At 37.2% G+C, this 72,089-nt stretch overlaps 1 protein-coding gene across 1 annotated transcript; it reads left to right on the top strand.

Moving 5' to 3' along the window:
- The first annotated feature begins 20,845 nt into the window (after positions 1–20,845).
- LOC131156315 (uncharacterized) lies at positions 20,846–56,080 on the top strand. Its single transcript, XM_058109904.1, has 10 exons — positions 20,846–20,948; positions 21,076–21,132; positions 21,658–21,783; positions 33,836–34,159; positions 34,468–34,690; positions 42,563–42,709; positions 42,800–42,924; positions 43,330–43,534; positions 54,296–54,549; positions 55,464–56,080. The coding sequence occupies exons 2-10, from the start codon at positions 21,116–21,118 to the stop codon at positions 55,630–55,632; spliced, it is 1,590 nt and encodes a 529-aa protein (XP_057965887.1). The 5' UTR covers positions 20,846–20,948; positions 21,076–21,115; the 3' UTR covers positions 55,633–56,080.
- The last annotated feature ends 16,009 nt before the right edge of the window (positions 56,081–72,089 follow it).

Genomic DNA, 72,089 nt, shown 5'->3' with positions numbered 1-72,089 from the left:
TCTTGCATTATTAATTTGCATACTCTTATGTTAAATAATAAACAAGAATAGGTTCCGATTGACTATCGAAAGAGGCTTTTGGAAAAATTGGCGATTTGCTAACAAACAGAGAAAACGAAGTTAAATTAGCTAAATGAGTAAAGCATAGTGAGAAACTAGGTGAAATCGGTTTCCTAGAAGTTTTCACCATCATCAATTTGACACGCGGTATTCAGTTTTAAATTCTCCTGAATAGTTTATTTAAAGTAGCTTTGTTTAAATTTTGCAGTTTAAAATTGTTAATTTTTCTAAATAAAATCAAGGTTAGGAAAATTTCGGTACTTGGTAAAATTAAGACATCAATCCCTGAGGATGATACTCTACACATCATTATATTATAAAACTACGATACTGTGCACTTGCAGTTTGCACCGGTCAGTTTTGTTAAGGGATTCTCAGCATTATCAGGGCCTCTGACACGGCTGACTAAGAAGAATGTCGGGTTTGAATGAGATGACAGTTGTGAGCAGAGTTTCTAGGAATTGAAGCAAAGGCTTGTCACAGCACCAGTGTTGATCATCCCGTCAGGGAGTGAGGGTTATGTTATCTATAGTGATGCATCCTTGAAAGAACCTGGCTGTATGTTAATGTAGCATGGTAGGGTGGTAGCATATGCTTCTGGGTAGTTGAAAGAATATGAAAATAACTACCCTACCCACGATCTTGAATTGGTTGCAGTAGTACATGCATTGAAGATTTGGAGGCATTACCTGTAATGCGAGCAATGCAAAATCTTCTCCGACCGTAAGAGTTTAAAGTACTTTTTCACTCAAAAGGAACTGAACATGAGATAGAGAAAGTGGTTGGAGCTTATTAAAGATTTTGATTATATCATCAGTTACCACTCAGGAAAAGCAAATGTGGTAGCAAATGCGCTGAGCAAGAAGTCTATGGGACTGGCGCTGGCAGTTATGGAGATTCAGTATCCGATCATGATGGATCTAGAAAGACTCGGTATAGAGTTGGTCGAGAGTGATCCTCAGGCATGTATCGCTCGTTTAGAGGTGCAGCCTACTCTGCAAGAAAGGATTAAAGCTACTCAGAAAGAGGATCCAGAATTAGAAGAGGTAATAGTCAGAGTATAGGGTGGTCAGGGAGAGGAATTTTGTATTATAGATGATGGAGCTTTGTGGTTCCGTTCTAGATTATATGTTCCTACTGATGCTGATATCAGAAAGACCATTTTAGAAGAGGCTCATAGATCTTTATACATAGTTAATCCTAGCAACACGAAAATGTATAGAGATCTGCGAGAATCTTATTGGTGGAGTGGTATGAAGAAGGAGATTGTCGAGTTTGTAGCACAGTGTTTGATGTGCCAGTAGGTAAAGGCTGTGCAATAGAGGCCGGCAGGCCAGTTGTAGCCACTTTTTATCCTAAAGTCGAAATGGGATCATATATCTATGGATTTTGTTTCAGGGCTGCCATCAGCATTGCATGGCCAAAATGCCATCTGGGTGAATGTAGATCGTTTGACTAAGACTCCCATTTCCTTCCCATCAAGATTAGCTACTCCATTAACCGACCAGCAGAGATTTATATTCAAGAGATAGTCTGATCTCACAGTGTGCCAGTGTCTATAATGTCAGATTGAGACCTATGTTTCACATCACGATTTTGGAGGAGCTTGTAGGAGGCTCTAGGGTCTCAGTTATCTTTCAGCGCACTATTCCATTCTTAGTCAAACGGGTAGACTAAGAGGACAATTCAGATATTAGAAGATATTCTTTGAGTGTGCATGCTAGATTTATGGGGTAGTTGGACCCAGTTTATGCCGCTAGTGGAATTTGCATACAATAACAGTTATCAGGCCAGCAATGGCATGACACCGTTTAAGGTGCTCTAAGGTAGAAGGTGTCATTCTCCTTTATACTAGGATGAGATGGGTGAATGGCGGGTTGTGGGACCAAAGTTAGTACAACAAGCGTATGATAAGGTTTGACTCATTAGAGATAGAATCAGTGTAGCTTCGAGCCGATAGAAGAGTTACGTCGATACCCACCGCAAGAAATTGGAGTTTGATATTGGTGATCATGTGTTCTTGAAAATAGCTCTGTTAAAAGGGGTTATGAGATTTGGAAGGAAAGGTAAACTTTGCCCTAAGTTCATTGGCCCGTTTGAGATTCTAGAGAAAGTGGGGCCGGTTGCCTACAGGTTTGCTTGATCACCTGTGTTGTCCAGGATACATGACGTATTCCATGTCTCCATGTTGAGGAAATACGCCCCAGACCCTTCTTATGTAATCAGTTATGGTGAATTAGAGCTCAGTGATTCACTAGTTTATGAGAAGGTACCAGTACAAATTCTGGACAGGAAAGAACAGGAATTACATAATAAGAAGATTCCTCTAGTGAAAGTCCTGTGGAGAAATCACGCAATAGAAGAAACTTCTTGGGAGCTCAAGGAACAGATAAGGCATAAATATCTCCAATTGTTCAGTGGGGTTCAGTTATAACCAAGGAAAGTGTAAGTAATTATGAAATGTTTCTTTTGCAGGTTAGTTAGTATATGTAAGTAGTTTAGTTAGTAAGTAATATTTTAGTTTTGGGAGAATTTTATTTTAAATATATGTAATCTCCTAGAATTTTGAATGTAACCACAGTATTCCTCCGCAATAAGTGAGGGTACGTAATAAAATAAGTAGATTGTTTGTTTTTAAGGGATGGTGAATCATATGGAAAGTAAATTTCAAGGATGAAATTTTATAAGGAGGGGAGAATGTAGAGACCCAGTGAATTATATTAATTAAATAATAGGGAAAGGAGAGAGAAATAAAATTATAATTTGGAATTCAAACAAGGGTCTCGTCGACGAACGCAACACATTTGTTGACAAACATGCTTAATGAGATCGTCGACGGGGACACGCATCTCGTCGATGAGAAGATACCAAGAGGCAATTTTTCAATTCTGAATTTCGTCGATGAGGAATAAGCATTCATCAACGAACTCCCTTCATGGTCTCATCGACGAATAGCCTAAACTCGATTTTTGGAACCAAAATCACGCGAATAACTTCTCTCTCTCACTCCTCTTCGATTTTCCTCCCTTCTTTCTAAGATTTTGGGTTCATTCTTCGCCGGATTGACGATTTGAAGCTGCCACACTACTCCTGGGGAAGTTCTCCTCAAGTCTGCTGGAAAAGGTAGTATTGAGTATTTGGCTTTCCTGCAATTGTGGAAAATGTAGTATTTGAAGAAATACTAAAGTTTTGTTTAGGAAAATATTGTTTTTAGGGTGTTGAGATGAGAACCCTGCAGGTGCAGGATTAGTTGTTTAGGGACTTTCTAGTAGTCAGGTAAGGGTGTAAACTAAATCAGTAATTTTCCATAAAATTATTATTATTTAATAGCAAATAAATTTTCAAAAAGCATATATTATATATGAGCATATTTAAGAAAATGTATATTTAGGAAAATATTGTTGTTACACAAGAATATATATTTTTAGTATGAAATGTTAGGAAATGTGATTTCAGAACAGAATTCATGATTTTATTCAGTTTGTGTGGCATGAATATTATTTTACTTATATTATATTATGTTAAGTTAGATTGACAGAAAAGCATGTTTATAGTTATTTACAAGAATAACATGATAGAAAAGGAAATTATGATTTCAGAATCTATGATAAACGGTATATATGCTCAGTTCAGTATTTATGAAATGCTCAGAGCAAGGTCATGATTGATAGTCGATGCAAGGCCACAGTTATGTATGTTATTTGGTGCAAGACCGCAGTTATGTATGTATTTAGTGTAAGGCCGTAATTATTTATGTATTTATAGAATTTAGAAAATGCTATCAATCTATTTATATTAAAACAAGTATATTATCATGTACTATATGTTACTAGAACCCAGATGATAGTTCAGATAAGTTATTTGGAGCACGGTACCATAGTTATACAGTTCAGTTCAGTTTAGTTCATATTTGTGCTAACTAGCCCTGCCAGTAGAGGGGGTGGAAGATGGATAGTAGATGTGGCTTTCAATGTAGAGTTATAGACGTCCACCTGGTAGTTCGGATCAGGGTGTGGCAGGCTCATCGTACTTACAAACATTTTTTACTCGGCAATGGTCAGCCAGCCATTATCAGGTCCCACCTTCGGGCTGCACAACCGGTCATGGGGGGTAATACATGACATCAGCTAGCTATTTATCCATGGTAAATTTCAAAATTACTAGTTATATTAGATGATTTTATGAACAGTGAGATACAGTATGATTTAGTATTATTATGAAATGGTATATTTATTCAGTAATGATATTGTTAGTGTTTTCAGGCAAACATGTACTGTATATTTATTATAGTACGCAAATATTCATGTTGTCACGCAAGTGTATTTAGTTTATTTCCCTTACTGGGAGGTGTCTCATCCTAGCTTAAACCATTTCAGGGAACTCAGTCATACAGGTGGACTGAGTTCCGCACTATTAGAGGCGGATTTCACTACCCCGCTAGGAGGGTTAGTCTTTTGAACTAGGGTCAGTAGGTTTTTGATGTATGATCTTAGTTATTTCTTTTGGTGTTTTTGAGGATTTTATATACATACAGTAGTATGGTGGAATGTAAGTAACTCTGGTATATTGTATTTTATGGCTGGGTGAATGAAATTAAAATTTACTACTGCTTAGGTTTCCGCTGTGTATGACAAGTGTGTCCCTATTACCCATGGGTTCAGGTTGATTTTGTAATGTTTTAAGTTAATAGTATTTAATATGGTTATTTATGTAGAAAATGAGGCAGGTCGTTACAGGGGGTGAATTGGACATTTAAAACTTTTTTTCTAATTTAAACAGTTACGCCAATTCACCACATCTCATATCCCATTCAAACTAAAACATGTGTGTGAAGTAAGTGAGCAATGTGTGCATACATACACGTGTATCTCATTTAAAATAAATGTGTGCATGCAAATTGTTGTAACCATAAATGAACAAGCATACACATGCTGAATTTAAAGTGCATATATTAAATAAGATAAGGAGAGAGTGATACACGATATTTGTTATCAAGGTTCGGCCAAACCAGCCTATATCCCCACCTTAGGCATACCCCCCTTGGATTACACTATCTCTGTTCACTTAAATGAGCAAAGCTGAAGCTGTTTACATTCTCTCCTTACGGGGCGAGGAAAAATCTCAGTTCAATTTTCAGGCTGAACCGAACCGGTCTCACTTACGGGGCTGAGACTCCCAAGTTCAATTAATGGGATGAACCCAATCAGTACAATAAACCATTTTTGTACATATAAAACCATTTTTGTACATATAAAATACTTCTAAAAACAAGCAGAGATATACAACATTAAAAGCTCAAATACATGCACTCTAATATGATATAAGTTAAGCTCAATACAGTAAAGGGTGCTTATCTAAATAATTTTGAACAAATAAAATATATATGAAAAATGAGTATATTATTATCCTATAAATATTTTTGCAAATAAACAATATTTGGAGAATCTAGGAATTTAAGCTCGAGAAAACATTTGTGCCGTAAATAATTTTCTCCCAAAATATTTATCAAAGAAATAACCAAGAGAAAACCTAAGCAAATACTCTAAAAAATGCTTTTTAAAGATAAAAGCTATGTGAGAGTAAAAGCAAATAAAATTCCCTAAATAAAATACTCTACTTAAAAATGATTTTGAAATAAATACATGAAAGAGAATTGGAGAGATTTGTATAAAAGATTGGGCCCCAAAAGAATGGTTTTAACAATAAAAAAAGTTTTGGGTGAACTTTGATTAACAATGGATTAAAGAGAAAGTTTGGGCTAATCAAGGTTGTTAATCTGAGTTATGGAGGGGGTATTTATAGATTTTCAGGAAATCTGACCGTTGAGGGACATGCTCAGTATTTTGGAAAAGATTAATCAAAAGTTAATGACGTTTTAACCCCTTTAAAAATTTCCAACCTGAGAGGTTCAGTCAACCAAATTATAAGTTTGGTCGACGAAATTGCCAAGTTCAGTCGATCGAGAAGATTTTGAACTGAAAGTTTGGCCGACTGAAACAGGGCGATTTCCAAACCCTTTGAGATTCGGTCAACTATATTTGAACTTTGGTATGTTATTCTTATGGTTCAGTTGACTCAATCGAAAATGAACTAGAAGTTCGGTTGACTGAGTTGTTGAGGGGCTGACACGTGTGAGTTCGGTCAACTGAGGAAGATACATTCAAAACCATTCGGTCGGTTGAACCTTGGTCAAACTATTGACCCCTGAGTGGTTCGATTGACTGAGCTGAATATAACCAGCTATGTTTGGTCGACCAAGTGACTTTCATTTATTTAGTTAGGTCCTGATTTTGAGTTTAAAGTTACGTGCAGGGACCTATCATCTATCTAAGGTCAAGGCTCTTTAATTTAGCCTAAAAAACCTGGCATCGGTCGATCGAAGCCTAAGGTCTGTATATGGCCTTTGGTTCCCTATGATCAAACTACGATCATCTGAGCATTCTATGGCCTTTGGTTCCCTATGATCAAACTACGATCATCTGAGCATTCAAATCATATCATGCATATGCATGCATTGTTACAAATCAAATAAAAAATTAAATGCAATACAAATTAAAGTCAAAATGTCTTCTTCTTTTGCTCTTCATTTTCCATGGAATTCGCCAATAGTGTGTGAGCTTTATGTCCCTATTGGCTTCCATTTTTCGGTATCTTATGTTCGTGCTGAAATGATAACCTGTTCACAGACTAAATGCACACATAAGATACTGGTGGTGGTTTGTCAGCATCAAATAGAGATCGGACTCAAAAAGCCAACAAATAATTAATCCAAAGATGGAAACTTAAGGAGGGACATTTATGTTTTCCAAAATTTTCTAGGTAAGATAAAACTTATGCCCTCGAAAAAAATTCCAAATGCGACATAAGGTATCGAATATTGATGGTTTTAACATTTAAAGCTTGGTAAATCTAATAGATGGGAGTTAATTTCATTTCATTTGGTTTATCTTGAAATAGTCTTGGGCTAATTTGGTACTATTTGAGAGACGTGTGTGTAGGGGTACTTTCCCCCTCAAACCCAACTCTAGTAGCACAGACCACGACTATTGGTTCTTTTTGACCTGAGTGTAGCTTAGAGATTAACTAGTAGTAATAAATTAGGCATTCTAACCTCACCTAGGATGAAATAGGTTAGTGGTGACTCCATAAATGTATGATTGACCCATTTCTCAACCATGCTACATGTTTAACTAAGAGCTCGCCACTTAGTTGAGGTTGTTTAGATATTCACCCCTCTTGTGGAAGGTGACCCTCTAGAATGTGTTGATAGCTTAGCAACTTTGCTAGGAAATGTTTGTGGAGATTGATTGGTAGCAAAGCAATACTGATCAAACCCCTGGGTTGCCCAAGTGGCCCATTGATTGGATTTACTTTAGGACGAGCCCTCAATTACAACTCTTTATCCTTTTTCTAGAAGGACTTTTTCTTTATATCACCATTGTATTTGAATCTTTGGCAACCTGCCATTTTTTATAACATCGTATATTTGATTACCCAATAGCACAAACTATGCAAAGCTTTTAGTTGACATACGAATCAACCTGTTAAAAAATGTTCTTTCAAAGTACTAACCAATGTTTATATCATTTCCTAGTTAGTTAGTCATTTCTATCAGGAGCAATATTGATATCAAATCGGTAATGTCGAAGGAACGCTTCCATTATCTCATGCCAAGTTCGAACCTAATTATTTGAAAACTTTGTCACAACAACTAGTTTTAGATGATGTTTCTAGATGGTTAACTTGGATGTCAAGTGCCTTAGTGGTTTATGGTATATACTAATGTATGAGATAAGGAATTATGCTATACATCATGGGCCTGTGGCACTAAGCATTTTCCATGGAATAAGTCATGGTTAAAAGGGAATCATGGTGCACAACACATGAGGTTGACTTGCAGAATATGTGTGATGTTAATGAAAAGGCAGAAGGTTGTTTTTTGTTAATCAAATAAGGTGGTTACTTGATAGTTTTCTTTGGACATGCACACTTGTCTAAAATTTAAAACTCAATTTTAGCATATGACAAACATTTTAACCATAAAAATAAATAATTGGTTATATTTCATTAGCAAATACTGGCCTATACAATAGTAATTGCTATAAATTTTGTAAATATAAAAATGTGAATAAGGACTGTTGTTAATGGTGTTGTTGTACATGTCTAGAACAAAATAAACCTTAGATCGTTACTATTTTCTGTTTCTCCATGGTGAAAAAACATATTATAAAAACGTGTTTGTTTTTGTTGTTAATTTTCTATTTTTGTTACCGGTTTTCAGTTGTTTGCCAAAAAATTGAAAAACCATATTTTATGGTTTTCCGTTTATTTTAGTAACCTATTGTTAGAAGTTTTAATATTTAGAAATACCTTTTTTTAGATTAAATTATTCATTTTATACATTTTTAAATTAAAATTAGAATGAAATGATCATATGAACTTTTAAAATATAATTAAAAGAACAATGTTCATAAATTTTAAAAAATAATTTTAAAGTTAATTACAAAATATTTCTACTATTTTTCAATTATCATGTCCAATAAATTTGTATTGTAAAGTAAAATTTGAAAATAAAACAATTAAGTAAAATAATTATAATATTTTTTAAATTTTAAAATTTAAATTTAAATTTAAATTTTTATTTCTCTAGTTTTTTTATAATGATATCAAATCTCCTAACAATTTTAGTTGCTAGTGTCTTTTGACTTAATCAAGTGAAATTGAGAGTTTTTTCCCTCTTTGTCTTTTTAAAAAAAATATTAAATAATACCTTTGTTGGGTAAATAATTCCCGGAATGACTCTAACGTAATCTCGCTACTTCTTCCAGTGAGATTTAAACAAATCTCGCGAGATTTGCCACGTGTTACGCCGAAGATTAACATTGACAAATCTCGCTACTTGGTCTAACGAGATTTGTCTTGACGTGGTCTAGATCAGATTGAGTTGTCATTTAAATCTCGTTACTTGGTGTAACGAGATTTGTTTAAATTTCACTATACAAAGTAGCGAGATTTGCCTATATCTTAATTTTTTGTGTTTTCCTTGTTTATTTATTTTTATTATAATAATGATTAATTAAATTATTGGAGGGAAGAATCATTTATTAATTTAAATTTTCACATACAATAAATTATATTCTGTAATTTAGTTAAAAATATTATTTTTATCATAAAATAATATAACAGTCATACATTATAAATATACACTAATAGCAAGATTATATTTAATTAAATAGGGAAATATTCTATTATTTTATTCGATAGAAAATATTTAAATATTAATTAAAAATAATTATTATTGAAATTGTTAACTAAGAATCTTAATGATTCTAATTTGTTATCTTTTTTTATTTCTTTTGGCTTCCTTTCCTTCCACAAAAATTTTGGATGCAAATAGAGCCTAACAATTTTGTCTATTCAACTGTCTCAACAGATAAGGGAGAATGTCTACTATCTTATTCAACAAATCCTTAGTCAACGGACTTCTCTCTTCTTTAATCGTCATATTGACCAGATTATCCTCTATTGTTTCTATGCAGTTGCTAAGGTTTGCACTTCGCAACATGTGATAGCTTGTGTGCTTCTGTTCAGTTATCTATTTTATATTTACTTTGTTTATGTTCTTGGTGGTAGATATCTCAAATGAACGTGACCTTAAGAGAAATCATCTATGACTATAGGAAGCAACCGCACTATAAACCACAAGTTTTTTGTAGTGTGTTTTTTGATTGGACATCGGCAAATCGCAGTGGGGTAGGTTTCTCAATTTTATCTCTTAAGCTCTCAGTTTTCCATGGAAGATTGAATGTTTGAATGGTTTGGAAACAGAGAATTGGGCAGGAGCACATTGATATTATCTCTTTTTATAACAAAATATTATTCCTGCTATAAAGCCTCTGCTGGTGGAGCTTGGACCTACAGGAACAGTTAAAAAACCTAATCGAATTCCATAAACTAACAGTAATAACGATGGTATACCCTTTACTTCAATTTGATGATAATTCACATTTTTTTTTTTGTATGTGATTACCATTGCAAATGCCTTTCCTGCAAGCTAATAGCCTATGGTCCTTTTCTTTCTTGGGCAATTAGGTCAATGTCTTGGATCACCCAAGATATCTCCATTTCCAAGTCTCCCAAATATGTCGCTAAGGAAAGTATATGCAACACATAATGTCTATGTTTCTCCATTGCAGTCATCAAAGGTATTCATTTGTTTTATACTCATTCCTCTGGCTGTGAATCTGTCGAACAGTGCTTAAACCAGTGAACCTTTGGATTATCTCTTTCATCACTAATTTTTTTACATTCCAACTTAGTTACATTTAGTTCACAAAATGTCAATTCCTAGGAAGAGAATAGTCATAATATAATGATTTGGACTAAAGATGTATTGCAATCCTAAAGAAAATGTCTTTCAAAAATTTTATTAATCCATTACTATTCCTAAATTTCACTATGAGAATTTCTATGCATAGCCTATTCCATGTTAGATGGAATAACACAAGCTTTTGACAACTTAAATTACATTCTCATCTTATTTCACTTTATGCCTAGGAATAGACATCCTATCAATCAAATGTAACCTCATTGAATTGTGTAGAAAAGAGGTGCCTTCTTCCGTTAATTTTTCCATGTTATTGGGTATAAGCTTTAGCAAGCATTTTATTAATAATTTTAAGGGGGTGTTTGGCTTGCAGCATCTTTCAAGATTCCCGGGAATGTGATGCCCGTGGTATCTCATTCGCACGTTTGTGAGTATGGGTATTTGTGTGGTATAAAAGTTCACATTATTAGAATTGAAAGGATTCTCATGAAGTCATCTTATTTCCACCCCCCTCGGTCCCTCCATGGATAAGTTTCATAGGAATCCCATTCCTATGGGAATAATACTTTTTGTACCAAATTGCCCTCACTATTTTGGCTTTTGGACAATGATGCCCTTCTAATATAATATAATCACACTCTATTATTATCTTAAAATAATAAATTTTAATAAAATAAGAGAATATTTTCAATTATATTAATTGAATAAATATTTAGCATTAATATTAAATAATTTTAATTAGAATAAAATATATACATGATTTTAATTGAAATATAAATTATTTTTAAAATATCTATTTGAAGTGTAAAAATTTATGTTAATTAACATTTTAATTGACATTTTTAATTTATTAAATAAACATAATATTATTATTGTCTTATAAAAATTTAATATAATCCACTATATTGTCTTCAATCATTTCAGTTAATAAATTATTAAATGTTAAATATTTTAAATTTATAATTGTCAAGCATGCAGTTCTTGACCTACTTTGCTGGCATGAATCGTTTTGACATAAACCATGGTATATGCCCAATGGGATATAATATAGGAATTGCTACATGCACTAAGAGGAGGAAGAGTGGGGAGGAGTAAGGGAAAAAGGTAGAAAATTACAGTAAAAACTCATGTTCAGTAGGAGATACTTTCGAGCCGTTGTAGCTACTGAAATAATGGTTATTAGAGAGTTTTACCTAAAAATAATCTTCTTATTAGTGTATATTTATAACGTATAACTATTATATTGAGTTGTTTATTTTGTTGACTCAATATTCTATAATATGAATAATAGTAATCTAAGTATTGGAACTCAAAATTTGAACATTTTTGTAGGCGGGCTAAATTTATATAAAGAATCATTACTGTAGAAATTTTGGCAGAGTCCCCTTTAAAAATTGAGCATATCCATCCATGCACCTGTTCAAAGAAAACATTTATCCTAAACAATCGATACCAGTACGTTCACAACATTACATTCACAACTTTCATACACATTCAACGTATCAAATTAGTGTGAAAATTTTGACAGGACACCCTTTAAAAAATGAGCTTATCCATCCATGCACCTGTTCAAAGAAAACATTTATCCTACACAATTGATACGAGTATGTTTACAACGTCACATTCACAACTTTCATACACGTCCAACGTATCGAATCACTATAAAAATTTCGGCAAAATTCCCTTTAAAAATTGAGCATATCCATCCATGCACCTGTTTAAAGAATCGATACCAGTATGTTCACAATGTTACATTCACCACTTTCATGTATACGTTCATGGAAAACAATACAAAACGTTCATTCACACCTGTCATAACCAAATTTCATTCCCATATACATCTTGTGGAAAATGAATAAATATTTCTAATTATAGATAAATAATACAACGATGCTCTATACAATTGAAAAAAGATAAAAATTTAATGTTGTACAAATGAAATAATAGAACGATTATCTATACAAATGAATAAATGGACAAATAGATGTTGTACAAAAGAAATAATACAACGATGATCTATACAAATGAAAAAATGAACAAATTTATGATGTACAAATGAAATAATACAATGATGATCTATATAAATGAAAAAAAGAACAAATAGATGTTGTATAAATGAAATAATATAATGATGATACATACAAATGATGAACTACTACTCGGTGCCGCAGGGAGGTCGTCTCCGGTGTCGGGGTGGCTATCGTCTATGTCTGCCCTCTCCTGGCTGCTCCTCTGCATTTGGCATTTGGGCTCGCCGATGTGCTACATGTCCGTCATCTCCTCCAATAGGTACTGCATCATCTATATCCATGCGAAGTGGACAGGGAGTTAACTCGTATGAAGTCTCTAGACGAGTTTGAGGTGGCAAAGTAGGTGCATCCACCTCCTTTGCATTGAGAGGGTCGTCTAGCAGGTATGACATCGACGAGGTGACAGCAGAGTCAGATGGGGCATCTGCATGTCTACTAGACGGGCTCGCAATATCAGTGGCTATCGATGGGGCATACGGTGCGGACGGGCTGAATACATACTCTTCTTGTACAACGAGCGGCGAGAAGGTCGGACTTGATGGATGACTAGAGAAAGTTGCTCAACCTCCTCATACTGGAGCTGTTCGACCTGCTCATGGTGCCGGGGCCCATCATGGTGTAGGGATCCATTGCTCGTCCTTGTAGACAATGTCCAAACCTACTTTCGCTAAATTCTAGACAACGGGCTCTGAAGAGAGTAGGTCGACCTGGTGTAGTATGTCCACCTACAGCATACGAAAATATTGGTTACCACATTAACATCGTAACGTAGATGGTAAAAAAATTAGAAGGGGTCTGAGTATTCTTACGAGGCTTATGTAGACCGCTACGGTCCTATCCACAAAGCATCGTGTGATGGACCTATACCACATATAATATGGGTCCTCCAGACCCATCGAACTGTTCGTCTCCACTCCTTGTATGATGCACTCTCGCTGATGCCCCCACATAGTCACATACATCGCATGCTCGGTAGCCCAATCTATGTTCCCCTAACCGCAGCCATCAATCTTGTGTAGGTCGTCCCCACATACATCGATCCCTAACGTAAAAAAGCCATCGGGAATGCCCTTCCAACAGCCAAACTGATGCATCACTCGGTTAGGGAAATGCCACTCAATAATATGAAAACATATGAGTGTCACTTGGGCTACCCACAGGTCCCTTCCAACTGCATAATCAGTCGGTAAGTCAGCTAGAACATCATCCGTGTAGGGCGTCCATATGAACAGTGCGTAAACATAAGCAAAATGTAAGAGGTGGGTAGGGCTATTTGATAAATATGCAATATAATCAATACACTTGGGTGCATATCCAACTCGAACCTGTACCAAGGAACGTATGTTGCGCAACATTTGGTGCCAACAACTGATCCCTCCACCTGTACAAAATAATACGTAAGTCAATAGGTATAACGACTAGTACGCACTACACATTAATATTCATAGTACTAATACCACGAATGCATTGTGAATGAAGTTACTAACCTCCATGCGAGTGGGGTTGGGTCAATCGAGCGACTGTCTTGGTCCCTCTTTATAACACGCTGGACACCACAGTGTATAGGAGCTAAGGAAGTAAATCTCTCAAACGCCCAAACCTATAATAAGTGAAGTGCTCCTCCGATTTGCGAATGGGACATGTTAGTAGCGCGACGCATCTCCCGGTAAAGCCATGCTAACGTCGTGGACCCCCAACTATACTAGTATATCCCTGCTCGCTCTGTGAGAAGTGGAAGGAACATCAAGTGCGCATAACTCCCTAAGAGGTCGCAAAACAACGTCTCACATATCAATCATAGTAAGTGGGCACGTACGTGGCACACGACTGTATGATCATCTGCAATTGCCATGAGCTAGCGAAACATCTCACCCTTAAGAAACCACATGCGGATGCGGGCACGAACCATCTTGTCCTCAATAGGCACCGCCCCTAACAATCTCTTACACATGCAGCGTAATGCTCCCCCCTGATCGGTGCCCCCCTCCTGTACTAGTCTAACAGTATGACCAGTGACAGGCCTCCCATCAATCAGCAGCCCGAACAACACCGCAACATCCTAGAGGGTGATAGTCGCCTCCCCGTGCGATAGGTGGAACGTGTGCATCTCTGGCCTCCATCGCTCCACCAAGGTGGTCACCAGATGCCAGTCCAACTGGATATGGCCAATCTGGTATATCCCATAGAAGCCCGCCTCTTGTATCTAATTAACAGTGCGAGGGTCCGCTCTTATGCTATCGTGTACAACCTGTGTGCCCCCTCGGCAATATAAGACATCAGAGTGCGAATCGGTCCACGCCCGGCTAGACCGGTGACGATCGCCCATTGTCAATACACTGGAATCGGACGGCTCATGATCGATCCTACAAAAAGGCACCAGTGAAATACAGTCAATATAATAACAATAGGGATATGAGGGAAATCAAAGAGATTATAAAGTTTTAGATGATGGACTTTCCATGCATATATCTTGGAATTCCCCTTACAGCATTGAGGTTAAATAAAAGGAAGTTATGATCCTTTGGAACATAGCCTTAATCACAATGGGTCCTTGGAATATTCAGAATAAGGACTCTTTATCTAAATGGGGTCAGCCTGTGGGATGCAACAACAAGGCACCCCAAAGTATTCCTTCATCCTTTGGATGACAATTAAAGGTAATAATAGGACTCCACACGAACCCCTATAAGTGATAGGTTAGTGCGAAGGCCTAGCTGCATCCCCGAGTTGTGTCCTTCTCGGACACCTCGTGTAGTTATGTCCTTCTTGATGACAAATGTTGCACGTGATATTCTTCCTCCCTTCCCATGTGTCCATCTCATTGTGTATACGTGAGCTCCTAGGCCGACCTTTATGTCGAGTATATGTAGGATTTGCCTACAAATTCGGCAATGAGGATGCTGGGTAATATGCCTTGTGCATAATCGGATGAAAATCCGTAGCATATGTCGCATAGTGCTTGACAGTGCTCCAACATGACTCAACATACTGGTTTGCGTTTAGCCGTGTCTCCGCACATACAATGAGAAAGTGGGAGCAAGGAAATTATAGAGCTTGCCACTTCCCACACGAGCATTCGCATCTCTAGATGCTCAAAGTTTGGACATTATTCCCTTTATGTGGCCCCAACTACGCAGTTGTGATGCTAAAACTACCCCTCGACCGGTTAAACGCTGTGACTCGATGTTCGGTAACCTTTAGCTTCCTTCTTTCCATTGCTAGCAATATATGTGGAGTGAATGCATTTCCTCTAGATATTGCGTTACGAGCAACCTCTCGTTGGCTATTAAAATAATGTGCAACGCGATAAAATGTTAGTTGTATAAGAGCCATTATTAAAAGGCTACGAGCGCCTTTCAGGATGGCATTGAAATATTTCACAAAGTTAGTGATCATGATCCCATACATTCTTCCATTGTCGTGGCACTGAGTCCACATATGAGGAGGGATCTGATTGAAAAATGACTTCGCTGGTTCCCCACCCTCATCGAATATCCTCTTTATCCACATGTCAAATTTTCTCACCTGATGTTGCCTTCCCGCTCGCTCAGCAGTACACTTAAGATTTACACTCTGTACTTTAGTATTAAAGTTACTGACCATGTGTCGAAGGCAGAATCGGTGGTGGGCACATGGTGGTTGCCAATCAAGATTGCGCTACACTGCAACAAAAATTCCTCAATACCGATCTGATATAAGGCAAATGTCGTCCCTATCGGTAATGGAACGAAGACAACACAGAAACCAATTCTATGTGTCCAAGATTTCCTCTTGGATAATAGATAATGTAAGGGGATATATTTGCCTATTTGTATCTGAGCCCATCGCAATTAGAAGTTTACTCTTGTACTCACCGTATAAGTGTGTCCCGTCCACACATATGATAGAGGGCAGTGACGAAAATCCTGAATAGATGTTGCAAACGACCAAAATATGGATAGAAAGGTTGCCGTGTTCTCATTACCTAGAACAGGAGTCCACCTCCACTTGACTATTGTCCTAGGATTGTACGCGCACATCGCTTCTATCCACTTCGGCAACGTTTGATAGGACTTCTCCCAATTGCTGAATACTTGGGCAATTGCCTCTATTAGCCCAACCAAAACTTCTTATACGAGATCGAATAGTCGAAGCGATGATCTATGAACTCCTTTAATGTGGTGATCAATGTCAACGCATCTCCCCTTATCATATTCACTATCTCCCTAACAATGAGGGACGATGTGATTTGGTTATGGTCCAACGAGAGAAATTTGTTCAGACACGTTTGCGGACCACCATATTGGGTGATTTCAAATAATCAGTGTTTCATCCGATACATTACACACAATCTCAATCCGCAATCGTGCTCCTTCGACCTAGCAACCTATAAATCTGGGGTGGATCGCACAACATGGAAGTCATGGTGGTTTGAGCGTGATACATTCGCACTGCCGCGATCAACTGATCCTTCAACCCAAAGAGCATCCCCCTACTCAGCTCAAAGGATTCATCCCAACGTGTCACGTGTATAGGAAGCTCATCCCCCGCAGTTAAATCTGCAACATCTAGGTCAATATGACCGTACATCGGAGGTTCGCCCATGAACTGGGCATCGAATGTGGTGTCATCTGTTTCACCAGGGGGTGGGTGCACATCATCGAGGAAATCATTTAACCCCTCCCCCATTTCCTACTTGTACGTGTCTTTATCTTGAAGATTAACATCGTTCGTAATGTTCATTCCCTCGTCCAATGCCTCGTTCGCAATGGCGAACAACGATCCTGGGCCCTTTATTGGGACTTCTTCGCAACCTCCTCGGGATATGTGTCGGAAACATGTGTTTCGTACATCGGTAGCTTGAACGACGATCTCAGATATTCATTAAAATCCACAGTAGGCATACTGCCAACCTCCACACTCATATCAATATAACAGGTTTGTTGGGTGTCTTCCTCCACTTCATCCAAATGCTCAGCAGGCGCTTCTGGCTACCTAGCCGTGGTTATACCCATTTGAGGAATGATTTCGACATATAATTGCACAGTTAAATATGTAGGACCTATGCAGTGTGCGTCTAAAACAATGTGCAGACCATAATCATCAGATATGGGAACAATCTCGTAGAGGACTATATTATTGAACCCTCGCAAAGAGTATCTTGTGGTCACCCGCAATGCATATTGATCCACCTATGCAGTGTGCGTCTAAAACAATGCGCAGACCATAATCATCAGATATGGGAACAACCTCGTAGAGGACTATATTATTGAACCCTCGCAAAGAGTATATTATGGTCACCCGCAATGCATATTGATCCAAATCAATATGCAAATATTTGCATATTTTTGTATACAATTTATTTAATTTACACCTATGGCCAATTCGAATTGGTCGAACTAGCGGAGTACTATAACTAACACCATCTGCTCTAGTTATAATGTCCCCCCTATATACTACAATACCATCATCGGAGCACTACTTGAGCTTCCTGCCATTTAGATCGGCGCTCTGGAAATAAAAAAGACCTATGCAAAACAAAAGTATATGTATAAGTGATATGTGTTACTTATAATAATCAAGAATTAATTTCACTAAGTATACGAGACATTATAAGCATCCTTTTAACGCAACTACACTAGTTAGCTATTATTCAGATTTTATCATCTGACTAGTGCAATCTTCCCTATACGTTCATGAGCACGCAATCTTCCTTATATGTTTCACTCATCCTTTCAAAAACATTTTTGCATGCATTTAATTGTTTTCATCTTAATACATGGTTACTTTTCTGGGAAAAATTCTACTGAAATTTCAGCAGCATGCCGATTGTATTTTGAACATTTGTCCATTTTTACCATGTCCCTAAAACGTTTGCAAACAATGTAATAATTCAGTCTGAGCATGCGAAAACCTATAATATCTACCAACATGCAATTCACATTACTGCATCAGTCATGCAGGAGACATTCAGATCAAATTGTCACCTGGTTTACAAATCAAATTGAAAGAATATAATCAGAATATGAGTATGAAAAGATGCAAATGATTATGCAATGGTTTCGCCAGTGACAACCATAATTTCATTAAACCAGAGGTTAGGCTTCCAAGGCTAGGTTACTGGTATCCGCTATGATATTGAAACCAGTATGAAAATATGCGAATGATAGAGCAGTAAATAAGAAAAAAGTGAAAAAACCCATTTCATAATAATGAACAATGTGTAAAAGCAACTAAAGAAAGATGAAGAATTGTGAAAATATGTAATTTAATACTATGTGATTACAAAAACAAGCAAAATGATGAATATAAAAAAGAACTTGCAATAAACTAGCAAGTGACAAAAAAAAAGTTATATAACATCACTACATTTTGTTGCTAATCCACATTTGTATCAGTAAATAAGGTTAAATTTACATGTTTAGATAAAGTTACATTATATATATTACACATAATTTTTTTTAATTGTTTGATAACTTAACACTATTATGTGTATTAAATTTTGTTAAAGCATTATTTCAAACTTATTTTCTATTTTGCATCATATCATTTGTAAGTCATTTTTAATTTTTACTTTATGCATCATTTTAACAATTATTTATTTAATTTATTTTTAATATTACTTAATATATAATGTTTTTCTTATCCATTGTTTACAAATTTACAATAAATATTCACATTTACGATTATATTAATCTTAAGTTTTTTTTTTCTTATTTTTTTTACATTTATTCATTTTGTATATGCTAATTAGAATGTTATTCTCATTTTGAAATATATATTTTCACTGTATATACACAATTAATTTTAATTCAATAAATTTTTTTGTACTATTTTTTCAGGTTATATTATTCATAAATTAACATCCTATTGAGTGTCAATTGCATTTTAATTTATTCATTTATATTTCATCACAATTATGATGTGCAAATATTTAATTTTATGCTATTCTTATTATCATATATTCATCATTCACATTTGTTCATTAAATTGCATAATTCTGCATATTATTTATAATATTATTGCATTTCATTGAATATTATTACTTAATTGCATCACATTGTTACAATTACATACGCACTCACATTGATGTGTGTCTTTTTTTATTATACTAATTTCATTGTTATATATTACATGCTTACATTAACAAACATAACACTAAATATTATTTATGTTATTATTGTTATTTCACTATTGTGCATTTTTACAAATTGTTTACATAGTAACAACAATTTTATCAACATTTTCATCAAATTGATAATTGCTTTATACATTACACAACACAATGCAATATAAATTAAATTGACTTATAAAACCTACATTACACAAGTAATATGACATCGCTGAATTTATCAAAGTAGATTATCGCTGAAAATATGTGTGTCAGTGTATATATATATCATATAAACATAGCTTGTAGACAGATAGACAAATAGATAGGCCCTAGGTTTTTTTTTTGTATTTTTTTGTAATTTTATAAAATACAAAAAAGCTTTCTACATGCATTTTATTGTCTTTTAAATAAAAGTGTGTGTGTGTGTGTGTGTCTATATATATATATATATATATATATATATCATATAAACACAGCTTGTAGACATATTTGTATTTTTTTCCCTTTTTTTTTGTAAGTTAATAAAATACAAAAAATGAAATAAAGGCATTACCTCAATGAGGTTCTGAATGCAGCTTCCAAACAAGAAATTAAAAGCAAAATAGTAAATTCAGAATCTATAATAACAACTCTTGAATAGACAGTAAAAATTATTTTGAAGAATCAATGAAAATAAAAAAGATTTTGGGTAAGAATAACATACCCCATTCCTTCGAGTTTTTTAGGTTACTTGAGCTCGAACGGTCACTTGCACCAACGACAACCTGCCGAACGATCACCTGCAAAGCCTCTAAGGCACCTGCAAAGCCTCTCCTTCTCTCTGTTCTCTTTGCGTGCAGTGTAGGGTCGTTCTCTTTGCACACAGAAGTGAAGGAGAAAGGATACTGTCAAGGACGAAACAAATCTCGTTGGATGAACCAGCGAGATTTGCCACACGTCCAACGACGGGTGGATGAACCCTTAGCATTCCGAAGCAAATTTTGCTGGATGAACTCGCGAGATTTGCCACGCATCCAACGACGAGTGGATGAGCCGTTAGTATTCCGAAACAAATCTCGCTGGACGAACCAACAAAATTTGCCACGAGTCCAATTTTTTCAACAAATCTCGCTACTTGGTCTAGTGAAGCGAGATTACATCAAAGTCATTTTGAGAAATGCTTCCCAGAATAGAATAGGGTATTATTTAATATATACATTTTTTAAAAAATTAAAGTGTAAAAAAACTCGTGAAATTGATGTCATCAGTGTCAAAATTGGGGCGAGCATCCTCAACCTTGACCGAGAATCACGACACGTACTTAAGCGCCGCTCTTGATTGTTTGCTTCTCTTTAATTTTTGCTATTGTGTTTGGCCGGTTCCTCTCGAGCGGCAGCATCTCTCTAGTCATTTTCCTTCGGGGAGAGTTTAAAAAAAAAAACATAAAAAAAAAAACAAGGTGCGCGCGCATCCAATCCTCTCCTTCACCATGTGAACCATATGATTATTTTTTCAACCAAAGCTCAATTCCTAAGCTAAGCTGTCACTCTATACCACCAGCTTCACCTTCTCTTCATTTTTTCTAGGGCTTCGCCTTCTGGCTTCATCACTCACCTCGGTCATTCCATGATATGCGTGCTCTTGTAAGTTCATCTTGTTACTTCAGCGGGTAGCTTTGATATAATAAATGCAAAAAGATATTAAAACGAAATTGGACATTTTTCATTCTTAGTCATCTTCTGCTACTTTATTTTATTTTATTCGTTTGGAATAGAAAGTCTGCATCATGTTTGTCAATGGCATCCAATGACCGAATTTACTACATTTCATAGCCAATTATTTTTGGGTAACTGGCGAAATTATACATCATTCACGGTATTCTTATTCTTGGTTTGCATCCAAGATTACAATCACATTGGAGAGTTGGTTGCTTTTGGAAATGAAGTTTACCATTTTTCTATTTGCATATTGCCGCTAGGATGAGAAACAGTGCCTTATCTGGAGTGTAGCAATTGAACTGCACCATTTGCAGTTTACCGTTTTTCTATTTGCATATTGCCGCTATTTGCATATTACCGTTTTTGAACTGCACCATTTGCTCATATCTGGAGTGTAGCAATTGATTTGTAAGCTGGGACTTCAGACCTTTTTTTTCCTTATGGTTTCAGTGGGCAAGGGAATGTGTTGATTGAGGGGCAGAAAATTTTACCAATGGCTGAATGTGCAGCTGTGCTATCATGTATTAATCTACGCTCGAGGAGAAGCTGCATCAAGACCAGAGGCATCATTTATAGGTACAGATATTTAGGAGTTGTACAAAGGTTTAGTTCTCTTTCTTTCATGGTCTACTTCATAGCCTAGTGTCACGAGCTAAGTTTGTTCAGGGTATTATGCTTGCCTGTGACTGTTTGTCTTGTGTGGTGGGGATGAGTTTCTATCATGTAAATACTAGTGTAGGGTTATTTTCTGCTAGTAGTTTCTTTGTATGACAAATAAAGTAGTATGACTCCTCGGTCACTTTGATGTTTCTTAGTGTCAGGATGATTTTTACATAAAAATCTCTTTAGGGGAGGGTAAGTGTTCATTAGTCTTGTAAAACTTACTAGCTATTGTCAACATGTTTAGCCTACTTGCCTTCCTCGTTCAACGCACAATGTCAACGGAGGTGTTGTTAATGAATTGCGTTGCTTCAATGTTTACTGCTTGCTTGCCACCGCTTTCATTATTGCTTACTATTTCCGCTGCTATTTGATTGAATGCTAATGAAAGTGTTTCGTGGATGAATGTTGGTAAATGATAGGCTGGCTAGTTAAGCAAGAATGCTTTAGCTAGCGATGCACGACCCCTTTCACAAAGGTGTGAAAATAGTCAGTCCATGACACCTGGTATTAGGGCAAAGGTTATTTGCTATGTGAATTCGATTGCCCTCATTGTGGGATTTGGAAAGCTTTGGTAAGTGACCATGGTGCCAAACAATGCTGAGAGAATTAGCTTGCTGGACGCACATGCTGAAGCAACAACCAACAATGTGGCCGCAGTGGTGGCCCAATTGAGGAAACTCGTTGATGCGTGATGGGATCACAAAAGCATCAAGCATGTTTGATTGGTGAAATGTCGTAGGACGTTCACCATTCAGTGGAAACTTTGCGATCGCGGATAGCTGATCTGGATGCAAAGATGAATCTGATAGTTCTTGCTATGGGGAACTCCAACACTCCGGGAGTTAGCAAGACCGAGGTACCAAAACTCAGGACGTATGGGGGTTCCCGTGATGGCAAGGAGTTGGAGAATTTCTTGTTTGATATGGAGCACTATTTTCACGCTATGAGGATGGCCTCATAACAGGTGAAAGTGGATACTGCGACCATGTACTTGGTTGGTGACGCCAAATTGTGGTGGTGTACCAAGTACAATGAAATTAAAACTGGATGCTGTGTAGTGGATAGTTGGGTAGACTTGAAGAGAGAGCTCAAGGTCTAATTCTTTCCTGAGAACGTTGAGTATAATGCTAGGAAAAAGCTGAGAGACCTCAAACATATTGGGTCAATCAGGGAATACGTGAAACAATTTTCTGTGTTGATGTTGGATATCAAGGACATGTTGGAGAAGGACAAGTTGTTCTATTTTCTAAAGGGGATGAAACCGTGGGCAAAAATTGAACTTCAAGACAAAGAGTTCAAAACTTGTCTATCGCACAAGTTGCTGCAGAACGCTTGACTAACTATGTTGGGGATAACCTTGCTTCGTCCAAAGGGTTTGGTGGAGAGGGAAACTATGGAAAGTCTTTCAAGAAAGGCAAACCTAAGAGTGGTAGAGTTGACTCTAAAGAATCAACCTCAAAGGAAGTTTCGTCGTCTAAAGGGTTCAACACACCTAATGGAAAGGGGAAGAGTAAAATTTCGTGCTACTTGTGTGGAGACCCTCATAGAGTTATGGAGTGCCCACACAAGGGATTCCTTAGTGCCTTACAAGCTTCCACTTCGGGACAAGTGGTGGAAAGCAATGGGGAAGAGGATGATACCCTGAGGATGGGTGCAATGTGGCAGGTGAATGTATTAGAAAAGCAGGCAAAAGCTCCGAAAGTTATACGAGCAAAAAGATTAATGTTTGTGGACTTAAGGATCAATGGAAAGAGTACCCGCACTATGGTAGATGCCGGGGCTACTCATAATTTTGTTTCGCAACTGGAAGCATGGAGACTCAACTTATACTTAGAGAAGGATACATGACACATGAAAGTAGTTAATTCTGTAGCCCAACCTACTCTGGGAGTAGTCAAGTAAGTGAATGTGAAGCTTGGATAGTGGGAAGGTCATGTGAATTTCATAGCTATGCCATTGGATGATTTTCCAGTCATTTTGGGAATGAAATTCCTAAGGGGCACAAAGGCAGTGTTGATGCCTTTTGCTGGTTCCCTATGTCTGATGGGAGATCACTCGTGCATGGTGCAAGCCGTTGTAATGAAAGGAGACAATGGGAAGTCCCTTTCAGCCATATAACTCAAGGAGGGATTAAGAAAGGGTGAGTAGACACATCTTGCCACGGTGGTGGTAGATGAGGAAGTAGGCCAAGAGCTGGTGCCTATGACCATCCAAGTGGCGTTGGATGGGTACAAGGAGGTGATGTCGGATAAGCTGCCTCACAACTTGCCTCCACAATGGATCGTGGAGCATGGGATCGAGTTGTTGCCAGGAGTGAAACCACCTGCTAAAGGGCAATGTTGGATGGCGCCTCCAGAGTCAAGAGAGTTGGGGAAACAACTTAATAAATTGGAAGCGGGATATGTTCACCCTTCCAAAGCACTGTTGGGAGCATTGGTGTTGTTTCTGAGGAAACATGAAGAGCATCTACGGAAGGTGTTCGATAGGCTGAGGGGAAACAATCTGTATGTGAAGAAAGAGTAGTGCTCTTTCGCTCAGCAGAGCAACAAATTCCTTGGTCATGTGATTGAGCAAGGTCATATCTGGAGGGATATGGAGAAGGTAAGGATGATCCAAGAATGGAAGATCCCCACGATAGCGAAGGAGTTGCGTTCCTTTCTTGGCCTTACTAACTATTACTGGAAATTCGTTGAGGGGTATTCGTGGAGAATGACTCCAATGACAGGTCTACTAAAGAAGAGGTATTATTGGCCGCACATGCATGATGATGTGGTTCATTATACCTGAACTTGTCTCACTTGCGAACAAGACAAGGCGGAGTGGAAGAATAGTGTAGGGCTACGGGAGCCCATACCAGTGCCGTCCAAACAGTGGGAAAGTGTCACAGGAGTTCATCACCAACCTGCCTACAATGGGAGATGCTGGGTTTATAATTGTGGTTGTAGATAGGTTTTTGAAGTATGGTACGCTCATGGCCGCACCAAAGTACTATTCGGCAGAAGAGATGACACAATTGTTCCTTGTGAATGTTGTGAAATATTGGGGTGTTCCCCAAGACATTGTTTGTGACCGAGACTTAATATTCAATGACAACTTTTAGACAAAACTTTTCAGGATTCTTGCTTCACATCTTGACATCTTTTTGAGTTATCACTGACAGACAAACGGACAGACGGAGAGTTTTAGAGAGTTACTGGAAGAGTACTTGCGCCATTTTGTCAAAGACAACTAGAAAAATGGGGTGCAACTACTTGATGTGGCTCAGTTCTGTTTCAATGCCCAAAGGAGCTCAACAACCAATAAGAGCCATTTTGAGCTTGTTACAGGCCAGCAGTTGCTGTTACCTCACATAGTGGGCGAGCTGTAAAGAGGAAAGAGTCTCGGGGCGTACATCTTCGCCAGAGAATGGAGACAGAATGCAGAGATTGCCCAAGGCTATCTGGAGAAAGCTTTTAAGCAGATGAAGAAGTGGGTAGATTAGGGGAGAAGATCGTAGCACTTCAACCGGATGAAAGTGCATCATGTGTTTCATGTCAGCTGCCTTAAGCCGTTCAACGCCGACACCGATGATTTGAGCAGAAGTTAGTCAAACATAGCAGAGTTGAAGACAGTGCAACCTAACAAAGGTGAAGTTGAAGATATCCATTCCTTGCAGATAGAGAGTTCATATTCTCAAGGAAGAAGCGGCAGGAGTTCTTAGTGAAGTGGAAAGGCCTTGGTGATGGAGAAATCAACTGGATTCCTGCGGAAGATATGCAACCGTTCATGGACAAAGTTGAAGTGTACCTAGCGCCAAAGTTTACGAGGACGTTGGCCGCATAAGTGGGGGAGCATCACGAGCTAAGCTTGTTCAGGGCATTTTGCTTGCCTGTGATCGCTTATCTCGTGTGCTTGGGATGGGTTTCCATAATGTAAATATTAGTATAGGGTTATTTTCTGCTAGCAGTTTCTTTGTATGCCAAATAAGGCAGTATGACTCCTTGGTCACTTTGATGTTTCCTAGTGCTGGGATGATATCTACATGAAAACCTCTTTAGGGGAGGGTGAGTGTTCATCAATCTTGTAAAACTCACTAGCTATTGTTAATGTGTTTAGCCTATTTGCCTCCCTCGCTAAACACACAATGTCAACGGAGGTGTTGTTAATGAATTGCGTTGCTTCAATGTTTATTGTTTGCTTGCCACTGCTTTCATGATTGCTTACTATTTCCATTGCTATTTGATTGAATGTTAATGAAAGTGTTTCGTGGATGAATGTTGGTAAATGATAGACTGGCTAGTTAAGCAAGAGTGCTTTAGCTAGTGCCGCATAGCCCTTTCACAAAGGTGTGAAAATAGTTGGCCTGTGACACCTAGCCAGAAACTGTTTCACTCTTGAATTGCTTTTGACCTACACACAGCATTATTGTTAAAATAGTGTAGAAAGTGGCATTCTCCAAAGGTTCACTAGTCCTAGGTTTAGAAAGCGCCTGTTTCCACCCAACTGATTGCTGTTCTGATGCAGCGTGTGGCTCAAGTAGAGTTCTGGTCTAAACACACTTGTAGTGCTCAAAACAAACCCCAAACAGGCACATCAATGAAGCGGGGGCTGGAGCGGGATATTGGGTGGTGTGAAGGACCTAAAGGTTTGTGTTATCTAAAAGAAAGAGCTAAAAGTTAGAAATAGGGTGCCCCTGGGCTCTGTGCTTTCGCACCTCAATGTGTAAGAAGCTAAAAGACTACAATCAACTCTATCTCTATTTAATTCAAAACAATAAACAATAGGCATATAAAATGTTTGATGGAAGGATGTGTGCAAGCCTTTTAATGAAGGAGGCCTGGACCTCGCATTAGTGAATGGTACAAAGCTTCTCTTATCTGATTTTTAAAGTTTGATCTCTTGGGTTCATTCTTATAATTGAACTGTAACAGTGTTGGGGCCATTAAATTGCTCATAGTCCTGGAAGAAGATACTTGGGATGAGGTAGGAAGTCTATCCCTTCATTAAACACAACAGTGCTGATGGTAAGGCAACTCATATTCTTTGAAAACTAGATCAATAAGAGTCCTTTGTTTAAGCACTTTGGACCTAGTTTCTCCCACCTTCTTGGTTATTCAATTCACTCCTTGGCTGCTGCTGCAATTAATCGGCAAGGACTTTGGCACTGGTGTCGATCTTCTAATGCTGCAGTGAGATCCCATGAGGACATAGTTGCTGTTATCTTGCTTTACCCCCTTGCTCCTGCTTGCCTCTCTTGGACTCCCTCTTTTATAGGAAACTTCACTCAATTGTCATCTTGGCGCCAGATAAGAGAGAGAAACAGCTTTATTGGGGTAGAGTTATTTGGTATAAAACCCACATACCCAGATTCTCGTTCACTACTTGGCTGGCCATCATGAACAAGCTTCCTTCCTTGGACAAAATCCAAAAATGGAATCCTATGGATGATGCTACATGCCTTCTTTGTAATGAAAGAAGTGAAACAAGAGATGATCTTTTCTTCTCTAGCTATGTCTATTGTAGGACCTTTGAAGCTTTTGATATTCCCAAGCTGGCTCCAACTGGTAACCAAGAGCTTTTCTGATTGTTCAGTCTTACTCATCAAAATCTGGTACCTTTAGGAAAATCAAGTGGATATGGTCTGCTCTAATAAACTAGATTTGGAAAGCTAGGAACAAAATTGTCCACCACTCTACTAGTCCTAGTACTTATTTACTTGTTAGAAATATTGTCTATGATGTAAGGGATTAAGGGGTAGATTATCCCAATTTAGGCTCTCCCCCCCCCCCCCCCCCCCCCCCCCCCCCCCCCCCCCCCCCCCCTCAAGTTTGCTTTTTGATGGAAATAAGCAGTGAGGAAAATACCAAAATGGAAAAAAACAAAACATAGTATAAAAAATTCATTACAATAGTGCCGCCTTCCTATTTCTAGCATGGTTGAACAGTGGATGCTCCTAAAGAAACCCAAGGAGTGCACCCACAAGGAGGCTAGGAAAGTATCTCTATCCCACAAAAGTTGTGGACAACTTGATCGGCTTCCGAAATCATAGTACTCCTCTCTATCCGCAAGGTCCAAAGGATGGCAAAAACTGCTGCACACCATGAGCTTCGCCGTTCCCATTCTTTCCGAATCCCTTGAAATTAACCAAAAGTAGGTCTCTCACCTTTCTTGGAGCCACCCACTCTTCCCTCGTCAGAGTGAAAGGGCATTTCAAAGCTGCGATGGCACCTTGCAATGCACAAAAAAATGGGCATTGGACTCATTGCCTTCACAACACATGACGCACATATCAGGACTAAGAGCCTTATAGGGTCTTATCCTCTGAAGCAAATCATGTGTGTTAACCCTTTCCAGAATGACCGTTTAGACAAAAGCCCGATCTTCCCCGACATCTTACCCTCCAATGAAAACGATTCCAAGGATAAGGATTAGGAGTATGGGTTTTCTGAAGGTGAGATGGAAAAAGATTTGAAAGTAAATATACACGAAGAATCACCCTCTCGCACTCTCTCATCCTTGCTAGAAGAGGGAATGTGCTGATTCAACAAGGAAATAGGAGTGATGAGCTCTTCAGCCTCGTTTTCATTGAGATCCCTAAAAAAATGGAAATCCCAAGAAGGACTCCCCTCAGAAGAAATAAAGGAGCTTATAGGAGCATTGTGAAGTCAAGAATTTTTTTCCAGCCAAATTCCCTACAACATGGCCCCAATAGCACATCCCCACAGCCTTTCAGCATCCTTACATTTTCCAAAACCAGCAAAAGAAATAGTCATCATATCTTCCATTGAATTTGGAGTCTTGGACAGAGCTAAAATTCTCCAAACACCCAAAATAGAAAGTTCCACAAGTTCCAAGCGAAAAAAACACACATCCTTTGAACTATTTTCACCCATAACATATCCAGCGACACAGCTTTAGATGGTCTCCTATTCTGCAACAAATTGTAATAGTTAACTCTATTAAAGAATAAGGATCACCAGCCAAACAAAAGCCTTATCTTAGAAGGAATTTTAGCTTCCCAAACACCCCAATAAAGAGGAAGATAACTATGACTGGACATGACATAGTTAATGCATTTAATTTAGTATTCTTGGAATGGATGTCAAGCAGTTTAAAATTATATTTGACTTTATAAGTTTTATTTGTAATTTTCTTAGTTTTTTTAAAAAAAATATATGTAATTTATTTACATATAAATTTATCTTAAAAATAAAAATCCCAAAACACTTGCGCCTAAACACTTCACAGGTTGCGCCTCACTTCATAAGGGTTAAAACACCCTATCTTTCATCTTCACCTTTTAGAACATTGCTTCTTCTTAATATTTCTCAGCAATAAAATTGAGCAAATAAGTAAAGAGTAAGTAGTGACAAATGTTAAGGGCCGTATTATCAAGTCTAACTTCTAAATTATTTACTACCTTTGAGCTTGTATTTTATATTTGTTCACTGAGAAATATAAAAATTACATTTGTTAATGTTAATACGCTGTATGTATATTTCTTAAAATGTGTTTTACATAATATTGTGTCTAGTACTTTGTCATTTTTGGGTTTATATTTGCATAGTTGATTGTAGTGCCAAGTGTAGGGCCAGCACTCGTTACACGTGGAGACAAATATGTGAGGAATCTTGTACTAATTGAGAAACTAAGAAATCATATTTGATATTGATGTTAGAGATCTTTTCTTGAAAAAAAACTTTGGACATTAAAAAAGTGCATCTTTTTCTCATGGCAACCTTATGGTTGATAGAAAACCTGGGGATGGACCAGTATAGCTTTTGTGTCTTCCCTCTCTTCGAATAGCATAACCCCAGGATTGCTCTTTGAGGAGATGGTTTTAACTCCATATCACTACTAGGATAAGTTGGATAACCGTTGTTACGCACTTTAAGTGGGGCATTTTCATTTTCCAATTAACTAGCTAGTAGACACAAGCCAAGTCGCTCAAACAAAGCTCATTCACTGCATGGCTTCACAACAACAACAAGCCTTAAGTCCTAGTAGGTGGGGTCAGCTATATGAATCCTTTTCCGCCTTCGCCAGACCAAAGGCGATGCCCTCTGCTAACTTAAGAGCTATTAAGTCCTTCCTTACTATCTCATTCCAGGTTATTTTAGGTCTATCCCCACCCCTTTTACCATTAAAAACAATAATCACCTCACTCCTTCTCACAGGTTCGTTGCCTCGCCTGTGCTTCAGATGCCCAAACTATGTAAGCCGCCCCTCCCTTATCTTTCTTTAACTAGTTGACGAGGACAAGAAGTAAGAACTTAGGAAGATCCTTGTTGGAGAATAATTAAGAAGAGTAGGGTTAAGGAATTGTTGGGCTTAGTAGTTTATTACATGTTTAGTTTAATTAGTAAGTATTATGTATATTTGGGGGCATGTTTGTAGCATTTGTGTAATCTAGGGGTATGTTTGTAATGTAATGTAGTTTTGAGGGTTTATATCTAATTTCATGTGAAGAGGCTTTCTTATAAAAAGTTTGTGAATGCCATATTGTTGGCAGTTGATGAATTTGAATTGAATTGAACGTGAGTTTTCCCCCCCAGTATCTCCTCTCTCCTCCCTTCCCCTTCCTTCCTCTCTTATAATTTCTCCATGGCTGCAGAACCTTGATCAATCCTGCATCAGTTTTGAAATGTTGGAGTATCAAAAAGGAGAAGCAAACTTGGGCTCTTCAAAAGCTAGGGCTTGAATGAGACAAGAAACCACGTTCCATTGGCAACACCATAGACTTGACTTGAGAATTAGCATCAATGAACTAATTGGGGATGACAAACTCTACAATAGGAATGTTTGAAAGTCTTTGGATGTCTTCAAACACATTCATTGCCTTCCTTGTAGTGCCTTCAAGTTGAGTAACTTTCACAAGATCAATAATCTCAAATTCTTTGCCTGGTTAGTTGGTAGAGCAGGCTTAAAAATGATTTTCTTTCCATTATAGTGGAAGAAATATGAGTTCTCTTGTCCTTGAGTCACTCCCTAATCATCCAACCAAGGAGAAACAAGGAGTACATAGCCAATCTTCATAGGTATAATATTACACCAAACATTGACCATTTCATCAATCTAGGTAACAGCCAAACATCTCTCACAAAAATGTAGAGTATCTACCCAAGGTATCACATAAGGCTCTGGGCAAGGTTCCAGATGAAGCTGCATTCAAGTGACCACATTTATGGAAACTGCATTCATAAGACATATTCCATCCATGATGATTTTGCAAATCTTTTCTCCAAATTTGAGAAAGGTGTTGAAAAGCTTGAAATTGAACCCAAAGTTTGGCAAATGGCATTCCCTTTTCCGGGAATCTGTCACCATGTTGCTGAAATTTATACATATACATACCACAGCTTGATATGACCAACAGCCCTTTAATAGGTGCCCTTAATTCTCAATCTTATCATGCAAAACCACAAATTTGATTCCTAATTTGTCAAGAACCTTCTTCAATTCACATGTAGTCTTGATTGTAGTGATGCATTGAAACAAATTCACTTAAAATTCACGAAAATCAGCAACAAAAGAAGACCCTGTTAACAAAAGAAAATGTGATAAATTGATTTCAGTGTTTTTAAAACAAAAGAAGAACCTGTTTACACGAGGCAGCCTCCTTTTCTGCAGGTTAGCAATAAAGAAAATCTTTCCAATAGTTGCCTTCTGTGCAAAGAAAGCAACCTTTGTGGAGGCTGCTGTTTTCCGGATGGGTTTCCAGGAAGTTGTTGCAGGTTCTTGCCAGGGGAGTGAGATTTTTGTAATAGGATCTGACGGTAAATCTAAAAATTTTATTCGGGATACACTTGGGATCATTAGTAGTGTTCTCGATATTGGATTTTGTACAAGATTCCATAAAAATCTGTGAGATGGTCAATTTCCCAGTCATAGACATTTTTAACCGAGGGAACACTCTAGGAAATCACTTGATCTATAATTTGAAAGTGATTGCTGATTAGGGTTTTGTTGTCATAAATCAAACTAAATATGGATGGGATTTTGCTCTAAGGGAAGATTGACCACACTAAATATCGTGCCAAACAGAAAGCATTTTAACCATTCCTCCATAGGAAAATGATGCAGGAGAAAAAAATTCAACCCAACTTTTATTAATAAATTTCCAAACTCCAACACCATATGCTCGTCTCACATCTTTAGGGCTCCAATCATTATGCTAAAGATCTTATCTTGAGGCAATGATTCCCCTCCAAAGATGGTCCTTCTTCTTCATGAATATCCACAGCCATTTCCTAAGGAGAGCTTTGTGGAAGGTAGAGAGAGATTTAAGCCTTAATCCTCACTTTCAAATAGGTTGTTTTACGCTCCCAGATTTAAAGATGATATTTGAATTCCTTCCCTGAGCTCCCCCAAAGGAATCTTTTCTGAATTCCTTCTAAACTTTTGGCAGCTGAGCAAGGAATAGGAAAGTGGGACAAATGATAGACCAAGAGATTTGATAAGTTTCTCTTGATGAGGCTAAATCCTTCACGTTTGACAAATAATTCCTTTTTCCAACCAGTTTCCGTTCAAATCTTTCAATGATTGGATTGCAAATCCCGTTGTCTTTATATATGGTTTCAACAGGGAGACCAAGGTAGAAAATCGGAAAAGCCCCCTACTTGCAGCTCGAAAGGCCTGCAGGGAGAAGGCCTTCTTTGATAGCTTTATTCAACACAAGACAACAATTCCATTACCAAGATAAACAATAAGGAGGAGAAGAGATCGTCTTGCCTCATACATGTAGAAGAGTGAAAAAAAGTATGATGGGCAGCCTTCGATGAGTGCTGAAAAAGTTGGTGTAGTAATGAAATGTTCGATCCATATACACCAAGGCTCTCCAAAGCCATTCTTCTGAGAATGTGAGGAAGAAAGTTCCAATTCACACGATCAAAAGAATTCTCTATGTCAAGCTTATAAACCAGACCCCTTTTCCTATCCTTGCTTAGGTATCCACAACTTCATTTGCGATAACTTCAATCCTATAGTCCTATACTTTTTGGACAAAGGTGAGGAGATTATATTATGCTCAAAAGGGAATACAAACAAAAGCATTAACAAAGAGCTAAACAACATGAGGGAAGATGCCTAAATCAGAGCTAAGCAACATGTGGTATCCAAGAACATCTCTCATATAGGTAATTGCCTTCGTTAGTTCCCTCTGGGAAGTGAATCCCTTTGGCATAAGGTGATTAATAATAAGTACGGAATCAAATGAAATGGGTGGGAGAGGAGGATCAGCGGCATCATATCTCACATGTCTCAGGAAATTTGTCTCTCAAGTAGCCAGTTAGTTTTCCTCTTAATTGGTTCAAAGTGGGTAATTGTAATAAAGTCCGCTTCTAGGAAGATGTGTGGGTGGGGGAGACTTTGTTGGAGCTAAAGGTTCCTTGAATTTTTAATGGGAAGAGATTTTCAGTGGGGTTTATTTGGGACATGATTAGCTATTTGGCTTCTCTTACGGCTTTTATTGCAAGCTGTTTTAAGGGTTGCTATTTTCAAAGTGTCGTTAGAGACTGGAATGCTTCATTTTGATGTTTTTTTGTTTTTTTGTTTTTCTTTTGTCATTCTGTTTGGGGACTACTTCTTTTCATTTTTTGTATCTTCTTCTTCTGCTTGTTTCTGAAGTTCATTTTCTATCCAAATATAAGGAGAAGAAAACTTTGTGGAGGTGTGCTATGTTTGCTGTAGTATGTGTTTGGCTGGAAGGAATCAGTAGTTTTTAAAGACCAATACGTATTGCATCTTTTGGGGGATAAAATTGTTTTTGTGGGTTCTTGTGATGTTCTGCTTTGGGAGCTTCTGTGGGAGTGCTGCTAACAGGTCTCCAATGCAATGGGAATGCTATTTTATGTTGCTATCATTTTCTTTTTTCCCTTTCTTCTACATAATGCCTTATCCTCATTGCAATTTGTTTTCTTTTATCTTCAATGAATTATTCTTCTATTGAAAAATGCTTCATTCTTCTTTTTTATGATTGTGTTCATAGGACATATTCATATGAAAATCGTCAATGCGTTCATCTCCCGACATGGAAAATGTGCAAGCTTAGCACTTCTGATGTCTCAAATTTTAGAGTAAGTCCATGTCCAAGGGAGAGTGCCTTGAGGTGTAGTTGCTTGGGGACTTTGATAAATGTTGATGGTGCAGCAGCTTCTGATTGGATACCTGTCTTTGATCAAGTGCTCCTCATGGCTAGTGCGTTTCTCACTTATATGGCTGGCGTGGCACCTGCTGAGAAGCCTTGTTTCAAACCTCGAATAAATGACTTGGATGACGGTGTGGTTTCTGAAAACACTAACTTTTCTGGTAGGTAAGGGTACACCTATCAAAGATTTCAAGACGAAATCATGTCTTCTCTATAGTAGAGTTGATACATTTCTAACCAATTTTTGAGAAATGAATGTTATGCTTTATTATGCATGATTATAGGCAAGGTAAAGCTGCAACTATAGACCAATTGTGGTCCTCCCCTTCCCCAGACCACGAGGGAGCTTTGTGCACTGGGCTGCCCTTTTATTTTTCTGGTTTAATCAGAATGTTTTTACTAGAAACTACGAGCACGCTTGTTTTTTGTATGAGCTGTTTCTTTTAGTTAGGCAGTTTTTTTGTTAAATGCAGTGCCATGAAGAATGGTGAACAAGTGAAAATGAAGTATGCTTGGGATGTAGTGAAAGGGAAACTAATGGATTCTCTGAATGCTATTGAATTTGAGGCTAATTTGGGAAATAAAGTTAATGAACTTGATCAGCACGAGGCAAAGCAACCTTTAAGTTTGCAAGCTGTTGCCAAGGGTCCCAGGTTACGGTTGCTGTGGGCTTCTTTTCAGCAGCTTGAGAAAGAGGTAGGGATTGTCTCCTTGTATGAGCATTATTTATTACATTCCATGCACATTATGCTTGAGGAATTTTTATTATTTTTAAAATTTTTATATTAATATTATTATATTTGCATGGATGGGCGGCCATGTTATATTGATAACATCGGAGATTTCCTGTGAAAAAAAGAAAAAAGAAAAAGACTGTTTGCTGAAAGTAATACTTTCTTGATATTGCGTGATGCATATGGTGTTTCCTAATAAATTATATAGACATAAATTCTGTAAGAGTTTATTGTATTTTATATAATAAAATTACTACCTTTGTTTTCCAATATATGATAAAATTACAGTACAAATTTATTATATCTTATACAATATAATAATTTTTCTTGTTTGCCAATAAACTATATGGACGCATTATGCTTGTTACTTTCTCCTGTTTGCGAGGTTTTTGCACACACAACTATTATCCATGGAGCTATGGCTAGATTAGTGGAGAGAAAGGGGGAGAGGCTTTCAACTGATTATCCCTTTTATGCTGCGTGGCTTGCATAATTGAAGAGGAGGGAACTGTTATCTTTTGGGTATCACTTGTGGGATTAAATTATATATCCCAGAAAATAAGCTTGATATGTTCATTTTTGCTGTTTGGTGTGATCAAAGACAAGTGCTTTGAATAGCATAGAAGCTCTCTGCTGGTTTAGATCGTTAAAAATCAAGAAACCAAGCTGCTTCCAACCCCCTCGGATACTGATTATCCTTTAGTGGGGTAGTGGACCCAGTTGGTTCAAGGTATTCCAGTTAAAATGCTGGATGCAAATTTTTCATGCTCATTTTATCTGAATTATTTGTATATTTACTATGTTAATGCATGGTTTTAAAAGCCCAGACCCCCAACCAACCCAGTGAAGCCACAGAGTTGGCTGGACCAGTTGGGGATATAAATAGAAAATTAGAAATATATATATATATATATATATGTGTGTGTGTGTGTGTGTGTGTGTGTGTGCGCGCGTGTAGAGAGAGAGAGAGAGAGAGAGAGAGGGCAAAAAACAAATAGTTACAAAATAACCCCAAAGAACTTAAAATACATACTTCTGAAACATCAAAATTTACAAATTTAAACAAAGTCCCCTACTTCTAAATCTTCAAAAAATATATATGTTTATTTATTTATACACACATATATTATGATAGCAATTAATAGGGAAAGAATTTACAAGGAGGGAGAATATGACATCAATAAAAAAAATCTAGAACAAACTTGTAAAAACTAAAACAATAAAAATCAGAAATCAATCCAACCAGTTCTTCCAATCCCTAATTAAACCCTGAAAGCTAGATTCCCTGAAAATTCCAAACCGGACACACCATGAAGTAGTAAAAAACTGAATCTCTTCTCATGCCAAATACAAATTCAACTTCTTTCCCAGGAAAAATCTGTGAGTTACGTTCCAACCATGAACCCCATAAAACTGCATACTTGCCACACTTCCATAGAGCTGCCCTATCCTTCCTTCTTCCAAAGCCTGCAAAAGAAGTAATTAACAAATCTTCCATTGAACAGGGGCATACCCAACTCTCTTCCATGAAACCAAACAGTTTATTCCAAATCCTCCATGCAAAATCACACTGCAAAAAGAGATGAGGCTGTTTTGGAATTCCTATAATAGAGAACGCAAAAATTTGGAGAGAGCCTTCAAAGGTCTATTAATTTGCAGCAAGTTATTGGCAAAAATTTTGTTAGGCACAAACTGCACAACCAACCAAGTAAATGCTTTAATTTTTGGGGAAATTTTAACCTTCCAAATAACAGGATAAAGAGGAAAGTGAGAGTTTGAATAGGTAAAAAATTCAAAGAATAATCCAAATAACAAGAAAACATCCTTGAATGATCTAAACACTAGGAACAAACATCCCTAGCCAAGGATAATTTGCAATTGTTCAATATGGACAACAAGGAAGCCAACTCCAACATCTCCCTATCATTTAGAGGTCTCCTGAAATGAAGATTCCAAGAGATTGGAAAGCCACTCCCATCGTTCACAAGGAAAGAAAAAACTCTGTTTAGCTCAGAGCACAATCTAAAAAGATGAGGAAAAGAAGTAAAAAAGGATCATTCCCAAGGCATGGGTCTTTCCAAAAATGAATCCGAGAACCCCTCCCGACTACAAATTTAGTGTGAGAGCTGAAAATAGAGTAAATATGTGAAATAGACCTTCATGGACTCCTCAAAGAACATCTCAAACTAGCATTGGTAACCCACCCATTCTCATCAAACCCAAAATTACTACAAATAATTTTATGCCACAGGGAATAATCCTCTAAGGGAAAGCGCGGCAACCATAATATTCAAACAATATATGATCATTATTCACAAGTGATCCCCCATCAAACTCCCCTTGTTAGAGAAAACTTGGCTTCGAGTTTTACAATGGTGCAACAAGAGTAGGGAATAGGTATCTATGAGCCATTCAACTTGTAATTTCACATTGTCCATTTTCAATTGACATGCAAGTCAAATATGTAATTCTCCTGAAGGTTCCCAGTCCAATTGAGTAGATAGGTGTATAATTATCACCCTTGGGAAGATGATTCAAGGCTTGGGGCCTATTTGTCACAAACTTATGACATGATTCAACAATTTCATCCTCTAAAAACTCTCGTGTTTAATCGAGTTCTTGATTTAACATTAAATTTTGCTGCTTGGTCATTGGAGTCCTCTAGAACTTGAACATTTTATTCCATTGCATTTACTAACCCTTCAAGGATAGCATCATGTGGTCTGTCATCTACACAGTTAATGGAGCTTTCATCTCCACATTGGTAATCAGTGAAAACAATAAATTCAAGGCCACTTGCAATTTCCTCATTTTATGATCATATATGTAGTCCACAAGAAAGAAGATTTCTGTTTCATCTTTGATAGGCTGTTTTGAGAATTGAGGTCCAGTTGCAATTTCTTCTTTTCTGTGATCATGTGTGTAATCCATAACAATTTCTACTTCATCCTTGATAGGCCATTTTGAGATTGGAAGTTCATACTGTCCAAAATTAGAGCTCTTTCTTCTCCTGAGATGGAGAATGATCTCATCATAGCAGTCATCGAAGAATTCTTATATTAACAAAATTTTCATTCTAAACCAAAGGAAGGTTTGAGATTACCTTGTAGTCTTTGGTAGTATTGTATTATATCCACTACTTAGCTGCATGGTCCACCTGCTTATAAAACACAAATCTTGCCTTTGTTTCTGGCTTCTCAGTATTCAGAACAAATATCATGATAAAACAGTCGATCTATGAATTCTTTTTTGGAGAAGTTACTAATGAAACCAGAAATATCCTGAAGACAAGGCATGGAAGCCCATGTAACATTTCTCAAATTCATATCTTTTCAAGAATTAAAAATGCTGCCCCCAATTCAAATTTCTTCAAGTTCTAAGCATTATTTCCACTGTTCCTGTACTGAATTTTCTTCCAACTGGCCCCAATCCAAATTTCTTCAATTCTTAGGCAGTATTTCTGAATTTCTTGTTGGTACTCCAAATGACTCTGCTAATAAACTAGCAAAAAAGGGTGCTGGCACTCTAATTTTATCCTTCTAAAATGTGTTGAACTATCAGAGTTGGATTTCTTTGGATCAACTTCAAAATTTTGCAAAAGGAAAACTAATTTGTTACAGTAAATCTCAAAAAACTGTTGTTGAGCTTCAATCTGAATGCTGGAAAAAATCCAACACACTGAAATTTGCATTGACAGTCCAAGATCCTATAGTATAGGTGGTGTCCTAAAGGTTAAATATCTCAAAGCCAATTCAAAATATCACCAGCAAAACCAAAATATCATGGCTAAACTCAATTTCACACAATTTTGGAAGCTGCAGAGAATTGGGAATTGTTCCACATGCATGCTGCCAGTGCGTGAGGCGTCTGGCAGGGCTCCTCCGGCGATGGATTTCTGGTTGGTAGTAGATTGAGAGGTGACTAGTTGAATGGTGGTGGTAATGCGTCAAGAAAGCACTGGCAGATGTGGGATTTTAAAGGTTTCAGGTGGCGATGGGGCCACACCCCTCATTGTGGGGGTCCTATTACTGATGGTGAAGGAGGTATCATGAAATTATGCCTTGAAAAGTTTGTGCAACATTGAGGGGCATGAATATGTTTTTCTTGGAAAGTTGCAGATAATGAACAGTGCTCTGTGCAGTGATCATGGTTTGCTCTCACACCAAATTGTTGTAGGACGGATATTGAAATCAGAAGTAGAGAAGAGAGAAGGAATTATGGGAGAGAGAAAAGAAAGGCAGGGCTCGAGAACGAAGGAGAAGTAGGGGAGGCAAAGAAGAGAGAAGAGAAGAGGCTGTGGGACAGTACAGAAAGTGGACTGGAATAGAGAAGAGAAAGTTCCATCAGAAAACAGCACAGGGGAAGAGAACTGAGAGAGATTGGGAACAAAGCAGGAGAAGAGAAGGGAGGAAGAAGGAAGAAAGAGAGGAGAGGGAGAGGTTGCACGAGAGAGGGAAAACTGGTCTGGAAATCTGAAATCAAAATGGTAATTGATCACTACACAATACAAACAAAGTACTTATATGCCCAACAATACAACTGAAACAAACAATTGCAAAATAATCCCAAATTACCTAAAATAACCCTAAATTAACTAAATTTCTAAAACATCTAAATTTGCTAATTTAAGTCCGCACGCGATCCTCCATCAGTGAGTGCTTGTGTTTGTATTTATTTGTATATAACTTATAAATTACAAAGATACTCTTTATAAATCATAATAGTCAATCAAAAATAAAAACAATTAACAGCAAAATCCTAAACAATTTTTGTTTTATTTTTCCTATTCTTAAGTCATTTTTGAAAATTATTATTATAATAATTTTTATTAAATATTTAAATATAGTGATAAAATATTTGATTCAATTAACCTGTGTGTGTGTGTATATATGCATGTATATATATCCACTTTAGCATGCATTTATGTATATTTTTTCCAGATATACTGTGCATAACATAATTAGATGTGCTGTTAAGCTGCGAGTTCCCCTTCCAAGAGGTACAAGGTTCAATCTCCTCCACTTGAATTCATAAATATTATTCTGTATATGTTGCTGGTCAACCCATCTGGTTTACTATTGATTTGGGTTGATTTCTTGGTTTCGGCCTGGTGGATCCTGGTCTACTTCATTTCCAGTTTCATAGTATGAAATGCTGTTGGTTCTGGTCCAGCTCTGCTGCATCCCGTCCAGGTTCTAAAACCATGTGTTTATGATTTCATTGATCAGTGTTTTGAAAATCAGCCTGAAACGGAGGGCCGTTCGTTGTTAGGTTAGGTTGGGCTTAAATTTTCAACCAAATCAACTAGGTTGATTTGAGAAAAAAACTCAAAGCCGAAGTTTAACTGCATTACATGTGGTTTGAATTAGTTTGATATTCAAGTGGATTTGGTGGTTTACTTTTTCATTTTTGAAGGAACAAATAATATGGAAGAGTATAAGTGAAATTGAAATTTTGCAAAACATCAATAGGAAATAAAAAGTGAAATTTAACTTTAGCTAATGCTGCCAGGGGTACAAACCTGACCATCTGTAATTCAAGCTTATCCAACTTGAAAGCAAGTAGACAAAATCAATTGTTAAGTCTCTAATGGCTATAAATATTGAAATTGAACTAAAAAGAATTTCTTTAAGGAACCTTAGCCTGCAAGCTGCAACCCAAATATGCAGCCTTCAGCATTGTATTCAGTTTGGGTGGCTTGCACACTGAACCTGTCACCCAATCCACATGTCAGTTTATATGGAATTACAATCAACAATCCAACCCAAATACTTTCAAAACCATTCTATGTGGAGATTTGGATGGGTCGGGTTGGGTGGTTTTGTGAAGACCCCCACTGTATTGGGTGATGGGCACTTTTTTGGCCAGGTTGAATGGCATATTTGACAGCAGAATGACTTTAAAACTGGGAATTGGGAAACCTACTAAAGTGGACGAACAAGCCTGAACCAGGGTCAACTAATTAGTATTAACTTGATTTTTATAGTCAATTTAGAATTTTACAATTTAGAGAGGACTAACATTCAACTTTATAACTTTTATTTATGAAGTTTGAACTTTGAAAGTTTAATTCACGTTTTTTTTTTTTTAACATTATGTTTGATGAGCTATGTAAATTTAATAACATTGAGCTTTATTTTATTTTAAGATGTTTTAAGTCATTTAATTTACATGACAACTGCATATAATAAACATTTTGTAATGTTATAATTATCTAAATAGGTATTTTTAATTTTTTTCTTTTTTCCATAAATTTTAAATTTGTTTGAAATTATAATATAATTATGTTATCACGCCTAGGGTGGGTCTTGACCCGGACTGGCTGGACTTATCTACCCAAAATATCGTTGGGTGTCTGGTTTGCTTATTGGTACAATTTTCAAAACATTTCTTATGATTGTCTAACTTAAGGAAACATTGGTTATCGGACTTCCGAATTTTCATTTCCAAAATGTCATAACACTCACTTGTTTTATGCTGAATGAATTTTTGCATTTGTATAGCATATTAGCATCCCCCTATAAGAACAATCTAGGATTTAGATCTATCATTAGATTGCAAGATGCTGAAGAGAAGGTGAGAATATGATGCACAAGTATTTTTAGTGATAAAAGCTTGGAAAGATGATTAAAAATGGTGACAAGGGTGTAAGTTAATGTTTTTTTTGCCCTCTAAAAAGGGAGAAACATAGGTAAAGCATTTCTCCTAATGCAGTAAACTACGTTATTTCTGCAGACTTCTGGGCTTGTTTAAACTGTTTAGTGCTTTGCTAGACTTGGCTGTTTCCAACTTCTGCATACTATTAAGTAATAAAGCAGTAAACAGGTTCAAATGTTGTTTGTGTTTTGGTCTTGTGGGGCACATTATCTATGATGATTTCCTAGAACTGACAGAATTTAAATGAGGTGATGGGATGATAGTGGTGGGTTCTCACCTCACCATATATTTGATGTATGACGAGAAGCAGCTATTTGGATGGATCATTTCGACCCAATTAGGAGGTCTGTGTCAAAGAATAGGGTGAATGGTTTATTGGGTCCAAAACCCAAATATGCTTAGTTATTTAGTTGTTTGAGTATATGTGTGTAGTTTCTTGTATTAGGATTATTTATGTTGGGGGCCTGTTTGTAGTAATTGTGTATTCTAGGGACATGTTTGTAATGCACTTTAGTTTTAGGGGTGTGTGTGTAATTTCATGTTTAGAGGCTTTCTTTTAAATAGTATGTGAAAGTCATGATTTAGGAAGTTGTTGATGAATTTGAATTGAAGTGAATGCGAGTTCCGTGTATCTCCTCTCTCCTCTCTTCCCCTTGCTCCTCTTCTAATTTCTCCATGGCTGCAGAACCTTGATGCTGCCCCTGCATCAATATTTAAGCAAGATTTGAACCTTATCATCCCCATCAGCTGTTTACCCGTCAAGGTTTAAACTGTTTTCAACTAACATGGTCCTTTCTGGGTAGGAAAAATATATGTTAACTTGAAATGGTTAACATGGTATCACACTGCCTATCACTAACAGCCCCAGGTTCTGGCCCTCTGGCAAACAGATGGACAATCCATCCATGATGTGAGTTTGGTGTTTCAATCACTGCCAATTATATGGGCCTAAACCAAAATACTAGGGTTTACAGGTCCAGTTTGTGAACTTGGTTTCCAGCCAGCCAAAAAAAAAATCGCTTTGTCTATTCTAGTTTGTACCATAACCATAATGTGATTTCTTTGCAAAATAAATCTTGCTGTCTAGCTTTTTGACATGTAAGAATTAGGAATTTATAGTTCAATAAATGCAAAGATTATTATAACATTAATTTAATATTTCATCTCTGGTTTGCAGGTGAATAATATCTCTGGAGACTTGGATGCTGTTAGTGTGGATAGCTGGTTGAAAGTTTCATTTAAAGTTATTCAAAGTTCTTTTTGGCATGCATGCATTGATTGGCTAGAGAAGGAGTTTAGTTTAAAAGACAGCCATCATGTCAAGGTATTTTGCAAGAATTATTGTGTTGCCTTGTAGATATTGCCGATATTACCATGTTGAAATTGAAATTTCCCACTTTATTTGTCTTGTCAGGAACTTTTGGGTTCAATGTTTAAGAAGCTAAAAATTGATGAGACCATATTACAGAACATTCAAAAGTCAGGCAAGAAGGATCTTTATGCAGAACTACTGTGCTTTCTCAGATTCAGTTCTCTTAGGTAAAAATCGTATATGATTGTTAGTTTTCTTGGTTTTGAATGGAAGAAACCAATTAATTATTTGCCCATGCTCTGATTGATTTGCAACTGTGGTTGTGTACAATTTTCTCATCTTAGTTTTACTCTAATTCATTGAAATCAATCAAGCAGTTCATAAAGTATGAAAAAGCATGTCTATGCGGACAGCAGTGGTGCTTTTCATAAATACATTATTTCAGGCCATTGTACAAAAACATTTTGAATGGTTATCGTTTCACTTTGTTTGCTTGTGGGGAAGACAATAATAAATATTATTTACATTTATATTGATATTTGTATGAGGAAATTTGATGACATGCTTTTCTGCATTCTACAGTTAGAAAATTTGATGAGATACCTTACCTACCTTTATCCATGTTCCAGCAGGAAGGATTGCTGTTATGACAATAGCTTGTTCGTTGTGCATGGGGTTGCCATATTAGAGGATTTATTGATTACCTTAGCAGATGGAATTGCGAGCATTTATTTAGAGCTTATTTCTGTTGATGGGAACATGCCAAATGAAATGAATAGCCAGAGTCTGATTTTGTGTACTTTATCAACACGAGCACTTCAGAGATTACGTAATGAGGTACAATTGTTTTCTATAGTATTCTATGGTGGTAGCATTGGTGTTGGAACTGTTCGTTAAATTCCCGTGTTGGCTGGTTTTTTTTTTCCCTGTTGATGCTCTCTATGTTTGCATGTGCTTGCATGTATCCTAGCTCAAAGATGAACATGAACCCAAAAATTAAATGCTCTTGCTTTTGAGTTTGGCCAATAGAAACTGCAAATGATTTCTTTTTTCTTTCCTTTTTCTTTTTGAAAGTTTTTCTTATGTTTGTTCTTTGTCTTTGAGCTTCTTCAATGGTCAAGATTGTTTGATTCTACCCGGGTGTTTTTCTTGTTGGCAACAATAACTTTGGAAGCAAAATTTGTTTGATTGGTGTCTCTCCATTTGTTTTGGAGCAGGGTTGCCTAACATTACATCTTTATTCTTGTGAAGTGCTGAAAGGAGGATGTTAAAATTTGATTAAAAATGAATGACCTAACTTGAAGATAGGTCTCTCCCTCTATTTATAATACAAATTTAAATACATTCGAATGACAATAATACCCTTACTAACTCTCACTAGTTAACATACTAACATAATAATAATAATAATACTAAAAGACATATATAACCTCTTAACACTCCCTCTCAAGCTGGAGCATAAATGTCATAAGCTCCTAGCTTGTTACAAATGAATCTAACATGAGCCCCAATGCTTTGGTAAACAAATCAGCAAGCTGCATGTCCGACTTCACATAAGCGGTTGTAATGAGCTTCTGCACAAGTTTCTCCTGAACAAAGTGGCAATCAAATTCAATGTGCTTCGTCTGCTCATGAAAAACTGTGTTGGAGGCAATATGAAGAGCAGCTTGATTATCACACATCAACTTCATAGGCTGAGAATGCGGAAAACCCAATTCTTTCAACATGTTCTTCAACCAGACAAGTTCACAGGCAGTGTGAACCATAACTCTATATTCAGATTCAATACAGACCTTGCCACCACAATTTGTTTCTTACTTTTCCAAGAAACCAAATTACCACCAACCAAGATCCAGTACCCAGTGGTGGATCTCTGATCGGAAGGTGATCCAGCCCAATCTGCATTTGTATATCCAAGGATATAAGTGTGACCCTAATCATGATATAAAAGATCTCTCCTAGGTGCATCTTTGAGATATCTCAAGATGCGAATTATTGCGTCCCAATGACTTGTCCTCGGAGAATCTAGAAATTGACTCACAACACTTGTTGCAAAAGATATATCCAACTGAGTAATTGTGAGATAATTCAACTTTCCAACAACTCTCCGGTATTGTCCTAGTTTAGGTAGCAAATCACCCATATCCAACATTAATTTGCTGTTAGGATCCATGGGTGTATCAATTGGTTTAGATCCCAACAAGCTAGTTTCATCTAACAGATCAAGAACGTACTTTCTTTGTGACACAACAGTTCCGATACGAGATCTCAATACTTCTATACCCAAGAAGTATTTCAACAGTCCCAAATCTTTGGTCTGAAACTTAGTTTGTAGAAAAAGCTTGAGACTCTGAATACCTTTATCATCATCATCAGTAATAACAATATCATCCACATAAATAACAAGAAGGATGCTACTTGATGAAGTATGACAATAAAACACGGAATGATCCACAGCACATCTTCAAAGGCCAAATTCAAGTACTACAACATTGAAACGAAAACCATGCTCTGGGAGACTGTTTTAAACCATATAAAGCCTTCTTGAGCCGACACACTAAGCTTGACTCCCCCTAAGCAACAAACCTAGGTGGTTACTCCATATAAACCTCCTTGTCAAGGTCATCATGCAAGAAGACATTTTTTACATCTAATTGATGCAAAGGCCAGTGACAAGTAGTAGCCAAGGAGATGGACGGACGTATTGATGTAAATTTGGCAACCAGAGAAAAAGTATCAGAATAATTTAGGCCATACATCTAAGTGTACCCCTTAGCAACAAGACAAGCCTTTACCTACAGAACCATCAGGGTTGACTTTCATAGTGTAAACCCAGCGACAACCAACCACAGACTTGTCAGGAGGAAGAGGTACCAAGTCCAAGTACCATTGCCATGTCAAGCATTCATCTATTCAACCATAGCTTCCTTCCACCCTGAATGGGCTAAGGCTTTCGAAACAAATTTTGGAAGGTTAGTAGATGATGGAGCAGTGACAACAATAATAGAAGGGTGATAAGGAGTCATAAGAAAAATAGTTGGAAATGGGGTGTTGAGTACATGTGCATTTACGTTTCTGAATAGCAATGGGAGGATCAACATCATGGGAAGTATGATCATCTGATGAGGAAACTAAAGGCGTGGTAGTAGAAGCTAGAGGGGACTCTCTTCCTTAGAGTCGCCGTTGTGAATATACCTGCAAATTAGGATAATCAAGGTGATGAGAAGGACCCAAACTATATGGAGACTCAGATGGTTGGTTAGGCAATGATAGCAATGTAGAATTTGGAAGATTAGACAAAGAAACAGACTCCTTGAGCTCAGAAGCGCTCAGTGACTGGGTGTAGTAAGGTGTAGACTCAAAGAAGGTAACATCGATAGAAACAAAGAAACGATGCAAAACAATAATATCCCTTTTGAGTATATGAGTAGCCCAGAAAGACACATTTTGTAGCACAAGGATCAAACTTACCCGCCGTAGGAGTTAGTTGATGAACAAAGGACACACCCAAATATGCAAGGAGGAAAAGAAAATAAAGGTTAATTAGGAAAGAGAATGGACTAGAGAATTTTACCACTAAGAACAGAGGATGGCATTTTGTTGATCAAATAACAAGCAGTAAGTACAACATCACTCCAAAACACTTTAATAAGCACCATTAAAGGATCCATTGCAATGATATCCCTTTTGAGTATATGAGTAGCCCAGAAAGACACATTTTGTAGCACAAGGATCAAACTTATCCACCGCAGGAGTTAGTTGATGAACAAAGGACACACGCCCAAATATGCGAGGAGGAAGAGAAAATAAAGGTTAATTAGGAAAGAGAATGGACTTGGGAATTTTACCACTAAGAATAGAGGATGATATTCTGTTGATCAAATAACAAGTAGTGAGTACAACATCACTCCAAAACACTTTAATAAGCACCATTAAAGGATCCATTGCATGTTCCAGTTGGGCCTATCACTAGAGTGAGATCCAAGAAGATAAAAAAGAAGCACTTAATGGGCGGATTCAAGATATTTGGGCTTATTCAAAATCGGGCCCCTCCAAGCTTGGCCCAAAGAAATATGAAGGCTTAGTAAATTTAGTCCAAGTTTTTGACGGAGCTGATCATGCTTAATTGATGGAGCTGATCTTGCTTAATTGGGCGTAAATTCCAAAGAATCAATTAATTGGCCGATTGACTTTCCAGACAACGTAGTTAGCCGATTGACTTTGCAGATAACTAATTAATTGGCCGATTGACTTTCCAGAAAAAAGTAGTTGATTTACTTACCTATTTTGTTGTCTTTTCTTCAGCCATGCTTTATAAATAACATGCACTTATTGTAATGAACATGATGGAATAGAAATCAAGAAAATGTGAGGTTTTGTTTCTTCTTTTGGTTCTTCAAAGAATTTGTGAACTTATCAAGGATTCTTCCTTGTTGTAGTAATCCAAACAAAAAAAAAAAAAAAAAAAAATCAAATATTGGAGGAGATATTTTTAGATTACTTAAGGGCTAAGTTATCTTTATTATATAACTCTCTCTCTGTCTCTCTCTCTCTCTAAACCGTGAATTCACTCTCTCTCTCTAATATTTTGGGCGGTTTGTTGCCTGAATTAACGATCCAACGTTACTATGTGGATCAGCGGGTGAATCTCTACAAGTCCTGCAGAGTAGAATCTCGATTTGAGGATTTCTGGGTTTTTACCCCGAAGTTGAGGTAAAGGTCGAAATGAGCCTAGTGACTTGTAGATTTGTACTAAATAGGGTGATGTTGATGTATGGTCTTTCGGTTTTAGGATTTGGGAATCTGTGTGGCTGTTTCGAGCCGTTTGGAGTCGTGTTTCGGTATTAGGGAACAGGTAAGGGGATTTGTTTGTATCAGTTATTTTTAAAATTTGATCCTGTAGAACTGTAGGTTATGCTTATACGAATGTTTTGGTTATTTCTTTGGAAAATTTCACCGGGTGAGATTGCCAGTTTTTTGGGTGTACGGTTTTTGGGAAAATTAGGGTTTCGGGTATCATCTCCGTTTCTTTTGGGAAATCGTTTATTTGAATAAAACTAAAGTATAGAGATGACCCTACCTTTATTTTATGTTAAACTGTATTTCCGGATCAATTATCATATGATTGTTTAATTATCCAAATAGGTGTGGTAGGATAGGATATTTTGTGATGATTGAGTTGTGATGTGTTTGAAATGAAATATAGGAACTGGAGTTCCAAACTGTTTTCAGGAATGATGGTTATTGACTTGCCGGCTTCATTACCGTGGGGTCAATAATGACATGCCGGTTTGATTCCGTGGGATCAAGACATTCTGGACTAATACCGTGGGGTCGTAAGACATGCCGGGTTAATACCGATGGTCGTAAATTGCCTGTTTATGCCGAAGAGTGTGAAAACACTAGATATGTACCGGTTCAATACCGTGGGGTCAATAATAACATGCCGGTTTGCCAGATTATGGTTATAAAAACGCCGGTTCAATACCGTGGGGTCAATAATGACATGCCGGTTTGCCCGGATAATATCGAGGGTTATGGAACGCTAGTTCAATATCGTGGGACAATAATGACATGCCTGTTTGCCGGATTATGGCCGGTTCAATTCCGTGGGGTCAATAATGACATGCTAGTTTTTCGGATAACATTGAGGGTTGTGGAATGCCGGTTCAATACCGTGGGTCAATAATGACATGCCGGTTTGCCAGATTATAACGATGATTGTGAAATATACTAGAATTGTTTGTGAAAATACTGGAAATGCGAAATGCTTTGTTTCTTATAACACTCATGTGCCCACACTGATATAACCCGATTCTCCGTTACAGAGAAGTGTCTCACTCTAATCATACAAATCTATTTCAGGTCATTCAGGTAGCCGGACCTAGCGTTCTAGAGGGTTCTGGAGCGTAGTATTCTGTTAGTTTTTGTAAGTATTGTTGTGAGTACTGAACTGTAGCTGGGATGTCATTTTGAATTATGTTGGATACCTTGGGTTGATGTTTTGTATTATGACAAACTTAGTACTCTGGTATGAATGAATGTAATAGGTTGAAATATGTTCCGCTGCGTTATTCTTGTGAAAATTCTAAGATAGCATCTCATTTTCTTTTGCATTGTAATTTTTCTTGGAGGATTTGGAGCAAGTTATTTGGTGTTTTGGGAGAAAGTTAGGTTTGTACTGTATTAGTGGAGGAATTGTTGGCTAATTTATTTCTGGGTGTGGAAGTAGAGAGCATGGGACTGTGTTCTAGAATTGTGGTATCTGTGCAGTGCTGTGGGGGTTATGGTTGGAGCATAATGCACGGATGTTTTTGGGAAGAAGTTGAATTGGCTGCTAATTTGGGAAAAGATTCACTATGTGGCCTCTTTGTGGTGCGCAGGTTTGGGTTTTTTAGGGGAATAAGCTTTATATATATATATATATATATATATATATATATATATACAACAACAACAAAACCAAGTCTTAGTCCCACTAAGTGGGGTCGGCTATATGAATCCTTTTCCACCAATTTATGCGATCATAGACCATTTCTTCGATAGATTCAAAAATATTAAATCCTTACTCACTATCTCCTCCCAAGTTATTTTAGGTCTACCCCTACCCCTTCTACTGCCCCCCACAGTAACTAAGTCACTCTTCCTCACTGGTGCATTATAAGGCCTACGTTACGAGTATCCATACCATCTGAGTCGTCCCTCCCTTATCTTATCTTCTATAGGAGTTACACCTAACTTACCACAAATATGTTCATTCCTTAATTTATCTTTCAATATTATACCACTCATCCATCTAAACATTCTCATCTCGACAACTTTTACTCTTTGGATATTATGTTTCTTCATCGCACAGCATTCCGATCCATATAGCATCATAGTCTTAAATTTCCACGAAATTGTCAAAATTTCTGTTGAAATTTCTGATTACCGTCACCCTCGAAATCGAAATGGCATTCAATTTCCGTCTTGCATAATATCTGTCAAAATTTCAATGAATCATCTGAAATTTATCGCAATCTCAAATTTTAGCAAAACTTGCCGAAATTTTAACTATACAATAAAATTTCCTTAGAATTCAAATGAGAAATTTAGGAGTGAAGTGAAATTCTATCTTTATTTATTTTGTCGGAACAAAAGATTATTACAAGTGCTTTTGAAATTATATTAAAAAATAAACTTATAGTAAGATTTTATTTAACCATTCATGTCTAAATTATCATTATTTGTATAATAAATAATATTTAAATGATTTATGAATTTCATTTGTATTAACTAAATATGTTTAATGTACCTTATCTTAAATATATTTGATGCACGTACTATTTTACAACTTTTCCATCTCATACAAAACATAGATGTATTTAATTTGTAATATATTAGTCCTAAAACTTATATTATTATGCTTGTTAACCATTTCTAAAGCTTCACAAAGAATTCCATGCTTTATTACTGAATTCCGTTACTTCTTCAAATCGAAATCGAAATTGACATCGAAATCGAAATTTCCGTCGAAATTTCCGTACTTTTGGAGCTTCAAAATTTGAGTTGAAATTGAAATTTAAGACCTTGTATAGCATAGCTGGTCTTAGAATTGTCCTATAAAATTTCCCTTTCAATTTTAAGGGTATTCTACGATCACATAGCTCACTTGAAGCACTTGATTTAAATGTTTCAATTAGAAATTTTAGTTGTGGTCTGAAGGTAGTAAACTGTTGGATTATGGCCAAGGATTCATTTTGAACATATTGGTTTGTGTTGTTCCCTTTAAATGTTTCGATTAGAAATTTTCTGTCAACATGTTTCCTCATTCTTCCCCTTCCCTGGACCCCGCATATGCAGGAGCTTTGTGCACCGGGCTGCCCTTTTTATGTTTCCTCATTCTTTAAATTAAAGCATTTGTTAAATGTTTTTGACAGGGTTAGGCTTTTAAAAGTAGAACTTGAAATGCAAATCACACAAAAAGATGCTTCCGAGTACAGCCAACTGCTGCAAATTTTCTAGATAGCTTTTATTTTAGGTTTTGGGTTGCTAGGTGATGGAGGATTGCTTGCTGATAGTTTTAGGCTATCAAATTTTGTTTCAAGATTTTAAAATTAGTTGTATTAAATCTGTGAATCTAGACATTTTAGGTGATTTAGGTAATTTAGGGTTATGTTGAATAGTTTGTTTTCTTTGGTTATTTTTATAATTGTTTGTTTTACTTTTAATCTTGGGTCTATATTTACTTTGTTTGTGTACAAGTAGAATATAGTTCTAACTCTGAATCTGAATTCCCTCTCCTTTCCTCTCCTCTCTTACTCACAAGTCCTTTCTGCCTTATTTCTCTCTCTCTCTCTCTCTCTCTCTCTCTCTCTCTCTCTCAGAATTCCCTGCTGTCTGGCATCGTTTTGGTATCAGGCAAAGTCAATTCAATTTCGCAATCTTCCACTGCTATTACTTACATTGTATCACACCCCTTTTTAATCCAACAACGTTTCAACTATAACTCTTTCATGGTTGTTATTGTTGCCATAGATCAGAGAAATCCTAGGAAGGCATACAAAGGACTCACAGACAATCATATCTGCTGTTCATTACCTGCAAATTACCTTCACTGCCCTCATTTTCAAACACCATATTGCTGGGAGATTTTTGCAACACCTCCATATCCAAAATAAACAGTGCCGGTTGGGCCCTCCCCAAGTTCAACTATGAGTGGTCCCATTTGCCAGCTAAAGGTTTCTTGGCCGCGACCCCTTTGATTTCCACCTTTTTTGAAGTTCTCTTGACACATTGCCACCACCAACAGGCTTACCATCCTCTTATCTGCATCTGTAATATTTATTGCTGGGAGGACCATAGCTAGTGGCACTTGTGCCCCATGTGCTGGTGATGCAGGTGGAGAAATATTTATTTTTTAAGGTTTTTTCCATTTCTATGTTGACATCTTCCAGAACTGTGAGAAATTCTTTCTGGCTGCAAGACATTGGCTTTCCTTCACAAGATTTTTTATGCTGAGCTGAAGAAACTCAGTACTTCCAGCTTCTAAATTTTATTTTTTATTGTGAAATTTTTTGCAGTATTAATGTGAAATTCAGAATTACTGCTATGAAACTGAAGAAATTGGAAGTGAAAAGCCAGAATTTTAATATTTGGTAAAATATGAATTTGGAAAATCTTACATGGGCTTCTATGCCTTTGTTGAGGATATTGCCTGTTTCAATGGTAATTTTTCCAAGAGAGAATTCAAAGGTTCACTGTTTTATCTTGATCTCTCTTTTGAGTACAATGGGATATCAGAAATAAAAAGGATAAGATTTATGTCTTATAAGCTTCTGGGCTATGTGTTGTTGGGATGGAATACTACCAAAAACTGCAAGTTAAGATTCAAACCCTTTTTTTCCCCCTCCAGTTTAGAATGAGAAGTTTGTTGATATATGATTTTTTCCCTGACTTGTGATGAGACATCTCGAGAGATGAAAGAGTTCTTATTTTGTGCAATATGAGCTTGAAATCTCAAAACAGTGTACAAAAGACGAAACATAAATTATTGCTATGGATTACACATGATCGCTTTAAAGAGGAAACTGTAGGTGAACCTGAAATTATTGTTGTCATGAATTTCATGTGGAAATGAAGGCCATTGACTGTGGATAGTAGATAACATGTTGCATCCTTGATAAGCAAGTAAAAGTAATGGAACAAAGTGTTGTTACTGTTCTAGAGGAGCTCAATGAGCAACCATGAGTTCAATGTAAAAATTGGAAATTCTATTCAACGTAAGAGCTTTTTGGAAGATAAAATTGTTGTATCTTTTGATAAACTTTTGTTGCATAGGCTCCAGGCCTTGATTCATCTTCCAAACTGTGACAATTCTCTGCTTATTGATGTCATTGGGATCGAGAATCTTGAATTAAATTTCAATGATCTGTTGGAGATATTTGCATGTTGGTCGATACTGGATAATATGAAATTGCATGCTGAATGGCCCATAAATATATTATCCTCACTCTTGTCGTGACATTATAAAACTCGAGGCTGAGTTTTCTGACTTTTCTCTAACATGGGGAGTTCGGCGATCACTTGTAGATAATTTAGGTGATACATCATATATGGTCTATGGAAAGGATTTTGTTTAAATCAGTAAATCAAGCTATTGTAGGATTTTAGTTAATTTAAGCTTATTCTGAATATTTTAGGTACATTGTGGTTATTTGTAATTATTTGTTTTACTTTTAATGCTAGGAGTATCAGTAGAATACAGTTTTAACTTTGAATCTCAATTCCTTCTCTTTTCTCCTTTCTCCCATGTGCAGGTCCTTTCTTCTTTCTTCTGTTTCCCCTCTCTTCTGTCTATTTCACGCCTTCTCTTTCTTTTTCTTGGCAATTCCATGCTGTCTGGCATTACTAGGTTTGGAGGCTCAAAATTTAAGAGGAAAGACTGAAATGATGGTTTTTAGGCGTAAAAGGGTTAAGAAAACAGCTCAATTTATTTATTTATTTATTTGAATGACTAAAAGTCATCACTGTAAGGAAAAGCTAAGGGCCTTTGCAGTTGTGGAATACTGTTTTCATTTTCCATTTTAATTTTTCAAAATATTGCAAAAAAATTAGTTAATTTTTCATTCATGAATGCTCAACAATAAACTGTTTTGGCACTATTTGCTTGTGTACATAGTTTTATTTTTCATTTCTAATTTTTCAAATAATTACAAAAATGCCACTCTTTTTCCAATTTTTCAAATTTATATAGAAAAGTTAGAAAACATATTTTCATTATTTTTCGAGTTTTCTAACTCTTACTTTGCGTATGAGAGCATTGAATTCATATCTTGGACTTTAATTTGTGAGGACTATGTATAAAGTTTCTTTTGAGTCCATACAAATCCAACTTTAAGCCCCAAAATCCATGATTCTAAATATCATCTTATATAAATTTTGGAAAATTGGAAAATAAGTTGTCTATTTAGTGATATTTTGAAATCTAGATTAAAAAATGAAAATTTTTTTGCACATTTTAACAAATTCTTTATTTTCTATCGTTTTAATACGAATCTTGAAAAATTTTAAAATAAGTTAAAATTTTCATAATTTTTTTGGAAAGTTAAAAATTGGAAAACAGAAAACATTTTCCACAAATAAATGGGCCCTAAGTGGATGTATCCTAGGATTATGCTTAGAGTTCTTACATTTACATATACCGCATGAAGTCCTTGGAAGCACAAATTACTTGCACTTGATTACATGGATGCTTTTTTATTATCTTGCTTTAGTTGGTGATATATTTCCTGTTAAATACTTGGGTATGCCCCTTCTCACCATCTTAATCCATTCCTTCAGCACAGCAATTACAACAAGATGAAGAAAAAGGGGAAATAAAAACAATTACTGAATGTTATCTTTTTTTTTTTTAATTGAAAACTTTATATTTTTGGAGCAAGGAGGAATTCTACATTATTTTGAAAATTGCTTATTTCCTAGAAGTTAATTTTTGGAATTTATCTTATATTTAGTAAATGCAGTTGCATTGGATATTGGAAATCTTAGTCCACCCCAACCAGCACAAAAAAATGTGGATATAAATTTCAGTGTAATAAGATGTGCTTGTCTTGACAGGTGGCATTGAACCTGTGGCTGCACCAGAACATTGATGCAGTTGTATCGATGTATGAGGATCGGTTTGACCTTTGCACATTTCAGAGCCAACAGATTGAGGGTACAAGCCATAGCCATCCCCCTAAGTTTAGTTTGTGGGAGAGGCTTACCCAAAAAGAATCTCAATCAGCATCACCTCCATTTCATTATATTGTGATCAGGCACTTTTCCATGCCTGTGAAGCGTACTAGGGAATTGAGGTCTTTGAATGGGTGGTGAGTTCTTTCTATTTGCCTTACACTTCCTTACTAGTAGGCAAATGCTAGGTGGATCATTTTGTTACGTCATTGGGGATGCCTTTGACATGGTACCATGGTCATTTGCAATGCTAATGGGATTGAACTGGATGGCTGGAATGTAAATTAGGATGTTATATTACCCGGCATCCTATTCAAGCTAGCAGATAATGTAATGAAATGGCAAGAAGACAAGCAATTATTTATTCTCCATTTGATAAGAATGAAATTCAAATAAAGAAAAAAGGTGAAATTTTGTGTTTTCATGGTTAGTTGGAGTGCAGGAACCAGTTTAACAATGACATGGAAAAAAATGAACAGTTACTAGTTGCACGCCTCTGCCTGAAATTTATACTCACTTTCCAACCCAATGATAATATCGCATCAGATAGAAGTTGGAAATTACATAATCTGTTGCACTCATCAAACAGAGCATTAATGTTTTGTTTAAGTATAATGTTCTGTTCGTTCATATGTGGAATGTCCCGTTGGATGGTTGGAAGGAATCTCAAAAGATACTAGAGAAAATCCAGCAGGAAAAATCTGAGTCTTCCCACTGATTGGTTTAATTTAGATAATTGCTGGTTGAGATTGTTTAATCATGTCTAGGAAGTATTGAAGCCAGTAACTAGTTACAGGAAACTTCTTTGTTTGGGCTTTTGGTTTTTAACCTTTTCAGTTGGGAGTAGGTTTAAACAAAAAGGTGATGTTATTGATTTTACGTTTTAGTTGTTTAAAAACCGCTAAGTTGGGTTAGAAAAAAACATTCTTTTCCTTCAAGACAGAATTTACTCCTCTTTCTAGCTTATCTTGATTCCTCCCAGCCATCTTTTTCTTTGACATGTTTGTAGTAATATTTGTTTATGATTATTAGTTTTTACTTTTGGTTGCAGGAGGTACTACTTCAGCCTCTTCCTTGAGCTATCTGACATTACAATGCCATTGATTAGGGTTGTATTTGCAAAATTCAGAGATGCGATCTCATTCTTTCTAGTTTACCTCATAGGGAGGTCTTTAGGACTTATATACACAGGGATAAGACAGTCTCTGTGGTGGAAGTGAGATGTGAAACAAACTTTTTAACTCCCAACTCCGTGGGTGAAGTGAGATGCAACTGATAAAATTTTGTTTTCTAGATTGTTATGTTACAACATTTCTGCATTTTTTTTGGAATAATTATTCTTGAGAACACGATGTGTTACATGGTCAGGCTGATGCCGTCGTTTTAGTCTGGGACCTCGCTGGCATTCTTGAATGATCAGTTGGCAAATATGAAAATCTCAACTCAGTTTTCGAGGTTAAAAGCTCGGCTCCAATTGGACTACAACCAATGGACTTAAATTCCAGTTCGAGTAGTGCTTAGATGACCCATGAACAAAAATATGCTTTAAGCTTGCATTGAAGCATAAATACTCTTCAATCCTGCTAGCTTGTAAATACTTGTCCGTGTATGTTGTTTATTACTGCCACTGAAACGGCGTTCTGCAGGTTGGCAAATGTTCTCTATGCATCTTTATTTGTTATGGGGTTTTTAACAGGCATTGTTGAAAGCAATTGAAGCGCAGGCTGAATTTGATCAACTGATCAGGCTTGGGTCTGGGGATCTTAAGATTTGCCAAAAATCAAAAGTTGCCCAGAACGAGAGGCAGGCTATCTTGAGCTGTCATCCCTGTTAAGTGCCCCTTCGGCTCCTTAATGCATTGCCTTGGTTTATGCTTGAGCAAATGGTGAATCGAAGCATTCTATTCCACAAGACTACTTTGCTACGAGTTCAATGTTTCTAGTGCGGCTGGATAAAGTTGAATTGATTGCTGCATCAGTAATATATATATATATATATATATATATATATATATATATATATATTAATAAATCATTTGGGTTTCTGTTTGTGATTGACCTTTGGTGGTTACAACGTCGTTTAGTCGAGTAGGACCAAATAATTGCATCTAAATTCTACGTGCGTCAGTGTCAGAAAAGGGTCATTAAGTGGATGGGGAGTCTCCTGCCCAATTATTATGGAAAAGCCCAAAACACTTTCCCAAAATTTCAATTTTGCCGTGCTTTATATTTGAGAGCATCAGTTCTAAACATTGAAATCAAATTTGTATGAATTCAGATAATATTTAGTATAATTTATATTATATTTATTAAAATTATGCATTTAAAATAGACTTTAAATGCGAAGCTTTCAAATATGAGACTGGATTCAAATATATTGATTTGGGTGAATTATTGGTTTTCTTCAAAATTTACGTATCTAAATTCCAGGTTCCATTCATGTTCTAACACAACCGCAGACTGTTCATTAAAAATGCCATGCTAGGGTTTAACCAACCGTTTTCTTAAATTAAATAAATAAATAAACAAGACAGGCCCCTGGAAGGCACTGCTTGGTTCTTTGAGAGTGGAAACCAGCTTTTTTCTTTGCATGGGAGAGACGTAAATGATAAAGAGGATTATTGCAATGCGTCTAAAATCATGAAGCAATCATTTGCACTTGCACAGCAGCAGCAGTAGCGATGAACCGCAGCATAATGCAATTTGGTTTTACCAAGAAAATCTGTTCATATTGCGCTGATTGTATGCTCTTCCCCTAAGACCTTCCTCCAGAGAAAAGGCAGTGGAGACGCAAGCAGGAAAAAGAAAGACTGGCACCGGCAGATACATCACGATACGCGTATTTCAAAAGACCATTAAAGCAAAAGTGTATTTCAGAAGATAATTCTTGTGCCCTACCTTCTTTACATGATAATCCCTTTTGCTAAGAAACTTCTTATTACACACTAATCAACTCATTGTGTCCACACCTTTCTATAAAGCAGCCTCCCCCAACTTTAATCTTTTGGTTGTACCGAGGATGAAGAATTATAATTGGGACGATTCTGGGGATGGTTAAATTTAGGTTGTGCCGCCTCAAAACGCTGATCATCATCACCTTTTATTACGCCTAATATTCTGGATAAGTTAATCGCCTTTTCAAAATTTTAAAACCCTAGTTTGAGCAGTCAAAGGGCCGGCATTGTTTTCAGCAGGGAGCTGAGGAGGGTTGACAAGAAGGGCAGAATGGAAAGAGCACATGATGAGAAAAGAAAAGGTTTAGATTAGGCATCACCATCCAAACACAACCCCAATAAGAAAGAAAAGTTTAAATATATATATATATAATATAAATTCAACGTCAAGGAAGGATTTTTCTTCTCCATTCACTATGGCCAGCTCTTTTCATCTGCTATCATTGTACAATTATAGAAGAAAAAAGAAAGCATGTGGGCCAAACTGGGCCTTGGCCACTTCCTGATTTTTATTTTCATGTTTGCCTTTGTGCGAGGAGCATCGCATGAGACCAGCCAGGCGTTTGTAACTGTTAAGATTTGATATGACAATGAATCTAGATATCCCTGTGATATCAATGACTAAAAATACCGGGAACAAAAAAAAAAAGAACTGAAAGGGAATCTTGGCTTTTAATGGTTTTTCCTGAGATGCCTGTGGGTTCATATATGTCAAATCTTTTGTTTTTTCTAGAAGAATGAATAAAAAATCCACCAAAAGAAGGCATAGTAATAACATGAACAGTAGAGGCAATTTTGGGTAAAGTCATGCGCATAATCAAAGAAAATACAAACTAATAATAGAACATAGTAATAATATAAAATAATTGTAGATATCTCATTTGTGCTCTTTCATTAAGCATAGATAAACATCTACAAAAAGTATAATATATTTAAAGATAATAAATCAAGATTTTTTTTTTTTTAAATGATGACACATTGAACCGATATTGTTCAATGAACCACATGAATTTTTTACATTACTTTTGATTTGTGCAAGAAAATGAGGTGAGAATATAATGACATGAAAAATTGAATGGAGAACACGAAGAAATCAACTAATAAATTTAACTCTATTTCACCTAGTTCCATTTTGACTTCTTTATTGGCGCATGACTATTGCTAGCATGCGACTTCCCTGATTCTTGATGAAATCAATCGACTAAGAATGCTTCTTGAATCATCACCATGGTTGTTGAACCTTCAATTCAGGAGAATGAGTCCCTTGTCGATTTTGAGGCTATGATAGCTTGTATGGAGATGGAGGAAAGAAAATAAGAACAAAAATAATGTTGGTTGAACTTTGAATTCGAAATGGAAATACCTACTTAAAGATAATGGAGTTAAGGAAGGTGATGCCTTGATTTTGGGCATTTTGGTATGGGCAAGGAGGTGGAGTAGTGAGTGATTGTTGAGGCTTTTGAGATTGAAAATTCGGAGCTTGTGGCCTCTAGGAGAAGTTAGGATGCTTGTTCTACCCAGGATTGTACGTGTTCGAATAGGGGTTATTGGACCGCCTATCGTACCAATTATGGGTAGCGTTAACTTTTCCTCCTGCACAAACTCAGGTGGGGGAGGTGCATGGCGGCAATTATAACATGTCTTTGAAGGATAATAACAAATGGCACACACCTCTGCACACGCCACATGTTGCGGTTGCTATCTTAAGGACAAGATTTGATTTAACTTTTTCACTATGGTGTGCAATGTGGGTGCAAGGTCATGGCCCACAGCTAACTCATAGACTCCATTAGGTTTGGAAGAGGAGGGTTCTGATGGTCTATGAATGGCAATAACATGCAGTTGAAAATTCTCAGCTATGTTCTTAAAGAGAGCCAAACCTCATTCTCGTGCTTGTTGAGGAAATTACCTCCACAAGATGCATCTACCATGGACCTATCTCACTAAGCTAATCCTTCATAAAAGGTATGAACCAATTGCCACTTAGGGACTTGGTGTTGTGGGGTGTTGTGGGCATTTGTGCAATAGGTCCCTAAAGCGTTCCCATGTCTCAAAAAACAGTTCCTTATCCAATTGTGAGAAACTGGTGATGACCTTCCTCAGTTGGTTAGTCTTCCCAGCGAAACTTGGTGACCACTTGGGCCACCATGCAACATGAGTTCTTAAAAAGTTGCTCCTCGACCACAAGCTGGTGGGGAGCCCAAGGTTCTGAAATTTGAATGGCAAGAACCATATTATCTTCAACCATGACTTTAGGTTCGGACGACTTGGCTAACAGTAGATTTCCTTACGGGATCTCTCAATCTTAGGGTCTATAGGCACTAACTCAGGATCCAAAGAGTGCAAAACAAGCATATACACATGTAGCACACAATCAAGACTTCAGAATATAAAACAAAAATAAAAATTAAAAGAAAACAAAGTATAATACTCTAAACTAGAAATTGGCTTACAAATGTAACATAGTCCTCGGCAATGGTGCAAAAATTTGGTTGGCTCACCAAGGCTTGGGTACTTAACTACCAAAAATAAAATTTATAAACCTAACTACTCCCAAGTTTAGTAGAACAGTGAGTAAGTCGGGTGTCGATCCTTAGAGACTAGTGCATAATCGTTAACCACCTCCAGCCTAGTTTACTATACTTTATGTTAAAAGAAAGAAGGTGAGATTTTTCAAGTTTTTTTTTTTCTAAAAACTACTGATAGTAGTAAATCTATATTATAACACTACTCCTAGAAAGTAGGTCTCGGGGTATAAATCATGCTAGACTATCGTTCGGGCTAACTATATCCAATTAGCTATTCGTCTTAGGCTAACGACTAAGTGAACCATTCGATGACATAGAGTAGCGAAGGTGCACCAATCACCCAGAGCACGATCGGGAACAAGGGTATGCTCTATATCACAATGATTACGAGATCACCACATACATGAATTGTAGCCTAATCCGTATAGGTGACTGAATCCCAAACTAGGCTATCCTTTACCCTAGGGTATCATCACACACAAAGTGTATATTTGCATGGTATTGAAATGAAAGCATGTAAAGAAAGCATGCAAAGAAAAGCAAGTAAAGGAAAGCAGTAAAAAAAAGCATGAAAAAATAATTCAATTACAACTCGAACGTTGTCATTAACAACCGGGAATACAATTGGAAGACCATCTATCTACGCGATAGCACAATGAACTCACAAGTTGTCATATGCCTTTAAAGAATCCTTGCACGAACTAGTAGAGGAATTGAAATGAAAAATGGGAAAATCCTACTTTAAGTGGCTTTTAATGGCTTCCTAGGCTTGTCACTAACCTAAGAGAGGTTAAAGAGGAACCCTAAGAACATAGACGAAGCTATTATTTATACCCAAAAGGGTTTACAAAGTTTGAAATTCACAATAGGAATGTTTTGAAAAAATATCAAGAACTAGTTCATGTCTGTCGACCAGGACACACCCCTGTTTTTTCCTGGTCGTGCCCTGGTCGAGTCTCCAGGGAAATCAAGAATTCATATTCAGATCTTCTTAACCTAGTTGCACCCTTGAGTCTTGTTGGTCGAGACTTGTAGGATCTTGGTCTACAAGAAAGTTCAGGATCTCGACTTGGTTGCCCTTATGGTCTCCCTGGCTGAGCTGTTGGTTAAGACTGTCAGTATATCACACTTAGTCAGCTTGAGTATCTTGACCTAGTTGCCCTTTGGGATTACTTGGTCAAGCACTTGGTCGAACCTTTCATCAATTCACTTTTGTTGACCTCATAGGTCATACCTGGTTTTGATAATGACAAATGCTCAGGTATTTGATGAGCTTCAAGTTTGTATGCAGGATCATACTAGCTGGATCATATTGATGGCATGCAGTAACTTGAAGAAATATGAATACCCCGACATATTTATTATTTGTTTTAGTATATTTTGGGTCTGTAATAATTTCATTTCAAATGGGTCTGTAATAATCACTGCATATCATGCATGTAGGATCTGTAAGCTCAGTAATGTCATAGACAGACCGTAGGTTAATTAGATGACTTTAGGGCCCGATGCCAGGTTTTTGGGCATACCTGAAAATACCCTATGTCCTTGCACAAACATATAAGATAGTCCCCAAAATCACTTATATTATCAGGGGGATTTAACTAGAGAAAAACTGAACTTATAGGCAAAAGTTGTGAGGATTCAGGTGACCCAACCCTTAGTGTTAAAAACACTTTGGGCGACCAAACCCTTGACCAGTCAGAAGGTTGACTTGGTTTTGAGCAACTGAACCATTTTGATAGTAGCATCCACGGGTGACAGAACCACTGATCTTACCTTTCCTAACAACTCGACAGCCCGAACTTATACGTTCAAAATAGCCTCGGGCGACCGAACACATGAGTTCGGTAAATCGAACTCTAGACCAGGTGACCTGTAGTGACCTGAAGAATAATAACATTTTAATAATAAGAGGGAGAGAAAATAGATACAGAAACAGAAGGAGGCCGTAGACTTCATCGACGACATTGCATTTTGGAGATAATATTAAATAATCATAGTTGTGGGAAATTGCCAAGCTTCATTGACGAACACAGGGTTTCGTCGACGAAGGCTTTAAGGATTTTGTCAATGAATACAGGGCTTCGTCGATGAGAAAGTACCAAGAGGGGTTCTGAGGCAGCCTAAATTTCATCGACGAATACAGGGCTTCGTCGACGAATACAGGGCTTCGTCGACGAATTTAATGAAGGATTCGTCGACGAATTTAATGAAGGATTTGTCGACGAAGTGACGTGTCTCGTTGACGAATCCGGCAGTATAAAAATGGGAAAACCAGGATTTTTATCATTTTTCTCGCCGCTCTCTCTCTCTTCTCTCTCTCTCTCTCTCTCTCTCTCTCTCTCTCTCCCTTCTTTCTTCATTTTCGGCCCCACCGATCGCCGGATCGATGATCCGAAGCTACCATGGCGCTCCTGGTGGAATTCTTTACAAGTTTGCTGGAGCGGATTGTCTAGGAAATGAAGTTGGATTTCATCCCAAATTTAGGGTAAGGTCTTTTATTGAGTTTTTGACTTCCTGGCAGTTATAGAAAATGATGTAGACTAAGAAATACTGATGTTTTTGTTAGAATTGGTGCATACCCAAGAGGGGGGGGGGTGAATTGGAATTTAAAACTTTTTCACCTAGGTTAATCTATTCAACAACAGTATATACACAACCTAGGGTCTTGTCTGCGCAATTTTCTAATGCATAGATAAAGGTGATGTGGAAATTAAATCAAACGCATCATTCACACAATAACATATACGTGCGGTGAATATAAAATGCAGAAATGTAAATGAACACACGATATGTTATTGGAGTTCGGCCAACTGTGCCTACGTCCCTGCCTTTAACTCGCAAGTTAGAGGATTCCACTAGTAGCTCACTTAAGGGTGGAGCGGCATTGTTTACAACCAAGTCAAATTAACACAGGGCTGACCTAAACCTTAACTAGGTCAATTAGTGGGGCTGACCTCAACCTACACGCCTTAATAGGACGACGCACCTAGCTTTCCTAACTGGGTCTAAGCCAATCCGGGACTATTCCAGGGCTAGTCTCCCTCTTCAGGCCCGTGCTTGCAAATACAACAGTATTTGAAATACAATCAAATGGTACAGTGATTGTGCTTTCGTGTAAAGCAGATATGTACCCAAATGCGTGCAATAGCATACACCACAAATATGATTCAATATGTAAGCTCAATGTGGTCTAAATGGTTCAACTCTCAAAAGTATTTTCTATCAGTATAATGCGTACGTGAGAGTGACAAACAAGCAATCTTTGTATCACAAGATATTTAGCAAATAAGTTCACACAAAGATGTGAAGTCTCAAGCATATCAATAAGCAAGATATCTCAAGCATGTAAGTATTAAATGATGTATATGCTTGGTTTGCAAAAGATGTGTAATCTTTGTATTCAGCGAATAATATATGAGTGAAAGAATATGGCAACAAAGATCACAATCACACAAACAAATATATCTTTAAATATTTTGCAAGATAAAAGCACAATAGATATTTGGAAGTGTTTGAAAAATTTTTGCAACCAAAAACAAATACAATCTTCTCAAGATCTTGCAATGAAGGTGCAAGCTTAGAAGATCAAACAAAGTCTTCTTAGGATAGGCTTATTAGCAAAAACCCTTTAAGAATCCTTAGGTTTGGCTCTCAAAAAATTGTATCAAACAAGTAGCACAAGGAGAGCAAACCTATTTAAGCAAAACACTCAATCAACTTACAAATGATATAGGCAATAATAGAAGGCAAGTATGAGTGATTTGAGTGAGAAAATGAGTAGTATAGGGTTATTATTTTTTAGAGAATTCTTCCCTAATCAAAGTGGCTAATCACCCTTAATTTTCTCAAATGAACTTATATATATAGACATGGGAGAAAATATTACCGTTGGGGGCCTATTGGGTATTATTAGAAAAGTTTAATGATGTTTAAAGAATTTTAACCCTGTTTAAAAAATATTAACTGTGGTAAAAAATCAGGGCAACCCGAGAGGTTCAGTTGACCAGAACAAGTTCGGTCAACCAAGTCTCATATGCTTCGGTCGACTAGGGGACTTTTGAACTGAAGGGCTTGGTCGACCAGGAGAGGGCGATTTCTTAATTTTTTGAGATTCGGTCGACCAGAACATTTTGAACTACCTGGTTTGGTCGACTAGATCGCTGGGATTTCTCCCGAGGACCCTCCGGCCGACTAGGTAGTTGGAGTACAAAAAGGGTCGGTCGACCAGATGGTCAAACTTTTGACCCCAGGTGGTTTCGGTCGACCAGGGCCTTTTGAACTACCTGGTTCGGTCGACCAGGGCCTTGGTCAACTATTGACCCAGGCTTGGTTTCGGTCGACTAGGCCAAAATGAACTGACTGTGCTGGTCGACCGAAAAGTGCACCATGTGTGCATTTCGGTCCAATCTTGAAGCATACAAACCCTAATGAAGTACGTAACAAATATATGTGTAAATGTGTGTGTCCTAGGGTCACTTGAGGTCCAATTTGAAGACACCAAAAAAGTCCGATGTCGGTCGACCGAAGGGTACACCCTAAGGTCTTTCTAAGGTCATTTCTCATTCATGGTTTGTTTGAGCTTACGTAGTAAATCATACATGTGATGTGTGTGAGCTTATTACAAACCAAATACCTACTTACTATTACATAGCAATTAAATATATTACAATATTGAATTATAAATTGGTCTTCAGGCTTTGCTTGCTTTGTGTACATCTTGATCTTAGCAGTCTTAGTTCCTGCACAAAAGCTCAAACACTCATTAGATACAATGAGTATTTTTCATAATCAAAACTGGGCATGACCAATAAGGTTAACAGTTTTGTTATGGGGGATTGCGTTTTCAGGATGTTGGGCTAGGAACCCTGCGGGTATAGAGCCAGATTTTTATAGGGGCTTTTCAAAGTTGAGGTAATGGAAATATGCTATGCTAGGAGTTTTTGTAATGATATTAGAGATTTTACAGATGCATAACTACACCATATTACTATACAGAATTTTCAGAATATGAGTTTGAAACAGTATTTGTTTTAGAATATGAGTTTAAATGCTTGTGTGGTATGAGTAGATTTTTAGGAGATGAAGAAATTTATACAGTTATTATAATATATCATACCATACTGAATTGAGGGACAGCGATACGTAACACCTCAATCTCAGTGAGAGATTATACAGATGAGGATATACATATACAGAGAAATTTACATGCATAAACAGTTTTTATACGAGTAGTTTCATGAACAGATATTTATATATATATATATATATATATACATATACATGTATGCATATTTATTTAGATTAGTATGTGTATCACAGTTTTATACAGAATGTTATATATACAGAGATTACATCATTTACAGTACAAAAAGAAGGAGTTACGGTAATTTTGGAAACATGATGAAAATAGTAAAAGAGTATATATATGTATATATGTATATAGTATCAGTTCCCTGAGGAAAGAAACACAGATAGATACAGATTACACAACACGGTACCGTTGCTAGATATAGATAGAGTGCAACCACATATCTCAGATAGTATGTAGGTACCGTCAGCCGTGCTCAGAGAGTATGCAGCTCCCCAGTACACTGGGTTAAGGGGGCCGATTTGACGAGGTAGTAGCCAGTCCTGAGCTTAGGAGAGTATGCAGTTTGGCCGAGCTGAGGTAGTGTAGAGTATGATGACTTATCTGGAGGGCCGACCAGATAGAGTCCCGCCTACGGGCCGCACAACCCTGTCATGAGGGGTCAAATCATGACCTACAGAGTTCCAGGGATACAGAATAGTTATTTGTATGAAAACAGTTTTATAGTATATGATATATTATCAGTATGAAAAGTAGAAAACAGATGATACAGTATGTTTTAAATAGAGAAAGAAAGATATGTTTTAAAGATATGATTTATAGATGATTTATTGCATTATAGTTTAGTCATTATTTTAAAAGTATCCTTAACTTAGTTGCCACACACTAGTAATAGCATATTTCCACTTACTGAGCGTCGACTCACCCCATTAATTTACCATTTTTCAGGTGAGCCAGTGAGGCGAGCAGATCAGGCTCGCGGATAGAGTATAGCTCAGATCACCCTGGTTATAAGGTGAGTTTTTTGTCAGTGTGGTGTATGCTTTTGGATAGATGACACTGAAGGGACATTTTTGTATGGCCTGTATATTCTGGATTCTGGTATTGTACAATTTATGTATAAATGGTTTTATGATTTGTGTTTCCGTTGCGTAGGAATGTTTATTATATATATTTAAAAAAAATGATAAGAATTTTGAGGTCGTTACATGACCAAAATGCGGACAGAATGGAAATCGCCTCGGTTCAGCAAACCAAGCCCATTTTTGGGCATTTGAACTTAAAAAATAACTTTTCTGAGTGTGTTTGTTCGGGTGATCGAACTATGGATCGGGCACTCGAAAACTCTCGGTTTGTTTTATTTTTACCGAGATTAAAGATGGTTAAACAAGTTTAATTTCATTAAACGATTTTAAAACAATTTTAATAGAGACCTCTACGTCCCTAATGGTCATAATTTAGCCTACTTCTATATATAGGGCTTCATTTGCAAGGATTATTAAGAGATTAGCAATTTGATTAGTGGAAAAATTCTCTAAATTTTGAGAGATCCTTTTGTTCTTTCAAGCCAAAAATACTTTTCCATTTAGCATTTCTTTGAAAGATAACCTTGTGTGAGAGTGTCCTACTTCATCCTACATTGATTCTACTCGCTTAAACTCTTATTTGTTTAATTGATTGAATGATTTTTATTTGAGAGTTTTAGCACAAGTTTTCCCCCAATTTAAATCAATAAATATTTTGTGTGGAAAACTTGAAAGCTTGTGGGTCTTAGCATCTAGATTGCAAGACACCTTAGCTTATAATTTTTGTGTGCACAAAAATCTTTTTACAAGCTAAGTTTCAAATATTTCTTGTGCTTGAATATTGACTAAATATTTGTTGAGATATTTTGATTTATCTTGGTGAAAATCTTTGAACCCTAGGTTGTGATTGAGATACACTTTCATATATATATATATATATATATATATATATATATATATATATATATATATATATATATTTTCAAAGATTAGCTTGTTTATGCACTCGTATGCTTGATTGAGTATAGACATTATCTTGAATGTTGATTGCACATATTACATCACTGAGCTTATAATTCCTACATTATTGGTGTGCATTGTTTAGTGCTTGTGCTTAGTGGTACATATTAGCTTGTGTAAGAAGTATTTGGTTGTACACAAATTTTCATACATTTGTTGTATTCCAGGCGTGGGCCTTAAGAGGGAGACTAACCCTGTTGAATAGTCCCGGATTGGCTTAAACCTGGTTAGGAAAGTTAGGTGCACCATCTTGGTAAGGTGTAGGTTGAGGTCAGCCCTGTTAATTGACCTGGTTGTAACCGGTGCCACTCCACCTGTGAAGTGAGCCATAGTGTAATCCTTGTCCTTGTGAGCCAAGGCGAGGATATAGGCAGTTTGTTGAACCTTGATAGCATTTCTGGTGTCGTCTTTACTTACTGCTTTATTGTGCATGCTCAATTAAATTACTTGTGTAGTTTAATTTTTTACAAAATATATATTGATTTATATAATTGCACAGATAGACCCTAGGTTGCGTAATACTGCTAAGTTGGTTAAACCTAGGAAGGAATAAATTTTAAATACTAATTCATCCCCCTTTTGGGATTACCCCAAAGCTAACAACTTTCAGTCTTGAACCTTGGAGTCTGCAACTTGTGACCTGGTCACCCTTGTGTTAGTTGGTCACACAACATGGTTAAGTAGGGTCTTCTTTCCTTTGGTTGAGCATCTTATTTGAGCTTCGTGCACTCCAATTACTCCCTTGGCTTCTCGTATTATTTAACTCCTTGGTTTTAGCCTTTTTTCCCGAAACATGAACAAACCTTGCATAACTCTGAACTATGATAACAAAGGGTATTTACAAGATAAATGAAGACAAAACAAAGGTAAATGGGGGCCTAAAATAGTGCATTATAGGGACTCATCACTCGGTTGCTCGTGGGAAACATACTTGGAGAAAATCAAAGAGGACATAGAATCCCTGCCTCAATGGCATTTTAGGTTTTATACTAACCCAAAATTGGCCAAAGAGGAATCGAGAGAACATGTTCGTAGCTATTATTTATACCCATTAGGATTTACAAAGTTTGAAATTAGAAATAGGAAAGTTTGCGCAAATCTTGTGCAGAAGATTGTCGTTGTCGACCAAGTTGCTCTCATGCTTCCCCTGATTGCACCCTAGTCGAGACTCGTGGGAAATCAGGAATTCGAATCTTCAGTTTCTTCAACTAAGTTGTAGCTCAGTGTCTTGCTGGTCGAGTTTATGGTCGAGACTTTTAGGATCTCGAACTTCAGGAAATCTTAAGAACTCAACATAGTCGCCCCTCAAGTTCTCTTGGTTGACCACTTCATTGATACTCTCGACATTTTTAGGCTTAGTAATCTTCGGTATCTCGACTTGGTCACCTTTGAGGGTCACATGGTCAAACACTTAGTTGAATCTTGCAGCAATTCTTATTCAATCTGAACCTTAGTGTCCGCAGTTGATGACTTGGTCGCCCCTTGTGTTGCTGGTCGCACCACTTGGTCGAGCCTAGTGTTCTTTTCCTTTGATGATCTGAGGCTTTGGGAGTTTGGCTGAACATTTGATTTGGGCTTTGTGTATTCCAATTATCCCTTGGCTTCTCATAATGCGTAAATCATCATTTTTAACTTGTATTTCTTGAAATACGAACAAACCATGCATAACTTTGAACTATGTTAACAAAGGGTATATACAAGATAAAAGAAGACAAAGCAAAGGTAAATGAGGGCCTAAATTAGTGCATTTTAGGGACTCATCACTGGCTTCGCACGGGCTTCGGCTGTGGCTTCTTCTTCTTGAGATGCTTCAAATTCTTCTTATAGAACATGAGCATATCCTCCAATATCAATATCAGGATATTGTAATCCATATCCTGATGCACCACAAATAGAACCTGGAGATGGACACCTTGTCTCTCCAAATGATGCTCAAAAGCGCAAATAATGTGTTGTAGAATCAAATCGAGCAACTGTAAATAATTGAGCAAATGGTCCCGAGCCATGCACGTCCCCTTTTGATAATCGACACCATCTAAGTACAAGCCATGAAACATTTGGTCAATGATATGGTGCGCGTTGGTGGAGTCAATAGGCGGCTATAGGATGTCATCAATCTGGTCATGTGGCTAAGCTCTATCGATGACCTCATCTATAAGCTCAAAACAAATCTCGTACACCTTAATGGTCCAGATGCCAGTGGAGGGATTATACTGCATGTTTGTGTAGAAGTCTCGAACCAACTGTAGATGATAGGAATTGGCCAGCGTGGTCATGTAATGATCAAATTTTTGCTTCTCCAGTACATTGATGCAACATTTATTTCTCGGATGGGTCTCACAAAGCAGGTATGTGTACATCGACTTGAAATCGTAATTCTCCATGGTCATACACTGAAACCTCTTTCCTCTACCCATCCTTTCCTTCTCTTTCTGAGTCACCCGACCCCTTTTCTTAGGTTGTATTGGAGGAGTTCGATCAGATTCAGAGGCAGACTTGTTTACAGGCTATTTATCAACCCTATTTCTCTTGGTGTGATGAAGGTGCTAAAAGAAGCAAGCAATGGAGGAGTTAGGGTTTCACAAGAGAAAAAGGAATTTAAATCATTTTTATAGTCTCGACCAGGACAAACCAGATTGGGGCTAGTCGTTCCCTTGGTTGACCCCCAACTTAATGTGGAAAATAGTTTGGCGACTAGGCTGCACCTGGTTAGATTGATGGTCATGTGATGGTCAACTTATTCTGGAAATTAATGGTTAATTGGTGCACCCAAAGTCGACCAGGTTGCACCCGGTAGGAGTGATGGTCGCACAATGGTCGGCCTATTCTGTAAAAGTATTGAATTTGAGGCTTCTAGGGTCTAAACTGGTCAACCAAGTCACGCACAAGAGGAACCTGGTCACCCCTTAGTCGGGAAGGCAAGGAATCTGGGGCTAAAGACTAACAAAGAATTGCCCTAGTCGCACTTGGTGGGCTTGGTATTTGAACCCTAGTCAACCTATTCTGTGAAGAAGGCCACATTTCCCTAATTAAGGGCCATGAGAGAGGGACCTAGTCACACCTAGGGAAGACCTAATCGCACCTGGGTCGACTGAGACACTAAACTAAGACCTAATCTAATGACTTTATACTCTAACACTGCCTACAATATATAACTTAAAGAAAAAAAGAACATGTAAAACACTTGGATTACCTCTGAGAAGCACTAAGTTTACCATCTTTAGTTAGATGCAATAAACGCTCAAGTAGGACTCACCCAGGTTTGATGCACACCAACTCCACACATGGCTTTAACTCAAGCGATGGTGGGGCTTTGATGGAAGATCACACTGGAATGCTATCAAGAGTAGGAAGGGTTTCAAATTTAGCTTTCCAAGGCCTTCTCTCTAGGCTAAAGGTCAGGTCATAGATAGTAGAAATATGCTCATACGGGTCCTCTAGACCTAAGATGGAAGGACGATCAAGCTGAAGCAAACCCTGAAGGGGATCCTTTAAAGGAATTGAGGGGGCAACTTCCTAAACACACTCGTCGATCACATTTATCTACTAACATTGGACATCATAGGATGGGTATTAGGAGGTGCGAAAAACATTTAACCGAAGCTTCATATTGCCAAAGGATACATCCATGACACCGGTCCTACATTGGATACATGCATTAATGGTGGCTAAGAATGGTCGTCCTAGGAGGACATGGATCTGATTTTTTGTTGGGTTGGTAGGTTCCATGTCTAAGACAATGAAGTTGATTGAGAAATAGAACTTATCGACCTTTGATAGGACATCCTTAACAACACCCCGAGGCACTTTCACAAATCGGTCAGTGAAGCTCAAAGTTACCGGGGTATGCTTAAGCTCACCTAGACCAAATTGTTTGTTGACCGAGTAAAGAAGTAGGTTCACACTTGCTCCTAAATCAAAAAAGGCCTTGCAGAAGGTGTAATTGCCGATCACACATAAGATGGTGGCAATGTCGGGGTCTTTAAGGTTTGGGGGAATGTGACCTAACATAATAGAGCTCATATCGGTTATATGGACACTTTTGTTTATGTGCACCTGAGATTTGTGCTTTTGGGTGCATAAGTCCTAAAGAAATTTTTCATAATTGGGCACTTTCTTGATTGCATCTAAGAGAGGAAGATTGACCTTGACTTACTTAAATGTGTCCATCATAAACTTTACATTGGCTTCCTTCTTAGACTTAGAGTTTGACTAAAAAGCTGTAGGGAATGGTACTGCAGGGATATAGTAGGGCAATGTGCAATCATCAGAGGAGGTAGGCATCACAGGATTACTCATTGGATTGGAGGAAGAAGCGGTGCATAGTTCAACAATGGGATCTACCCTCATCGTCTCCTTACCCTTACCTAAGTTCGACTTCCCCCTGACCTTGTTGTCTACCTCCTTGCCACTTGTAAAAGTGATCACGACTTGGGTTTGTTTATGATAAGTCAAATAACTAGAAGTTGGATCACTCTCTACCCCATATTGACCTTTTGGGTTGACAAGGGGTTGACTCGAAAACTTACCCTCTTCCCATCTAGTCACGGATGTAGCTAGTTGGCCCAAAGTGACCTCTAGCTTTGCTATTGATTGGGAGTGGGAATGGAGCAGTTGTCGATCGACCTGACGATCTACGTTAATACCCTTAAGAGCTTTCAACACTGTCTTTAGAAAGGAATGATCATATTGAGGCTGTGGAGGAGGTGGTTGTAGAGACCTGAAGAATTATAACAATTAAATAATAAAAGAAGGAAAGAACAAGGAATTTTATTAAGGGATTTTAGTAGGGTCTTGTCAACGAGTGAAGAAGTTCTCATCGATGAGAAGGATTCTTGCGCTCGTCGATGGGGATATGTGTCTTGTCGACGAGAAGTTACCGAGAGGACTATTTTCAGACTCTGAAACTCGTCAAAGAGGTGAAGGTGTTCGTTGACAAGCTCCCGTCATTGACTCTTCGACGAGGGGAAGTGACTCGTTGATGAGGCCAGTGGACAAGCTTTCTCTATAAGCTTAAGAATTCATTTTTTTCCCTACAAAAAAACTTACAGAAACCCTC

The sequence above is a fragment of the Malania oleifera genome, chromosome 5, assembly GCF_029873635.1.
Source record: "Malania oleifera isolate guangnan ecotype guangnan chromosome 5, ASM2987363v1, whole genome shotgun sequence".
Classification (NCBI taxonomy): domain Eukaryota; kingdom Viridiplantae; phylum Streptophyta; class Magnoliopsida; order Santalales; family Ximeniaceae; genus Malania; species Malania oleifera.
Note: the sequence above shows the minus strand (reverse complement) of the source record. Positions and strands in the feature narration are given on the sequence as shown.

Excerpts from the sequence above, each read along its gene's own strand:
- LOC131156315 (XM_058109904.1), top strand. Across the intron at positions 21,784-33,835 it reads ACCAGAGGCATCATTTATAG|GACATATTCATATGAAAATC; the intron begins GTACAGATATTT and ends TTGTGTTCATAG. Across the intron at positions 43,535-54,295 it reads TTCAGAGATTACGTAATGAG|GTGGCATTGAACCTGTGGCT; the intron begins GTACAATTGTTT and ends TTGTCTTGACAG.